Source organism: Apis laboriosa, unplaced genomic scaffold (genome assembly GCF_014066325.1).
Source record: "Apis laboriosa isolate Shangri-la unplaced genomic scaffold, ASM1406632v1 scaffold16_cov148, whole genome shotgun sequence".
NCBI lineage: Eukaryota > Metazoa > Arthropoda > Insecta > Hymenoptera > Apidae > Apis > Apis laboriosa.
In genome coordinates, this window is record NW_025222129.1 from 4733194 (window position 1) to 4801710 (window position 68517).

The 68517-nt window shown below is 22.8% G+C and overlaps 16 protein-coding genes across 26 annotated transcripts in view; 7 read left to right on the top strand and 9 right to left on the bottom strand.

Moving 5' to 3' along the window:
- LOC122711285 (adenylosuccinate synthetase) overlaps nt 1-332 on the top strand; it is a 7594-nt gene extending 7262 nt beyond the window's left edge. The window contains exons 5-6 of the mRNA XM_043929884.1: nt 1-127; nt 209-332. The exon at nt 1-127 is cut by the window's left edge and continues 130 nt beyond it. Of these exons, the coding sequence (XP_043785819.1) occupies nt 1-127; nt 209-258 (177 nt within the window). The 3' untranslated portion in view covers nt 259-332. The remainder of the gene's footprint in view (nt 128-208) is intronic.
- A 725-nt stretch (nt 333-1057) lies between these two features.
- On the bottom strand, nt 1058-5029 carry LOC122711284 (phenoloxidase 1-like). The gene is made up of 9 exons (XM_043929883.1): nt 4457-5029; nt 4109-4301; nt 3607-3830; nt 3308-3510; nt 2778-3195; nt 2501-2629; nt 1996-2320; nt 1563-1795; nt 1058-1474 (listed from the first exon to the last, which is right to left on the bottom strand). Exons 1-9 carry the CDS (start codon nt 4565-4567, stop codon nt 1229-1231), a joined length of 2082 nt encoding a protein of 693 aa, XP_043785818.1. The 5' UTR covers nt 4568-5029; the 3' UTR covers nt 1058-1228.
- A 166-nt stretch (nt 5030-5195) lies between these two features.
- LOC122711382 (facilitated trehalose transporter Tret1-2 homolog) lies at nt 5196-10117 on the bottom strand. 6 transcript variants are annotated; one of them, XM_043930121.1, is made up of 4 exons: nt 9709-10117; nt 8808-8845; nt 7239-7359; nt 5196-6792 (listed from the first exon to the last, which is right to left on the bottom strand). In XM_043930121.1, the coding sequence occupies exons 2-4, from the start codon at nt 8829-8831 to the stop codon at nt 5378-5380; spliced, it is 1560 nt and encodes a 519-aa protein (XP_043786056.1). In that variant the 5' UTR covers nt 8832-8845; nt 9709-10117; the 3' UTR covers nt 5196-5377. The 6 variants fall into 6 exon arrangements, with proteins under 6 accessions (XP_043786056.1, XP_043786052.1, XP_043786053.1 ...); XM_043930117.1 differs by having other exon boundaries at nt 8808-9158; nt 9709-10025; XM_043930118.1 differs by having other exon boundaries at nt 8808-9204; nt 9709-10025.
- LOC122711251 (facilitated trehalose transporter Tret1-like) lies at nt 10064-14762 on the top strand. The gene is made up of 4 exons (XM_043929823.1): nt 10064-10137; nt 10643-10712; nt 12617-12719; nt 13271-14762. Exons 1-4 carry the CDS (start codon nt 10064-10066, stop codon nt 14686-14688), a joined length of 1665 nt encoding a protein of 554 aa, XP_043785758.1. The 3' UTR covers nt 14689-14762.
- Nucleotides 14763-17090: 2328 nt separating this feature from the next.
- LOC122711059 (solute carrier family 12 member 9) lies at nt 17091-21638 on the bottom strand. The gene is made up of 10 exons (XM_043929456.1): nt 21441-21638; nt 20996-21275; nt 20732-20866; nt 20038-20375; nt 19754-19967; nt 19401-19670; nt 19121-19328; nt 18257-19045; nt 17764-18192; nt 17091-17663 (listed from the first exon to the last, which is right to left on the bottom strand). The coding sequence occupies exons 2-10, from the start codon at nt 21261-21263 to the stop codon at nt 17465-17467; spliced, it is 2850 nt and encodes a 949-aa protein (XP_043785391.1). The 5' UTR covers nt 21264-21275; nt 21441-21638; the 3' UTR covers nt 17091-17464.
- A 333-nt stretch (nt 21639-21971) lies between these two features.
- LOC122711152 (enoyl-[acyl-carrier-protein] reductase, mitochondrial-like) lies at nt 21972-23843 on the top strand. Its single transcript, XM_043929639.1, has 5 exons — nt 21972-22387; nt 22467-22703; nt 22788-23009; nt 23084-23314; nt 23410-23843. The coding sequence occupies exons 1-5, from the start codon at nt 22196-22198 to the stop codon at nt 23638-23640; spliced, it is 1113 nt and encodes a 370-aa protein (XP_043785574.1). The 5' UTR covers nt 21972-22195; the 3' UTR covers nt 23641-23843.
- A 134-nt stretch (nt 23844-23977) lies between these two features.
- Nucleotides 23978-25677, bottom strand: LOC122711182 (protein OSCP1). 2 transcript variants are annotated; one of them, XM_043929698.1, is made up of 4 exons: nt 25302-25677; nt 24851-25170; nt 24491-24768; nt 23978-24426 (listed from the first exon to the last, which is right to left on the bottom strand). In XM_043929698.1, exons 1-4 carry the CDS (start codon nt 25411-25413, stop codon nt 24057-24059), a joined length of 1080 nt encoding a protein of 359 aa, XP_043785633.1. In that variant the 5' UTR covers nt 25414-25677; the 3' UTR covers nt 23978-24056. The 2 variants fall into 2 exon arrangements, with proteins under 2 accessions (XP_043785633.1, XP_043785634.1); XM_043929699.1 differs by having other exon boundaries at nt 25271-25428.
- Nucleotides 25678-27855: 2178 nt separating this feature from the next.
- LOC122711135 (dynein axonemal assembly factor 11-like) lies at nt 27856-32725 on the bottom strand. Of its 3 annotated transcripts, none has more exons than XM_043929608.1 (10): nt 32448-32725; nt 31873-31938; nt 30984-31151; nt 30297-30462; nt 29979-30050; nt 29687-29806; nt 29269-29376; nt 28270-28566; nt 28074-28166; nt 27856-27997 (listed from the first exon to the last, which is right to left on the bottom strand). In XM_043929608.1, the coding sequence occupies exons 1-10, from the start codon at nt 32525-32527 to the stop codon at nt 27887-27889; spliced, it is 1281 nt and encodes a 426-aa protein (XP_043785543.1). In that variant the 5' UTR covers nt 32528-32725; the 3' UTR covers nt 27856-27886. The 3 variants fall into 3 exon arrangements, with proteins under 3 accessions (XP_043785543.1, XP_043785542.1, XP_043785544.1); XM_043929607.1 differs by having other exon boundaries at nt 28261-28566; nt 32448-32719; XM_043929609.1 differs by lacking the exon at nt 29269-29376 and having other exon boundaries at nt 28261-28566; nt 32448-32716.
- Nucleotides 29686-37380, top strand: LOC122711133 (nuclear valosin-containing protein-like). Its single transcript, XM_043929606.1, has 12 exons — nt 29686-29808; nt 33079-33396; nt 33843-34064; nt 34138-34389; nt 34587-34994; nt 35064-35283; nt 35367-35649; nt 35729-36164; nt 36256-36423; nt 36501-36827; nt 36902-37126; nt 37194-37380. The coding sequence occupies exons 2-12, from the start codon at nt 33241-33243 to the stop codon at nt 37317-37319; spliced, it is 2823 nt and encodes a 940-aa protein (XP_043785541.1). The 5' UTR covers nt 29686-29808; nt 33079-33240; the 3' UTR covers nt 37320-37380.
- Nucleotides 37381-38245: 865 nt separating this feature from the next.
- On the bottom strand, nt 38246-40482 carry LOC122711036 (aurora kinase B-like). The gene is made up of 4 exons (XM_043929428.1): nt 40286-40482; nt 39449-40006; nt 38677-39202; nt 38246-38556 (listed from the first exon to the last, which is right to left on the bottom strand). Exons 2-4 carry the CDS (start codon nt 39991-39993, stop codon nt 38458-38460), a joined length of 1170 nt encoding a protein of 389 aa, XP_043785363.1. The 5' UTR covers nt 39994-40006; nt 40286-40482; the 3' UTR covers nt 38246-38457.
- Nucleotides 40483-40976: 494 nt separating this feature from the next.
- LOC122711307 (ferritin subunit) lies at nt 40977-44705 on the bottom strand. The gene is made up of 5 exons (XM_043929927.1): nt 44481-44705; nt 41802-41932; nt 41550-41717; nt 41284-41424; nt 40977-41223 (listed from the first exon to the last, which is right to left on the bottom strand). Exons 1-5 carry the CDS (start codon nt 44557-44559, stop codon nt 41068-41070), a joined length of 675 nt encoding a protein of 224 aa, XP_043785862.1. The 5' UTR covers nt 44560-44705; the 3' UTR covers nt 40977-41067.
- Nucleotides 44706-44808: 103 nt separating this feature from the next.
- Nucleotides 44809-46484, top strand: LOC122711308 (ferritin heavy polypeptide-like 17). The gene is made up of 4 exons (XM_043929928.1): nt 44809-44946; nt 45587-45702; nt 45827-46095; nt 46169-46484. Exons 2-4 carry the CDS (start codon nt 45597-45599, stop codon nt 46445-46447), a joined length of 654 nt encoding a protein of 217 aa, XP_043785863.1. The 5' UTR covers nt 44809-44946; nt 45587-45596; the 3' UTR covers nt 46448-46484.
- Nucleotides 46485-48881: 2397 nt separating this feature from the next.
- On the bottom strand, nt 48882-55916 carry LOC122711003 (1-phosphatidylinositol 4,5-bisphosphate phosphodiesterase gamma-1). The gene is made up of 20 exons (XM_043929337.1): nt 55900-55916; nt 54732-54927; nt 53710-53859; nt 53475-53613; nt 53233-53395; nt 52847-53160; nt 52560-52766; nt 52067-52487; nt 51654-51965; nt 51379-51560; nt 51125-51302; nt 50981-51046; nt 50662-50853; nt 50357-50578; nt 50043-50249; nt 49589-49970; nt 49382-49521; nt 49204-49308; nt 49024-49104; nt 48882-48933 (listed from the first exon to the last, which is right to left on the bottom strand). Exons 2-19 carry the CDS (start codon nt 54904-54906, stop codon nt 49084-49086), a joined length of 3576 nt encoding a protein of 1191 aa, XP_043785272.1. The 5' UTR covers nt 54907-54927; nt 55900-55916; the 3' UTR covers nt 48882-48933; nt 49024-49083.
- Nucleotides 55917-56629: 713 nt separating this feature from the next.
- On the bottom strand, nt 56630-58935 carry LOC122711252 (rac guanine nucleotide exchange factor JJ-like). The gene is made up of 8 exons (XM_043929824.1): nt 58818-58935; nt 58576-58706; nt 58181-58402; nt 57928-58114; nt 57363-57775; nt 57133-57270; nt 56893-57057; nt 56630-56797 (listed from the first exon to the last, which is right to left on the bottom strand). Exons 1-8 carry the CDS (start codon nt 58912-58914, stop codon nt 56630-56632), a joined length of 1521 nt encoding a protein of 506 aa, XP_043785759.1. The 5' UTR covers nt 58915-58935.
- A 343-nt stretch (nt 58936-59278) lies between these two features.
- The window catches only part of LOC122710961 (membralin), an 80142-nt gene continuing 70903 nt past the window's right edge, over nt 59279-68517 (top strand). For all 3 annotated transcript variants that reach the window (XM_043929236.1, XM_043929239.1, XM_043929237.1), the window contains exons 1-8: nt 59279-59413; nt 60155-60587; nt 60652-60887; nt 60968-61193; nt 61355-61475; nt 61573-61807; nt 61879-61969; nt 65898-65955. In XM_043929236.1, coding sequence (XP_043785171.1) covers nt 60321-60587; nt 60652-60887; nt 60968-61193; nt 61355-61475; nt 61573-61807; nt 61879-61969; nt 65898-65955 — 1234 coding nt within the window. In that variant the 5' untranslated portion in view covers nt 59279-59413; nt 60155-60320. The remainder of the gene's footprint in view (nt 59414-60154; nt 60588-60651; nt 60888-60967; nt 61194-61354; nt 61476-61572; nt 61808-61878; nt 61970-65897; nt 65956-68517) is intronic.
- LOC122710966 (cytochrome P450 9e2-like) lies at nt 66748-68432 on the top strand. Its single transcript, XM_043929245.1, has one exon. The coding sequence runs from the start codon at nt 66748-66750 to the stop codon at nt 68284-68286; it is 1539 nt and encodes a 512-aa protein (XP_043785180.1). The 3' UTR covers nt 68287-68432.

Consider the following 68517-nt stretch of genomic DNA (forward strand, 5'->3'; position numbering starts at 1 on the left):
GTAGAAGTAATTTATGAAACTCTCGATGGTTGGCAATCGACAACAGAGGGTGTACGTTCTTTAGAAAAATTACCTCCTAATGCAAAAAAATATATACAACTAATAGAAGAACATCTTGGTGTACCAGGTAATTTTCTTAATTTCTCTATAGATTTTTTTTTAATATTGAATTGAAATATATTAATAATTATAATTATTATTATTTCAGTTAAGTGGATTGGAGTTGGAGCAGGTCGGGAAAGTGTAATTACGCTTTGACATTGTTATGTAGTAGGACGTTCATCATGAGAGAATGTACTATTAAAAGAATCGGAATAAAATGATGATACCGATTCATGTACAAAATTTATTCAAACTTGAAGAATACTTTTATAAAACATCACGCATGCAGACTTCTGAATAACTAACTATCCGCCGAATTTGGATCTATCTATTTATAATCGCGGCAATCTCACATGACTAATTCTGTTAGTCACTAGAATTGAATCTTGAGCAGCTAGTCAGCTTAATAATATTTACAATTTAAAAAATGACTTTTCAACTACCGAATCATTGATATTTAATATTCGCAGTATCGCGAAAAAATTTATTTTCATATCTTATAACTTGCCAAAACTTTGGCAAACATCGGCATCTCTGTTTTATTGTTCGTTCTTGTTTCTGAGAATAGAGATGCCAAAAATATATATGAAATCTAATTCCTTTTGGATACATAGCACCTCTTTTTCTTAAAGTCTTTTTGACATTATTTGTTGTAATTGTATTTCCTTGAGCTACATTTGCTTATCAAGGAGTATTGCGTGTTATAACAATTTGTGTAGTAGTTGTTACAAGGTTTGCACAAATGTCTTAATTGTAAGAATTGTAACAATTTATACGCTCCAATTTTGTAGATAAAATATGACATAGTACTTAGATCTAAAGCATAAAATAAATAATTTAAAAATATTAGTTGTCTCTTGTCTATTAAAAATTTTTTTGTATAATCCTCTGGATCTTAAAATGACAAATACTTATTAATTAAATTCAATTACATTTTCATTTTAATTGTTCATTTATTTTTTTTTATTTTATTACAATAGGTTTATATATATATATATATATATGTAATAAAAAATACAATTAAAGCATTAAAAAGTAAAAAATCAATCATTAATAATCTTAAGTATATTATAATTCCAGCAATCTATATCCAATAATTTGCCATGTCAAAAAATATTCAATCTCATTACATAAAAGTTAAAGTGTTGCTCATACTTCCAGATCTAGATCTAGGTACAATTGTATCAGTAAATCGAACTGTTACTTCAGTTACCGCCATATTTCCGGTGAGGAACTGAGCTAAAGTTTCAACACCTGCACGAGGTTGACGATCAAATGGATATCCCATTGCTCGTGCATCAGGATACTTTCTATCTCTCAATCCACAATAACTTGCAGCATCCTTGCAACCAATTGGCTCATCCTGTACAATCTATGTATTGTAATATAAAAAATTAGAACTAAAATTTTTAAAAAATTCACATTTATTAATCATTAATCTATTAATATAAGATACATACACGATCATCTTTATAATCTGATACCATGACGAAAAGTTCCATTGCAAAACCTTCTTTATTTCCTTTTGGTATAAGCATATGTTGCGGCCATCCACATCCACAAAAATCGAATCGTTCCAAAGTATCACCTCCTATTGGTCTATTTTCATCTAAATTACGGAAAGTTCTCTCAAATGGTATAGTTACTGAAGATTTCGTAGATTTCTGTTCAATCGTATTTTTTCCTGGTTGAACTAAAATCAAATAAATAGAAAAATAAATATGTACATCATATTTGATGTATATTACATGCAGAAGTTAATTTATAGCGCAGTAATGGAACATTTCAATTACAAGTACAGAATATTCATACTAATAACATATTTAATTGAATTAATAATTTAAAATTGTAAATATATATATATATTTTTATCGTATACACGTTTTAACATACGTGTTATAGGAAACTTATCCAATTCGATCATTAAATTCTTCTGTTCTCTGAAAGTAAACGGTAATCCACGCTCGTCTTCTTTAGGACCTATAAAGATACGGACCGTGCCTTTCGTTGATGTATTATTACGATTATTAATAACAATGGTATATGAAAAATCAGCATGGTTTAAATGAGTAAATCTAGCAAGCACTGCGCCACGTGGAGTGAAATCGAGTCCGCGTGACAAATCTACATCGCTTTTGGTCCAAAAGGTATTTAAAATATTGCGTTGTTGATTGGTTGTCAATTTGACATCTGCTATTTCGATGCCTGGGAAGTCTAACTGTAGATAATAAAAAAATATATTTTATTTATACATATAAATACACATTTTATAATAATATGTATTAATCATAATATAAATTGTATGATAATTGTATGATAAAACAAATGTTATGTAACAAAATAAATAAAACAAAATAAACAAAATAAAATAAATGTAACAAATTAAAATAAATTTAACCTGTTGTACAGTATACTGAGGTAATGTATTTTTATGTTCCTGAAAGACGTCGTCAACAAATGCATGCCATCTATAAAATATAGGATCTCTCATAGCTGTAGCTGAATCACCCATAACACCAAAACTCTCCTAAAAAATAAAAAAAAATATAATTGTTAAAATAATTGTTATTTAATTTAAATATTTATTTACTAATATTCAAAATTACATTTTAGTACAATAATTCTATTATTAATTTAAAAATTATAAAATATATATATATATATTACATGCTTACCAAATATCGATGATCTGGATCATGGATATAAGAAATGGCGACATGACCAAAATTATGGAGATCACCATAGACATTTTGATTGGGAGAAAGAATACTAGCTTCCATGATATTTCCTAGGACATTGATTCCATTTTTTTCAGTCAATTGAATTCTTTCACCCCTGGTATTAATCACAGATCCTGTATGGATTGCCTCGTAAATACGATCTCGCCATCTTTCTAGATCCTGAATGTCAAAGTTCAATTCATCAACTTGTCGATTGATATCCTTAAGGACAGTACCGCTGGGTCGAAATGGCCATGTTCGACTGGCAACAAGAGAATCTAATTTTGGGAAATAAGCTTCCGGAATCGGTTCGTGCCAATTAATAAATCGTTTTACTCGTCCAAGACGATTACATAGCCGTTCGCAATTATATCTAAAAATATTAAATTTGTTTTTAATTAAATGAAATATCATTTACATATTCAGACCATTGCATCCATTTAGGATTTAAACTTATATTTTAAATATTTTTAGTAAATATTTACCTAGCCATAATCTGTTGATGCATATAGTAAAAAAGTTCTCCACGTCGATCCTTGTTAACAATTCTCATGTCACCTTCAAATGGATACACCAAATGCCAATGCCAATGATGAAGATTGATTCCAATATCTTCTCTCCAATAAGCAACACGATGTTCCTCATCAAGATCTGATGCGGTATAATCTCTTGGAATTTCGATTGGAACCTATTAAAAAATAGTTTGTGAACAAATAAAATATTTTTATTTACATTTATATAGCTAAATTTTATAATTTACAATTTATAATATATTTATACATACTCTAGCACCTTCAGGTACAACATTAGCTTCCTCTCTAGCCCTGGAAAATATTCCACTATCCATGTATTTGTCTGGAAATACTTCAGTAAGTGGTGGTACTGGCAAATCTTTTGTGTCAGGACGATGAAGTATCGCCACTGATAGGGCATAAATAAACATATTTGGATTTAAACGATCGCGACAATAAACTGCAACAGACAGAAAGTCCTCATATGTTCGCATACCTGCAACATAAAATACAAAGTATTGAAAAATCTGTGAGACATTGATTTGGAAGATCGATTCTAAACATTGAAACGAATATAAGGATTAAAAATTTAATATATATGCTTCTATTTTCTATCTAAGATAATTTTAATTTGTAATTAAAATCTTAATTAATAATAACAGTTTAATAATGAATAGATCAAACTTCATAATAATTGTTTTCACAATAATTATTAAAAAAACAATCAATAAAGAAGAAATAAAAGAAATAGAAAATAAAAAGAAAAAAAAATACCCATAAAAATATCAATTAATCGAGCAGCTATTTTTCGATGTGCCGGAATAAATAGTGAAAAAGGTTGACGACGTCCAAGTTGCATTGGAATACTAAGATCCGGAAGAGTAATTGCCTTCACTGGAAGTTTCGATTCTGCATCATCGCCGAAACGATTAAATACTTGAGTAGCCACAGAACGATATCTATCAGGCTAAAAAATCATTGAAAATCTTTAAATTTTATATTTATTTATTTTTTTTTTATTTTTTAATTAACATTTAACTTTTTAACTTTTTAAAATTTAGTTTTTGTTTAATTCATTTAAATAATATTTAAATAATAATTTATATGAAATATAATACTTACTAAATAATCAGGTGGAATATCAAAAGCGACTTTATTGTCTCCCTTAGGGACGTAAACCGGTTCAGAAGGTCGATCAAATAGATATAAAATACCCGATTTATCAGACGCCATTTTCGTCGATAGTTCTAATGTCGAATGAAGAAAAAGCAAATAAACGAAACTAATTATTATTCTACAAATGACAAGTTCACGAACAAATGCCGTTTTATATAAATTTTTTATATGATGATTGTTTCACGAAATATTCAAATTTCATCAAATTTTAATTATAACTCACGGTGAAATGTAGAATAAGAAAGAATGTTCGGATTTGAACTGTTAATATCGTTCTATTAGAAATTGTAACTAAATTATGACTTTATATACAAACTTAACAGGAAATGGTTTTTCTAAAAGCCGCAAAATCTGCCACAAATATCTAAAATACATAATCTATTGATTAAGATTAATACAGTGTCATTCTAACCGCATCATTATTTTTCCTGTTTTTGAAGGAAATAGATTGCGATTAGTAACACCAACTAAATTAAAAATAACTATTTATCTATTCAAAATAAATGTTGCTTGTTACGATTTTTTAACTTAAAATAAAATTTAAAATAGCATGTTAAGGAATAGTTATAAAATATAACAAATATATTAATTTAAAATTTTTATTATTCTAAAATAATTTTTTATTCTAAAATAATAATATGATTCAATTTATTTCTTAAGTTACAAATATTGATATTAAAGTATTGCTTTTATTATAAACTTTTTATTATAAACTTTTTTATTACGCATATACGTAAACAAAATTATAATATCCTGTAAACATTAAGTCATTAAGTCCAACATTAAAATATTTCTAATAAAATCAAGAAATAAAAAATTGCACAAAAATAGAGATTGTGATTCACATTTATGGTGTAATTCTTCATATTATATAACATCGTTGTCATCATTTTTGACTCTCTCATTTGAAGAATTCAATTCCTTCCCAGCTAAAAGCGCTTGAATCTCGCGATACGTCTTACCTTTTGTTTCTGGCACAAATAACATTACATTGAAAAAAGCTAATAAGCAAGATGCCGAGAAGAAATAATAGACCGTATGAGATCCAAAACTGTCACCAATAACTTGATACAGTTTTGACACAATAAAACCAAGTATACCATCGAAAATCGTAACGATGGCACCTGCAACACTTTTTACTTCCGTAGGAAATAATTCACCGATAAGTGCATTAGGTAACACGCCTAAACCTATTTGAAATGCTATCTGAAAAAAGATTACGTCAATGACGGGAAGAAAATTGATCATAGAAACATCAATGCCTTTAATATCGAGCATAAAATAAATCGCTAGAATAGCTAATGTAAGGAATGATCCAAATGTAGAAATCATCAAAAGTGATCGTCTTCCTGCAGCTTCCACTGTTATAGTGGCCAAACTACCAGATATGAGACCAACAGCCAAAACAATAATAGTCGCTACATTTGAATCAATACTAATTGCTGCTTTCCTAAACAATACATCAAGATATTGTATAGTACTAAAATTTCCGCTAAGTTGTTGTGCTGCGATTAAAGAAACAACGATACATAAAGCTTTCATATTATTTGGCAATAATAAAAATCGTAGTTTGGCCAACCAGGTATATGTAATTATCTCTATATTTTGACTTGTGTTTGACTGAAAAGAATCATTCCTGGATAATCCACGTAGAATTAAGGATAACTCTTTTTTCACTTCATTAGGGTCGTGAATACCTTTGAAAAATGCTATCGATTGGCTAGCTTCGGTTTTGCGACCTCTTACCGCTAAAAAATGAGGACTTTCAGGAAACCATACAAAGGATGCAATAAATAATATAGGTATCACTAATAAAATCGTTGCCAATATTTTATACGATACCCAAGGTCCTATGCTACATGTCAACAGCGATCCAGTAAATACGTTCACTGCTATTAAAGTACCTAAGGCGCCTCTAATGTTGATATCTGCCACTTCCGAGACATACATGGGATTCGTTGTATAAGAAATCCCAACACCTATACCAAGAATGACACGAGCAACGTATAGAACGGCTACAGTATTTGCAAATAATACCAAAAGCCAACCTACGATGAAAAATCCGCTAGATATCAAAAGACAGCGTTTGGGACCAAAGCGATCAGCTAAACAAGCACCCAGAAAAGGACCGGTCATAGAACCAATTACAGTTAAAGATACAATCCATGAACCTTCATCGTTTGTTATCTTAAACGGCATTCCGCTATTTTCGGATGTTAATCGAGAGAGAGAAGTCGTTACCCATCCATAAACAGTACCCACTGCTACCATGGAAAGAGTTGCTGGAATAAAAAAAAATTAAAATATCAACATAAATATAACAAAATAATATAATATAACGAAAAAATAACTTAACTTTAATGATTTAACTTTAAACCAAAATAAAAATAAAAAATTAGAATCACTTGAAAAATTAATAATTTCATGATATTTTTTCATTTCAATGATTTCAATGATTTCATCATTGAATTTTTATTATGTAAAAGTTCACAAATATTATAATTAATTGTAAATATAATTCATGTAATTTGTATAATCCGGTTTTCTATACATATATATGTTATTTTATATCATGGAACATATTTTCCGCATTATATAGTTCATTATGTAAATTATTTCAATATTTATAAAATTCTTGTTAAATAAAAAAAAATATAAAAATTTAAAAAATTAGAAAATAGATATTGGACTTTCGTTAATACAACATTAAAAAAAATAGAAAACTAACCGGAAATACATGCTAGCCATTGTCGCCATTGTGTCTTTGTTTTATTACGTTTTTTTTCAGGTGATGTAATATATGTAGAAATCACATCGCCCATGTCGGACACTTCTTTGCCTGTATCGATCTGTGAAATAAATATAATATAAATATAAATATTTTTTTATTTTTTATTTATATAATATTATTATTATTTTATTATTTTATATATTTTTATTTTAATTATTATAATATAAATATAAATTATAAATATAAATAGAAATTTAATTTCCAAGAAGTAAAAAATATATATTATATTAATATAATAATTTGTTTATTATTGCAATTATTGCAAAGTGAATTGAATTCATGACGCAACAATTATTAATTACTTAGATGATTCAGGAATTACAAAAATTACTTTTTTGATTTTTTTGAATTTATCAAAGACAAAGAAAAATATAATATAAATATAAACATAAATATAAATATAATAGAGAAAAATATTCGATTTTTTTTTTAATCGTATATTATTCAAATTCAATTTATTCATACAATTCTATAATTCTATAATTATTAAATTAAAAAATAAAGATTATTTTTTTTATCTTTTATATATTAAAACTTCAAATATAAAATATATGAAATTCATATTGTTAAATCTACTTATATTACTTTTTTTAATATTTTTTAATATAATGATTTATTTGATTTATATATATTTTTATAAATATTTTTATAACTGAATTGTTAATATAACTAAATATGTTTTTAATAAAAATTAAAGAGTTACAAAATAAAAAAATATATATTCCATTTAAAATTAATATAACTTTTTTCTTTTAATAGAAAATTTTGAATATTTTGAAATATTTTGAAAATCTAATTATTGTTATATACAATAATTAGAAATTAATTATAGTATATAAATATTGATAATTAGAAATTAAGTAATTTTATATGTAAACTTATTTTTTATTAATTTCAATTTGTTTATAAACAATATTTATTGAACTAATTCGCTTCTCATAAAAATCCGCTGAATATCTACTTCGAAAACAAGTTTTAAATTTTTAAAAATTTTTAAGTTTAAAATTTAAATAAGTCATAAAAATTTAAATACGCTTCGATAAATAAAAACATATGATTAATATATTTTACACTGGATATATTTTCTCCTTTGAAGATGAAATTTAATCTCATAATATCAAGTGTATAACATACGGTTACATTATATCAAAGAATTATATGATCTATGAAATAATAAAAATATATAATATTTCAACGCTCATATAATTATTATATTATATATGTATATATATATATATAAACTTTATAAATTATAAAATTATTTTTGAAAATAAACATATCCATAAAAAATAATTGCAATAAAAGAAAATTTAAGATCGGTAGCATTTTATGTATATACTACATATGCGAATGCGTAAACGCATACACGCAGGCGCTTTTGATCAGTCATTCGCGCGTAGCATCATGGTTAATAACATAACCTGATCCAATTTCGAAATATAAGTATTTTTTACAAAGAAATTTGAATAAATGGCTAAATGCAAAGATGTACTAGTCAATACTCACCAATATATCCATAGTTTCTGTCATGACACTTTGGATCTCTTGCATGTAGAATCATGTAACCAAAATGAATCTCGATATTGAATTGTCTTTATAATAAAATTAACGTTTGTTGACTTGTTAGTTTCGTTATTTTTAATTTCACTAATTATACAATTGCACATATTCCCGTTGAGAATTATTAAATCACACAAAAAACGCAAAACTACCGACACATTCTTGATTACTTACATTCTTAACTAATTTTGTTTTCTTTCTCCTTTCTCTATTTCTTGATCTGCCAATGTCACGTTACTAGTCGTCCTCCCACTACCGATCTCATTTATAAATATACTAGGCGCCAACGTGGTTTCTCTTTAGGTCAGAGAACGCGTTTGTAAATACTTTATAGAGCAAATTTCTTAAATACAATGAAATTCACTATATAATCTATTCCGCATATTGTTCATAAGATACTTTGCTTGTGTCTTATTTATTACTTTAATTATTATTCTATTATTACAGTTCTGTGTTTCGATGATATAGCAAATGGCGACTTTTGCTGATAAGTACAATAAAAGCAGAAATATCTTCAATTTGATAAATTTAAATATATGTTTTTTAAATGAAGATTGTGATATTTATGTTATATTGTAATTTAATCAAGGTTAGAATATCAAAATATACTATTGGAATACTTAAATATATAATACTTAAATATATAATATTTATACAAAATTATATTTTTAAAATTTAAATGTAAGTTTATATATTTTTCGTAAAAACTTTAAATTTTGATTACATTGCTAGAGATTGTAATTCTAAAAATTATTTTTGCATGTTTAACAAGAAGATGCAATAGCTTGTACAATATAATATTACTTATAGTGCATATCATGCAAATAATAATGATGTATATACTTACATTCATAATAGAACCACTTGAAAATAAAGTCTTCGTATTATTTTTTTTACTTGTTATTATTAATATTTTTAAAAACACTAATAATTTAATTTTACATATTTTGATATTGTTATTTCAAGTGACACCTTTTACATAATCACATTCCACGAGATCATATCTTATAGTCATATTATGTACATTATATTCAGTTATTCAAAATTAAATGTTATCACAGCATTAAATTCTAATTTTCTTTAATTACACTATTACACTATTTATTTTATCAATCATTTTTTTGACACAATATGTTCGAATTTTTATTTTTATATGAATTATGAATGTTCTATTTAAAAGACATAAAATTTGTTGAAACAATATGTTATTGAACAATATATATATGCGAACCTTATCGCTGCACTTAAGTCTGATAAAACTAGATGTTTGCTTACTGTAATATTTGCATTACAATTTAGTTTTTAAATTTTAATTATTAAGCCATTTTAAATATGCAAAATAATTCGCGATTTTATGTTTTAAGATTTTTTTTTAAATATTTCATTATATTATTTACACATAGGAATATTATAAATTTTACTAAAAATAATTTTTTTTTCTTTGTTTTCTATTATATATATTTTAATCTTCTATTTATATTTCAAATATTTCATAATAACAATTTTTTGGGGGAAATTTAACAAAAAATTAATTTTAAATTATTATTAATGAATAATTTCAATTTCATTCTCTCTTTCACGATCAAAATTCAAATCATAAAAATAAGCATACTGATAAAATTAATTTCAATATAACGAACACTTTGAATGATATTTTTCTTCTTTCGAAAAAATATACGTTCGTAAGTATTGTCTAAGTCTTAGAGGTGTTCGCGAAACTTACAATTCTTGCAATCAACTGTAACTATTTATTCTACTGTTCGTAATCAGCTTTATTCAAGCACGATTAACGAACAGGCGGTCGTGCCTACACAATTGGTCTTAATCAGATTATCATTAATTGAAAGCCGTGTAAGTACTTGCATGTTAAAGTTTAAAAGAATGATTTTAATCATACATGAAAAAAACATATAATCAAGAATAAAATAAAAAATTCATTAGTTAGAATTAATGTTTTAGATAATACTTTTTATTTTATAAGCATAAAAAAATGATAACAATAACAAAAATTAAACTTTTTAGATATTTTTAATTCATTTTAATTCACTCATTAATAATAATATTGGCCGCTATTATCACATCTTTTTCTAACAATTGATAAATTTTTTTAATTTTTATTAATTCTTTTACAAGTATTTTGAATTTTTTATGAAAAATGATTCAAATATCGTAATTGATGCAATATTTTCTTTATAAAACATTCAATATAAAAAATAATATCTTTATAAAATATTCAATATAAAACATATTGAATAATAGAACAAATAAGTCAAGAATTGCTGTAATATGTTCTCGACATTGATCGTGCCAATTGCATAAATTAATTCGCGCTCGTTGAGATGATTATTTATGAAACTGAGACGCGTCTAACACAATCCGTTCGTTTTGATTATGAATACAATTTACATATTAAAGAGATAACACATAATGGAGATATATAAGCATATTACTTGTATAAGATGTAACTCCATACAAATAAAAATATGACTTATATAACTAATAGTTATATAATATAAAAACTAATTAAAAATGAAAAAATTTTTAGATAACAAAATAGATATAAATTCATTTAAAAATTAAATTATACGTAAAAAGACAAAATACATACAAAGATTTATATTGATAATTAATATGATAAAAGTAAATTTTGTCATTAATTTATATTTTCAATAATTAATTATAATAATGAATTCAAAGAGAATTATATATATTACAACGCAAACGAGATTGTATTGTAATATTATTTCAATACAAAATTGTTTATAATTTAAATCTTCTGATGAACAAAGATTTTGTTATTTTATAAATACTGCATAATCATATTTTATACTAAGTAAAATAATATTTTTGTAATTCATTATATTTATATAATTATGATCACTGGTAACATGCGAACGAAATGTTTTTCAAATAGAAACTTTTTTTTATATACATACAATTTGTATACCAAGATATTTGAAATTAATTCCTAACGTTAAAGTATATAAGAATTGTTTATCTATCGAGGTAATATCAAAGTTATATTATATGTATAAAAGTGAAACAACCTATAAGAGGATCATTATTATTTGAAAATTCGAAATAAATTATCGTGAAGATTAGAAATTAGAAATTGTTAACGATAAAACATTAATTAGAATCTATTCTTATCTATGATAAATTTAAACATAATAAATTATTCATCAATCATATTGTGATTAATTATTTCCATTATATAAATTGAAAAATAGACATCAAGTGTTTAAAATTCTTACAAAATTATTATATAAAAAATATTATATAAAAAAATAATTAATATTTGCAAATATGGCTTGTCGGATGCGATTCGTAAGTATTCTGATTAATAATACATTAATATAAGTATATAATTATAGATAATATTATAAAAAATGTTATAGAATAATAAATTTTTTTTTAGATAATAATAAATTAGTAATTTTCTGTTTGTTTGAAATGTTACACAAATTCATACATGATAATTTTTGTAATAGAAAATTCAAATTTGGTTTATCTGTCTACTAATAATATATTTAGTGATTGATTAATTTCCTTTAAAATTATGAGAACGAGATGTTCCGTATTATTTATTTTAATAATTTTTCTAGTATGCAACATATAGATTAATTTATGAAACTAATTTTTAAAAAAAAGAATGATTTAATAATTCTTCTTTTTTTTTTTTCAAAAATGCAATATATATAACTACTATTACTACCATATGATCATCTCATATAATCATATAATTTATTTTACAGCAAAGAACATTCATACGTTCTGAAAGAGAAAATGTAGAACTAAGAGATTTTATACGTAGTAGAAGAAGAAGAGAAACTAGACAATGGGTAGCAATAAGTTGTGGTCAGTTTTTTATTTTTTATCTTACATTAACGAATATCGAAATTTTCATCACTTGTAATTTTATGAAACCTATAAAATTATATTCTATTTTCTTCACTAAATGAGTATCGTTATTTATTTATAGAATAGTTCAATTATTATTTTTTAATAAATAATATTGTTTTAATTATTTATATTATATATTAAATATAATTAATTGTATTTTGTAATTTATGAAAAATAATCATTTATAAATATTTAATGCTATGTATTTTTTAATCATTTTATTTTATAAATGTTTCCATTTATTATTTCAACGCTGAAAATATGTAAATTTTAATATATGTTCAATTTTTTCTTGTATTTTTTTTTTTTAACGAGGAAAATCGTTAAAATTTTCAAAAAATTCTATGATGAAGATTTGAAAAGAGTATAGAATTTTACCCATTAAAAACTACAAATCTTATCTGCATGATAACATCCATCCCAGAACCGTTCTTATTTGTGGTGGTATCATTTTTTCTTTATCTATATTAAACTCTTTCTTCTTGCTAAAATATTTCTTATTTCAGGATTATACATCATGATATTGGCTGGTTGTATATACGGATGGTATACTGTAACTATCCCTCAACTAAAAACTGGCCTCAGCGATAGTCCAATCTATATTACAAATGACGAATTGGCATGGCTTGTTTCTATGTTAGTAACTGGAATTTCACTTGGTCGATTCATAGGTGATATTATAATTGATACTTTCGGCCCTAAAAAAGGCCTCATATTGGCCGATTTACTTTTTATCTTTGGCTGGTTTACCTTAATATACGGACGCGAATCACAAGCTGCGCATGTTGCTCGAGGAGCTCATGGCACAGGTATTGGTATTGCATATAAGGCATTTCCTATGTACGTATTGGATGTGACGGATCCTTATATAAGTAATATCTTGAACACACTGACAATACCAAGTATAGTTCTTGGATCATTAATAATCAGTGTCATAGGATATATTGTATCTTATTTAACGCTCACAACTAGTGTTTTAATCCTATCCTTAATGTTTATTCCATTAATCATTTTTCTTCCTGAAAGTCCTGTTTTCTTGGCAAAAAATGGTGATAGAACTGCAGCTATTAAATCAATATCATTTTTTAAAGATATTCTTGATCCCTATGAATCGAGAAGGGAATTGGAGTCGCTTCTACACAAACGTGCGGAGAATGAGAATAATTCATATAGGCCAAAAAATAGTCGATGTTTAAATATAAATAGAAATACTTTGTGGGGAAAATTACGATTACTATATCTGAAAAATAACATAAAAGCTACATTTATTATGTTTTCCATAACTGTAGCACAAAATTTTACAGGATATTACTTTATTATGCAATATCTTCCAATATTGCTTGAAGCAGCAGGAGTTAAAATGAATGTGAACGCAATGATGATTATAATTTTTAGCATTGCATTTTTAAGTGCCCTTTTATCTACCGCAACGGCTCACATTATAAAAAAACGTATACGTTTGATATATTGTACAATTGGATGTTCATATACATTTTTTATCATGGCACTTTATTTTACATTTGTTAATAACAATATGCCACAAATCACGATGGATATTCTTCCTGTTTGCTTCATGTCCTTGCTCCAAGTAGTATATTATTTAGGCTTGGGCTCATTATCCGACATCCTCATAAACGAACTATTTACTCCAGAAATAAAAAATTTTGCTACCCTTATTATTAAAACTTTTGGTGATCTACTTGATTTTTTCTTAACATTAATTTTTTGTACTATTGTTGATATAAATTTTAAAATCGATTGGATATTTTATTTTCTCTCGATATGTTGTCTTATGTCAGTTATAGTAATGTTCTTTATGCCTGAAACGAAAGATATGACACATCGTCAAATTCAAAAATACTTAGCTCAAGATTCGGATTCTTCCGATCAAGAAAATGAAAATATAGAAGAGCATGTCTTATAATTTCATAAAAGAAATTTTAGTGTAGATGCAGAATACATTGTTTACTTTTGTGAAATTTTTTACTTTTTTTTTACTTTTTCTTCTTATTATAAGTATTATAAATATTAATTTAAAAATAATAATTTATAATTATGCCAAAATCTAATAAGTCCATATATAATTTTATTTTTTTATATTTTTAATCACTTAAAGATTTCTAATAGTATTGATGAGCTATAATATTCAATTATGCTAAGATTATGTCTAAGCCTATATATAATTCTATTTTTTTATATTTTTTATATTTTATTATCATAAAAAATCTTTAATAGCGGTAATGATTTATGATAATATGATCTACATTGATGATATGATCATGTATTGTACAAATTTATCATGTACAAATTGATTCATGTTATATATACAAAATTATTTTATTTTTAAAAAATTTTGTTTTAAATATATGATAATATAATATAATAATATAATATGATAATGATAATATAATAATTTATTCAGGACTTTATCCAGGACATTATATATGATGTTTAATATAAATATAATAGAATAGAACAATTTTTCTTTGAAAATATTTCTATGGATATAAATTTGATTTTTTCTAAATCAAGTGATTGAAAACAATTATTGGTGTATAAAAATTTCATTTAATTTTATGTTACTTGAATATTTCTCTAATTTATTATTAAAATATTCTTATAAATATTTATGAAAAATACTCTTTGTATCTATAATAGATACAGTTATAATTTATAAATTGTATCTAATTACGTTATCTAAAGAGCACTTCAAATATGAATTAATGAAATATAAAATAATACTTTTACTTTCAAAATTTTTTCTAAATAGTCCATTCTAAATAGTCCATTTGAATCATTTAATTTAAAATAAAATATAAGTCGATATCTATAGTGGTTCCAGATAAAATAGATTCTATTATTTATACTCTATTTATAATAATGTAGAAAGAATAATAATGTAAATTATAACTTACAGTATTGAATAAGAATAGTTATAGCAATTTTTTATATCGAATGTATTATTAATATATAATTGCGTTATTATAGATAAAATGCTATTAATGAAATCACTTTTTTATGTATACAAACATTTACACATCATTTATAAAGTCCTTGTATAAAGTTTTTTTATGATTATAATTTGAATTTTAACTTAAAAATATATGAAGATATTATTATATTTATTCTCGAATATAATTTAAAATAATTCGAAATATAATATAATTATATCATTAAATATATATTATTAAATATAACTCATGATTTCGACAAAAATTCAAGATAATTAACTGAAATGAAATATTTTTATTAATTTGAATGGACAAAACACGTATTTGATGCACTATAAAACATTGCGAATCAAAACGTATTAAATTCATTTCAGTATTGTTATTTATTGAAAAAAAATAATTTCAAGCATTGTAATTTTAAATTCTAGAATTTGATATTGACAACCATTTTTATGTAAAATTAAATTATTATAACTGTAAATTATATAATTAAATATTAAATTATAATAATTTTTTTAAATTATTATTTTATAAATGCTTGTATTTTGTCCAAAATCCATTATATGTGATTCACAATTACAATCAAATTACATTAAGAAAAGTTTGTTTAAAATATGAAAAAAAAAGTATGGTATTTATACAATGGTATCATTATAGAAATTTTTAAAATATAAAAAATTTAAATAAAGTGATAAAATTTTAAGTATTTATAATGTATTTATATAATTATAATGTATTTATATATTTAGTAAATATTTTATTAAAAGAATTAAAAAAAAAATTATTAATGTAAAAATTAATAATCAAATATATATTTTTAAAATTATTATGAAATTCATTACAATATTTTTTTTATTTTATATCTTTTTTCTATTATCTATTATGCACATGATATTTATTATTCATTAACAATTTTGTTTTGTTGTCATAAAAAATTACAAAAAAAATTTTTAAACAAACAAAATTATTAAAATATTATACAAAAATGAAAAAATGCAGATATTAAAAAACTGAAATACAATCATAAGAAATATTGTATCCTAAAAATCAATCGATTGTCATCAAACTATATTTTAACAATAATATAATATAAAATTTAAGTTAAATAATAATACATTAATAAAAATTATTAATTTTAAAAGTTGAATAATTATATTTCTAAAATTATTCGAATATCAGGATATAATGTTTCTAATGACGATTTTTCAGTCTATGCAGGTTAAGATATCAAGCAAAAAAAAATATACTACATAGAAAAAAAATTTGCTAATTTACAATAGATTTATATTTTTTTTTATTATTAATATTAAATTAATTTAATGGTCAAATATGATATAAAAAATTAATATAGAAATAGTTCTATATTTAAATACGATAATACCAGTTTAACAATTTATTAATTGAGGTATATATATAGTAATATTTAAAAAATATTTATATTTGAAAACTTTTTTATAGAATAAATTCGTTATCACAGCAATAACCGATATTTGTTACAAGATTTTCTTATTGTAATAAGAAAGCATTACTATTTCTCAATTGTCATAATTAGTAGTTTATAATAGAGAATATATTAAATAAAATATTTTTGGTACTTGTTTGTTTTTTTAAATTTCAATTGTCATTTCTCCAAAAATGTAGGAGATATAAAAATTATAATTTAAAATCTTTAAAATTATTTGTTAAATAATACTTTCTCTTATAAAAATTATGTAACAAGAATTTCCATTCTCAAGTATTTACATTTCATTATAGTGTTGTTGATGTAACTGCACTGACACCATGCACTAATACTAGAGGTGGTAAGTCTGCTGATAATTCTGTTAATAATTGAAGGTATTGATGATATATAGTATTTTCATCCCATGTATTTGATACTGGGGGTGCAGGTAAATATATAAATATTGTAGCAGTTTGTGAAGAATGTTGTCTAATTAGTTGATTCACGCTAAAAAATAAAATTAATCAATTAGAAATATAAATTACTTGAAAAATTGTTAAATATCATTTAAACAGCAAATATATAAAATAATTTAAATAATATTTACCTCAAAATATAAGCACGTGAAATATTACTTAAGATATCACTACTTTCATTGCTTGATTCATATTGACTTTCTACAGCTGAATCAATGAGAGAATGACCTTTTAGCCCACGTACTTGCGTTCCCCAATTCGGAATCTTTTTAATAGATGCTGATATTCTCAGCATATTTAATAATTTTCTTATACGAAATTCGTTAGAAACCCGAGGAAATTCACTAATCGAATTTTGTGAATCTGATATATTTAAACTTGAGTTACTGTCTGAAACTTCACAATGAAATACCCTAAGATGTAAATTTTTCCATATAGGTACCATGTTGATAATACACGCAAGTTGCAACATAAATAATGAAGTTGTATCAAATGGATCTTGATCTGTTGGTTGAAAAAAATTCACAGGCCATACATCAATATATTTTAAAGATGAGTTTCTAAAAAATGAAATATAAGAAAATAATTTAATGATACAAATCAATAAAATATTTATATACTTACTTAGCTATTTGTAATTTATTTAAGGTATGAAAATTTCGACATAAACACAAATTTTTTTTCATTCTTAAAATATCTGAGCACATTCCTACATATTGTATTGGATCCAGATTTTTTTCTGCATTTGTATGCCTTAAAGGAAATGCAGTACTATTTGGTAAAGTTGAAACATTTTCAAACATATCAGTTGCATATTGTGAATTTTTGAAAAAATCTATCGGTATTTGTTCATCATAAAAACCAAGAACAATTGTATTTGGTTTCATTGCTCCCATTCCAGATATTCTAATTAAATGATGTAGTCCTTCACGTACAGTTTTTGTAACTGTTAATTCAACAAATGCTTTTACTTTCATATGATCAACTAAACTCAACCAATGTGGATATTCTTCTATGGTAGGATCAATATTCTGACCTAAAAATTCTCCAACTTTTACATGCCCTATTACATAAAGTCCTCCTTTTTTTAAATCATTTACAAAATCTATAAGTGGGCATGCTGAACGTGGAGATGCTACCATTAAGAGCATTTGTGGTCGCCAAAATTTTACATGATCTTTACGTGAATCTAACATTAGTAAGTACTTCCTGACTTGATGAAATATAAGTGCTTGAGAAATGCTTCCCCAAGGAGCGTTTTTACTTGGAGAAAATAAATGCAAAACAATAATTAAAATTAAACAAAGTATTATGCTACTAGAAGCATAAATACTATTTATAACAAACATCATTATTAATGTACCAAGAAGGCCAATTGTAGCCGTATGCCACGTAAAATAATTAAATGTCGGTCTGTAAAAATGTGTAATTGTTTCTATTCTTATTTTCAAAATTTACATATTCTAAAATACATAAAATGAAACATACCTAAAATTTGGAGCACTTGCAAGTTCAAGACCAAGACAAGCTAAATTAGTAGCTAAATAACTCAGCAAAAACAATACTGAATTAATCTGAGCAATAGTATTTAAAGAACCTATTAACAAAATTATTTGAACTAAACTCCATGAAGTTAAAACTGCAGCAATTGGATTTCCTTTCCATGTCCCTTGTATTATGAAATTTAAACCAGAACCTACAAATTAAATAGACAAAATAAATAAATATATAAGGAATTCATAAATTCATTAAAATTTATAATATTTACCAAAAACATTATCTTTTGCTAGAGCTTCCAAAACTCTACTTGATCCTATCAAATTACTTAAACCAGCACTAAATGTAGCTGTCAATATGCCAACTGCTACAAATGGTGGCCAAATATTAATTGGCATCATATACATAAAATCATTTTGCAATAAAAATCGACTTGTACTTGCAGCTGTAAGAAGAGAAAGAAGAATATAACATATAAATGTAAATAATACTGCTGACAAAGTTCCACGTGGAATGTTTCTGCCTGGATTTTTCAATTCACCTACAAATTTTTATTAAATATTAAAATTTAAAATATAAATAAAATAAAAATTATTTTATTTAATAATTTTATTTTAGAAATACCACTCATATTAGCTCCAGCCATTATACCAGTGACACCACTAAATAATACACCAAAAACACTTGCAAAATCAGTCATTGTTCCTTCACTTGAATAATCACGACTGTAATTTGAGTAAAGATTACTTATAAGAGTAGATGACAATAATCCTGTATATGTACCATTAACATGTTCTGTTGCATTCTGAACCAACATATTTGCATCTGGTATTGGTATCTATAATAAAAGATAATTCATATAAATATTTCTTACATCAATTAATAAGTTTTTCATCTTTTATAATTACCTCCATATACCCTTTTGCCAAAAAGCTTATGAAAACACTTATTAAACAAATACATACAACTGCCAAAATTGCAACACTAGTTTTTGCAAACATTGCAGCTCCTATTAAACATACTATTAAATTGGCAGTATTTAATATAGAACAATATAAAAATCTCCACCATCTACCATCTGGTATCAGTGCACTTTTACCAGCCAAATAACCAGAAGGACCAAAATTTTCTATTAAACCTTCTGCACATCCAGAAATACAAAGTGCACTGGACACAATATTAGCCATAAAAAATAATGTACCAATAGATCCACCAAATTCTGGTCCAAGTGTACGACTAATCATAACTGTATAATTAATAATAGGAAAAATATATATATAAAAACATATATAAAACATATATATTTATAATATTTTTTAAATAAAAGCTTACTTTAAAAAAGAAATATATAATAAAAATTGTACGAGTTATTAATATCTTAAAATATCTTAGTATCTTAAAATATTTTTTTAAAATAATGTATTAGTAATTTATATAATTTATAAGTCATAAACATAAAAATTAAACACATATCATAGTCTAATATAATTTGCATTAAAAATATAATATCAATTAATAATATCTTATTTTTACATATTACATTTTATGTATAATAAACTAACAATTATTAAAAATATAATAAAATTTAAATTTTAAGGATACAATAAGCACCTCCTCCCTCAACTGCACCATTTGTAGAAATTGCACATACAGATGCTACTGTAAATACTAAAATTCCATATGCAATTATGAATTGTATCAAAGTGACAAATAATCCAGCATTGCCCACAATATATCCTATAATTTAAGAAAGTTTATCTATGTAAAGAAAATTCATATAATTTACATAAAAAATAAATATTTTATTAATAAAATTATAGAAATAATTTAATAAAATATTTTGCATTATTTTAATAAAATTCATACCCATTCGTATAAAAATTAAGGCACTGAACATTGATAATGTAACAGGACTAAATACACCAGCAAATGTTCCCAAAGTACGACCACTATCTGCATTTAAACTACCAAATTCCACATATCCATCTCCTTCTGTATGCTGTACTTTTCCAAACTTAAAAAAATTACTTAATCTATGCAAAATACTTCTTCCATGAATTAAAGGAGCTTTTTCATTACTTATCTTGACATGTACAGGTTCATTATTTGTTGAACCTACTTCTGAAGCCATCATTTTTTTAATTTTCTAATAAATATATAAAAAGACATATAATAATAATCATGTACATATAATAATAATATTAGTAATTATTTTTTAATTTTTTAAAATTTTTAATAATAAATAAGGTTATAAAAAGTTAGAATGAAACAATGAAAATATTTTGAATATTAAACTTATTTAATGATTTACCTTAAAATTAAATTAATGTACTTAATTTTATTATTTACATAATAATATATAAAACTATTATTAAATCGAATACATATATAAAACTATCATTAGATATAGCATACAATCTAAGTCAGAAACTTATGTCATCTATTGAAATGTCAAATCGTAACTAACTATAAAATTTTAACTATAAAATAACTAACAATTATAATTCATAACAAAGATTATTAAACTGATATCAAAAGATACTGATTATTCTTTTTATCTATTGAAACATAGATTAAAAAATTATCTTTTTTATTCTGAATATTATAAAAATTTTATAAGGAGTTTTATAGGGAACTTTTATATTATTCACTCATGAAAGTTCTTGATTCATATTTGGTATTATTGATACACTGAATATTGTAATATGATTTTGTAATTGTAAAATATGTTTAACGTGTAAAATAAGTTTGAGTTTACTCAAAAAATCTTTGTACTTATATAACATAAAACAACGTGATATATATATATACACAAAATATTAAAGTAATGTGTAATTAATAGATATTAAACTTAGAGATTATTAAAAATTTCTTTTTCTAAAGAAATAAAAACATGTCTAATATTTAGAATATTACATTATATAGATTGAAATTTTATCTATTTAACATATTAGTAGGCAAATTTATGATTATAGCAATTCTTTACATGACTTCTCAATCATTACCGTGATTATTCGGAAGAATTATTTTTTAAAGAACATTTGAATGTAATCATAGAATATTAAAATGATTATATATGTAAAAAACTTGATTTTACCTTTGTCACGGTCAAATATGATAAATTTGACATCAGTTCGTCATATAAATGCAATGGTTAAAACAGATTCTGTAAAATCTTTATTTTATAAAGAATATGGAGAACCTGCAGATGTTTTACATGTTACAACACAACCTATTAATCAACCAGAAAATAATGAGGTAAATTAAGAAAATATATTTATTTGATATATATATATATATATATATATTCTAATAAAAATATTAATATTTTATAAAGGTTTCTGTAAAATGGTTATTAGCACCTGTTAATCCAGCAGACATAAACACAATACAAGGTAAATATCCAAGTAAACCACCTTTACCAGCTATTCCAGGAAATGAAGGAGTAGGTGAAGTAATAGCTATTGGATCCAATGTAAAACATTTAAATGTTGGTGATAGAGTTATACCAAATGGCACAAATTTAGGAACATGGAGAACATATGCAAATTATACTTCAGAAGAACTTATGAAAGTATATAATATATTTTTAAATATAAGATATTTATATTTTATTAAAATAATATAATAATTAATTCATGTTATATCAAAATTTTAGGTTCCAAAAGAAATTGGTACTATAGAAGCTAGTATGTTAAATGTAAATCCATGTACTGCATATAGAATGCTTAAAGATTTTGTAGAATTAAAACCTGGAGATACTATAATTCAAAATGGTGGAAATTCAGCTGTTGGACAAATGGTTATACAATTATGTAAAGTATGGAATTATAAATCTGTTAGTGTTGTACGAGATAGACCAAATATACAAGAATTAAAGGTATGGAGAAAATTAAAAATAAATTTTATTTATATAATGGATAATTTAATAAAAAGCTTTTATTAATCATTTAGAATCATTTATCAAGTTTGGGTGCTGATGAAATTCTTACTGAGAATGAAATAAGAAAAACTCAAATTTTTAAAAGTAAAAAATTGCCTTCACCAAAATTAGCTCTGAATTGTGTATGTGGACAAAATGCATTGGAAGTTTCAAGACATTTAGCACATGGAGGTATTATGATAACTTATGGTGGTATGTCTAGAGAACCTTTAACAGTTCCAATTTCTGCACTTATTTTTAAGGTATATTAATTAAAACATGTGAAATAATATATAATATATAATATATAATATTATTAATATTATATCATTAATATTTTTTAATAATTATTAAATAGGATATAACATTTAAAGGATTTTGGATGACAGCATGGACAAAAAAAAATATGGATTCTATAGAGCGTCAAAATATGTTTCGTGAATTAGGAGCATTATTTAAAAACAAAAAATTAAAAGCTCCACTTCATAAGTTAGTACCATTTCATCAGTATCAAGAAGCTGTTATAAATGCATTACATACAGATGGCCGAACTGGAGTAAAATATATCTTGGATATGACTAAACCATAAAGTAAATTTTTTTTCTAGATTGTAATTTAACAATTTTTTAATGATTGCATTTTTAATATACTTAGTATATTAAAAATTTTTATTTATTAAAGATGAATGTTAATATGTTTAATGCCAAAAATATTAACTTTATGATGTTTGCTATGATACATATTTTGTAATGAATTTTTAAATTAAATTAAATATATTTTTCATTAAAACTACGAAATAATTTCAAAATAATTCATTATAAATAGCAGATAATAAAATTAAATAAAGCTTAACTATATTTATAAAAAATGAACTATTGTTTTACGTAAAAAAAATATTTATTTGTGTGACAGAATTTTTATATATGCATAAATATAAAGAGAAAGTTCAAAAAAATTTATATGCATTGTATTAATTATACAATGTAATTGAAAAGTAGATTAAAATTATTCCGTTTTATCTAATAATTCCAACAAATTTGTATTATGTTTTATCTCTTCACAATCATTTTCGAAAAGATCTGCACGTATAATATCAAGTTTCGTTTTATAATCTTCATTGAGTTTTGTTTTTTCGAATTTTACAATTGCATTATTGTGATTATCTTTTAAAGAATCAAAATTTTCTTTTATGTTTGCACTATCATTATCTTCATTTGAAAGCAAATTCAAAGTAAAGGGTCGTTTATATGAAGTTTCTTCAGTTCCTAGTTGAACAGCTAACATACCAAGTTCTGCTTTTATACCACAGTCTTTTATATAATTTTGGTTTTCTTGTTCAGAAGTTAATTTCGATATATTATATGACATTGAATACCTATGTAATATTTTTTTTATATATTTCTGTCTTAAAATATTTTATACATACATATAATACTTACATATTTTTTCCAAGTATTGTACCGCGTTCTCCAAAAAGATTAAAAGAACCATTACAGTATGTTTCCAAATTTATATCACATAATTTAATATTATAAAAATTAGTTTTATTCTCTTCATATTTTTCATCATATTTGTGATGCATTGAATTAAAACTTCCATCATCATTTTGTAATCCAAGTCTAAGAAGAATAGATATCTTTACGCAATAATATTCTAATTCTTTTATACAATCATTCCTAGCATTCCAAACTTCTTCAAAAGTTAGAGTACTATAAAACTATAAAATCATTAGTAAATTATTTTAAAGATTAAACATGAATAATACATGAATACATTTAATTAATGAATAAAATATTTACATCAGTTACCATTTGATGTACCAATCCAACACATTGTTGAGCATTTAAATTGCTAACCATATCACGCATTGCATCTATGTGATTTAATGTTAATAATATAACTTCTACAGGACCAGTAGCTGCAATTAACTGATATTTAACCATCATAATCATTAAATCAAATAGTTTATCCATACTATTTTTATCAAGTTTCATTATTGATGATAATACAACAGATTCTAAAGTAGATCGTAAAAAAGATACTTTGGTCAAAGATTTTTGCTCAAATATAGAAGATAATGTTTTAGGATTAAGCAATGCTGCAGTTACATCATCTAACACTACAAATTAAACAAAAACATATTAAAAAATTAATCAATATGTAATGATATACAAAAAAAAACATAAATATCTGACATAAATTAGTAATACATTATATACTTCTTATAATATCTTATAATATTAAACTAGCCTTGTATAGTTTTATCAATACTTATTCTTTGTGCTTTCAATCTTTGTCGCAAAACATATAACATTTCGCCACCCATATTTAAATAAAGTATTGGTGTTGCATATGATGACATTTTTTTAATGTTTAACTTCTACTTTTAGAAACAAAGTACTTTTATAATTCTTATATACGTATGGGTTAATCTATCGATAGCGTTGTCTTAGCAACAAAAGTGTACATAAAATTATTCGACGTAATGTATTTAAATAAAATTCCGCGATATTTTATATTTCACAGATATAGACGATCATTTTTTCAAAAGCAAGCATACTACATTTCAAGTTTACTTGTTTTTTTTAACCAGTAAATTAAGAAATTATATATGTTATATTTTTAATTTTATAAACTTTATTTTGTAAAACACATTAATATTATAACTACAATAAGATAATAATTGCATACATTAACTAGAAAAATTTAAGTTATAATAATTAATAATTAATATAATAATAATAACAATAAACATTTAAATAATAATTTAAAATTTTTTTTTTGATTTAAACTTTTAATAATATAAGTCATTTAAAATGAAAGACATATGTTACGATTTTTATTTTTATTATATATAATTTGTTTCAAAACATATTTTAAGTTAAAAAAAAAAATATTTAACATCTGTATTTTACGCTGAACAGATATTAGGCAATTAATTATAATAGTCTTGTAACAATATTAAGTAACAATAATATTAATTATTTATAAAATAATATAAGTGGACGGTTATATGTAACAAAAAATATTATATTCCGCATTTTTATAAAATATCTTAAATCTAGGTTCAAAATTGGCTTAGTTACGTGGAACGGTTTAAATTGTAGAAAGAATTTAATAGCCACATTATTTAAATTCTCACACCGTTTACCCATTTGTAACATATATGAAGATTTCATTCCAAAAAAATATGCATAAATATTTATCAGTCTAATATTAATCTATATAGTATATATGTGCTATTGCACGATCTTCACATGTTTTGTTATTCATTATATTTTTTTTATATCATTTTGAATACAATTTTACTTACAATTTAATTAATATTAATTAAATTTTTAAATTGTATTGCATATATATTAATGCGCACAGAAATTCGACAATAGAAATAATAATAAAAATGAAAAAAATATCAGTACTTAAAATTTTTACACGAATTTAACGTTTTTTAAATATGAATGTACAGAAACATTTGTTAAAAAAACAAATGTAATCTTCAATGATACTCGAAAAATTACTAAAATTAATGCTCAAAAATTTGTAAATATTTTGTACAATCTACATGAAATTATATTACACTTTATCTCGTAAATTACTGCATATTATAAAAAATCCAATGACAGATATTAAATATAAGTAAAATATTTTACTTAACTTAAAGTTATTGAAGATTTTTTAAAAATATTTAATCTGACATAAATTCATCTTTGATTATATGCTTTATATACAAATTTTAAGTACATTATATCACGTTGTAATTTATAAAAACTCTTTGAAAATATGTAACATTCATGTAATATTTTAAACAAAATTCTAAAAAAAAAAAATATATAAAACACAACTCCATTTATATTCATTCAAATTATAAATAACATTATACCGAAAATAATATTAAGAAATTAAGATATTAATATTGCACTCAGTACTTTAATTGATGCAATGAATAATATATTTATTTTAAACAATGTAAAATTCATTTTTAATTTTTGCATCATTTATATAAAGTACATAAACATTATCTTGAGTATAATCATTTTATATATTACATTGAAATAATTGCGCTAAAATTTTATTTTTTACTCTTTGAAGAAATATCACAATTGTTTCTAATTTTATATTTTTATATATATCCTCTTCTGAAACTGCACAAATTATGCCATTTCTTTTTAGTTATATAATGATTATCTAATTTTAGGAATTTCTCGAAATAATTTTCTAAATGAAATTTTTCTATTTCGAGAGAGTATTAATGTTACTTATAATTTAATTTATAAATTATATGTCCAAGTACCTTTTGCTGACTGAATATAGCGAAGAGGGACGATCGTGTTTCTAATATCAGGACTTTTTGACCTTCTTACACAATCCTGACTTAAAACCCTGCATCCTGGACTTAAAGTTAAACCATTAAAGCTACTGCGAGGGATGCTGTCACTACTTGCAACCCTTCTAACATCATTGGCTTTCTTTTCTTCGCTGTTATTAACTACAGACATTAGATTATCTGGTATAGAGTCCCTAAGATTATATACATTCTGATTATTTCCAAAATATTTTGAATTCGGATGAATAGATATATTTTTTGGATTTCGCATTGAAGTTTCCATACAACCATTCCGGCGAATTTGACATTTATCAGTATTATCATCGATCGAATGTCGATTACATGACATATGATGATCAATATTACAATTTGTATCGTTATCAATAATATATTGGCAAGGAATTACCATACTATCGAGAGAATCTGAAAATTCTGGACTTGAAATTGAAGAAACACTGCCCATATGAGAAAAAGTGACCGTCCCCTGATTTTGGGGACGGCGTCAGAAACATCATTCTTCTAATTCATCCATTCGATTCCTAACAGCCATTTCTACTACTTCTAAACTTGGATAATCAAGCTCTTTAACTAAACATAATACAGCCGATAATATGTTTGAGTTCTAAAATCAAAATATTTTATGTTATTTTTAAATCTATTTTTAAATTTTAATAAAACAATATATATGTGAAATATACTCTTGTAACAGGCCTTCTGTGGTAATGAAATTGTGATCTACATTTTTCCTTGTCAGAATGTCTTACCCATCCAGGTACTTGGTTTGAATCTTCCTACAATATAGAAAAATTTCATTTGATTCATTTTTATATAATTTATATTGCTAAATTTTAAATCAAAATTAATAATAATAATTTTAATTTTAACCCTTTTTACATTGTGATGAACTGCCATTCGTCTAGGTTGAGATGATGGTTGATGTTGCTCTTCATAATCTGATTTTATCCTGTGATCATGATGTTCTTTATATTCAGATTTCAATCTATTGTCATAATCATAATTATTTCTTTCTGCTCGTCTTTCATCTAAAATTTCATTTGTAGCATATTGTGTTCTTGGAGACATTGGTGCATATGTTCGTTGAGAAATATCATTATTACTATATTCTGCATAAGATCTTCTATCATCATAATCTCCATTATGTCTAGATATTGCTGATCGGTCATCATATTCCTAAAAATAATTTTAGTAAAAAAATTTTTTTTATTTATTTTCAACAATAGTATATTATATAGATATATTTGTATTTAATAAAAAAGTTTTTTTTACTTATTTTCAACAATAGTATATTATATATTATATATTATATAGATATATTTGTATTTAATTCTTCTAAAATTTAAAAAATATTACAAAATTAATTATTATTTTATATTTGATAACAATATTGATAATTAGATAATCTGTTTCCAGTGAACCACTCAGAATTATCTAAAAGATTTTGTTAAAATTAGAATTCAAAGTTTACAACATTTGTCATAAAAAAATCAATTAAAGATAAAAATATGCTAATAATATTATAATATAATAATTTAATCTAAATTATATTTTTTATAAAAATTACATTTTTTGTTTTTTATTTTAAAAAAAATAAATTTTAATTTTATAAAAACAAATAAATATTATATATGTTTAGATTTTACATATTTAGATACAAAGTATTTAATATTTAAATTTTAATTATATATATTATATTTATAATTATATCTTTACTAGCTAAAAAAAAATCATTTAAAATCAATGTCACTAATTGATAAATAGCAATTAACTTTGAATAAGCAATATATAAATTTAACTAATGAATATTAAAACTATCAAGGTAACACTAGAAATAACACTACTTTGCACAAGCATTGTGCAATCTATAAAATGTACCTTGATTATTTCAATAGTGTTAGTGGCCACGTTTTCACTGACGTTGCGCGACTCTGTACGTATAGTTTCATCTTTGCTTTGATTCTTTGACTGTCCATTTGCTTGTTGCTGTCAGTATATGATTGCAGATAAAAGGAGCAATAAAATCATGCTTATTTAAATATTGTTAAATATTGATTTAGATACTTTGCTCAATACAACTAAGAATAAATTACGAATAGAGTTAACATTATACAATTAAGAAAAAATAAAAAATTAATTACATTTCTAATTTTAATATGAAAATAAAAGTAATCTAATGAAAATTTGAAACATAGAATAATCATTTTCGTTTACAGTTTCATTAAATATATATTATATTATATTAATGTACATTTTTCTTACATGCAAAAATATACAATGCAAAGCATTGACTTACCTCATATGCATATTGATTATTTTGTGAATAATGATGTGATGGTGACGCATTATAATTTGCATTTCTATGATCTGGATCATGATACTCTTCTTGAACATGTTGTGTCTCTTCAAAACTTCTCTGTAAGTAAATATGTATATAAGAAATTGTCTCTTTGTATTAAATAAATATATGTGCATGTATATATAATATTATAATAATAATATAATATAATATATAATTTAGATTTTAATAAAATTATCAAAAGTAAAATTTCAATAAAAAAATTTTAACAACTTGAATTTTATATTACCTGATCACTTGAAGAACTATATCTTCGATGTCGTGTCACTTCACTTTCTTCAATATATTCAGTAGTAATATCCTAATTATTTAAATGTTATTTAAGTGTTAAGATTTTGTTAAAATGAATTTATTATGATGAAAATAAATAAAATCATAGATTTAAATATAATGATACATATAATAATACATATACATATATATCATTAAAAAAATTAAGTAAAGATTTTAATATTAAAAATATTACATGACGATAAAGAATGATTTAAATAAATATATTAAAAAACAATTTTATAAAATAAAAATAACAAATAATAAATAATCTTACTTCTGGACTAACTGCATTTGATTGTGGTGGGGAAGCATACATATCAAGAAGAGGATGAACTAAAACACGACCTCTTGTCAATGCAGTTTGCACTTCCTCAGGTGATACTACTTCATCATCAAGTTTTTGTAAATTTGGTAAAGCTCTTAAAACTGATAACCGATACCTAGAAATAAATTAATTATTCGGAAATTTATTCAAATATAGTATTGAAATATATTATATCTTTTAAAACAATAAAAAATGTAAAGATTTTTAAAAATTATTAATGTCTTTTTATTCACATACAAAAAATCATTTTGAATTGAGATTAATATTCGAATTATTTACGATCAGTAATCGAAAATTTTCATTTTATTTAATTATTTAATTTATTAGATTTAATTTTATTAATTGCATATCAACAGTAAGTTAAGTATATTATAAATGTAATATTTCCAATAATTATTAGTAATTAAATATGATAGTCCATTCATCATAATCCAGCGAAAAAAACGCGCAAATCAGATAAAGATTTTCTTTCGCTTGCCATGTGTGCCAAGGAACTAAAAGGATTTTTTAAAACAATTTATAAACATGCTGATTAACCTTTTCTGCAAGATCTATCAATATGCACAATTCTATCTCTATTCTATTTCTTTTTTAAAATCTCTTAATATGCATAATTCTTAATGATACTGTATATACCCTTCCTTCTCAGCACAAGGATTTTCTCCAAGCCATAAATTTCTTAAGTTTGGTAAACCTTGAAGATAACAAACTTCATTTAAATCTTCAATATTATTATTTCTAACAAATAATTCTTGAAGACTTAAACAATATTGAAAATCAGCAAGAGTGTTGATATGATTAACACTGAAAACAAATGAAAAGAATTAAAATATAATATCGTAATAATATAAATATATCAATATAAATATCAATATATCAATATAAATATATCTTTATATATAGAAATGTTTATAATAAAATTTGATTGAATTTCAAAAAAATATTCTATTTCAAAGATAATTATTTAATAAATATTTAAATAATAAAATTATAATTAAAAAATATAAAATCAGTAATAATATAAAGTTTTAGAATATATTATTCATAAAGATAATGCATTAAAAAATTGTTATATGATTATATTGCTACATTTCACTTGAATTAATTTAAATAAAATCTATCAAATGATATTAAATCTACAATTAAATATTATTTAAATTATTATTTAATTAAATCTGTTATATTATGATTATGTTAATATTATGATTAATTGATAATAATATCATAGTATAAATATAAAAAGAAATCTAAAATTTTAATAGTTTTCAAATATTAAAACATTATATATCATGTCAAATTATTTTCATTTTTCTTTAAAAGAATATTAAAATATACAATAAATTCAAAACGTGAAGAAATTTTGTATATAATTTTGAGATTTATGTAAATTTATTTTGAATTAAAGACTATATAAATTATTAATATTAAAAATTATAAACTGAAATCAATAGTTTTTTTTTCTTAACACAATAATTTTTAAGTAACATTTCTATATAAAATGTAAAGATAAATCATAATTAATTACCTTAATGATAATACTTCCACATTTTTCATTTTTCTTAAAATGCTTACATCAGTTAATTCTGTGCCCCTATTAAAAATATAATATTAATATAAATATTAATTAAATAGTTATAAATATTTCTTACAATTTTTAATAATGAATAGTAAAAGATTAATAAAAATAAATCCAAATAATTTATTAATTATTTAATATTGTAAATTAAATATAAGTAATTAACTATAATAATATTTTTATAACATATTTATTTCAGATTTCAACTTAATTATACAATTTTAAGTGCAAATACTAAATAATTCTTTATTAAATAAATATAAAATTAAATAAATAAATATTCTTTTAAAATAATAATATTTTAAAAATATAATGATATAAATATAATTATATTGATTCTTAGGAAGAATTAAATAGTATAATATAATAACGAATGTCATTGATTAAATTGAATACATTATTTTAATATAATTACATGTTAATATATGTAATAATGATAGATAATAATAGAATAAAGATAACGATTTAACGATAGAATAAAGAACAACTTATTTAAAAAAATATAATATTTTTTTAATACTTACCAACAATTAAGTTTCTTTACGGCAGAGAAATCAGACATTCGTGTCCGAGCCACGACCATTTCTTCTGTTAATTTTACCATAATGAAATTTGTAATTTATATAAAAGTACTTGAAATAAAATAATAATAAAAAATTTTGCGGATATTAGAAATAATTACAAAAAAAATGCAATTTAGACCATTATGCCAAATTTCTTAACTGTAAATCAAAGACGTAACCAAAACCCATCGCCATGATGGTGTGCCGTTGACTAGTTGAAAACTATAGTAAGAAGCTTTCGTAAAATACTTAAACGTTCTCCACAGTATACGCATGTGTACTATATAACTGAAATACAGATATGCGACTCATTTTCATTTCTTTAATTATATTTAAATCTGTTACAAACAGTTCATATAGAAGATAGACAAAAATAGCAAAATAATCATTAGCAATAGATATTTAAAATTTTGATTATAAATAATACTTTAAAGTTTATTAAACTTTATAATATAATTCTTTATAATGTAATAACAGTTTTAAATAATCTTTGAACACATTCATGTTACTTTTTATTTATTTCTAGCTTTTTATCATAATTTACTAGGGAAATTATTCCCGCTTTATTGATACACCCTCTTCTTTTCATTAGAGAAGAATTGGAGTTTTGTAAAATCGAAGACGCACTCGTGATAAAAGAATATTGATGATGCATACATAGTAACACGTGTCAAAACGTGCAAAAATAAAGATCTAGTGATCATATTATTTCTGCAACAGTGCTCATTAATATCAGACATTAAAGATTAGAAAAATGCAGAAAGTTGGAAAATTGAATTCCTCAATTGATATCATTCCATTACAAGGATCTAGTGGAGATTATAAATCAAAAACCATGAATAATAAACACAAAATTGATTCTTCCCATAAATTTTTGCGAGATAAATTATTAATTTCACGTGTGCAAACGGTAATTTAATTTATTATTTCATAATATTTAGAATATTTTTAATTTAACTAATGGAATATGTCTATTAAAATAAACACTTTTACATTATACAATTTGCGCGCTAAATTCATGCATTAAACTCAAAAACATATAATATAACGATTTTTTATATATGTAAAATATTTTTATATAAAGTAATTTTTACAAACTTTTAAAAATAAAATTCGAATTTAATATTTTTTTTAAAAGTAAAATCTGATTTTATTTTATATTTTGAATATTTTTATGTTTCAGAATTTAACTTTATAATAACTTCATGAAAAATTTAATCATATAATTATTAACTACTTTGAAAAATTATTTTTAAATTTAAAATAATAATAATATATTAACATAATAAGTTATTAATATTTATTATAATTTATTAAGTTTATATAAGTTTCTGAATGATTTTATTATTATTTTAGTATATGCATGAAAATGAAAATAAAGTCTATATTGATGTTAATGAAATGGCAGATGCTTTACAAAAAAAATATAAAGACTACCGTATTAAAAAACGGGGTCCTTTTAGAGCATTAGTACGTAAAGCATATGATGAACTTACAGAAATGTTTGCAAAAAAATATTGTTCTCGTGAATGGCCTGCTTATGATGATGAAGATGAAGAGGAAGAAGTTGATCTTGAGGTATAAATATAAATATAATAAAGCATAATATAATGTATTATATTAAATCTTGAGAAAAATATGTTGATTTTAGTCAGATCCTCAAAATACTATGTTAGATGGAATGTTGTTAAAAATGTATAAAAAATCACAAAATAAACAGAATGGGAATTCTAGTGATAAAGAACTTATAGATATTAGTAGTGATGATGATGTAAATAAAATGGAATCAAATTCAAGAAAAGCAAGTGAACCTGAAGTTGTGGAGAATCTACAACAAAAACCAGGTCCATCTTCAAGTACAGAAAAAACTATACATGCTAAAGAAGTTGAGCAACTGAGAAGAGTAAATTTAAAGCTTTTTTTATTCCTGTTTAATTTTTTAAATTTTGTTAATTAATATTATCTAATTGTAATTTAATATAAAATCTGTATTAAAATAGTATAAGTAAATATACTAATTACTAATATTTGAAATTTATTACATTAAAGTAATATTATTATGGTAGAAATATTGCATTTAATTTTTAATTTAATTTTTAGCCTAGTAAAGAAATACAACAAACAACAACAACAACAAGTACAACAACTACTACAACAACTACAAGTACAGCAATAGAATCTGCTAAGAAACGACAACGTGATGAAGATGCTGATTGTCAATTCACGTTTGTAAGGAAAACTAAAGGAATACCAATTTCTGATCCAAAAATCACATTTTCAGACATAAGAGGAAATGATAAAACCAAAAGAATACCAATTTCTGAACCAAAAATCACATTTTCAGACATAGGAGGAAATGATAAAGTTTTAAAAACTGTATGTAAATTACTTGCTCATATGAAACATCCAGAAATCTTTAAAGAACTTGGTATATCTCCACCAAGAGGATTTTTACTTCATGGTCCACCTGGATGTGGAAAAACATTATTAGCACATGCTATTGCTGGAGTAAGTTACTATTTTAGAAAATTGATTTATTTCTTATTTGATTATTTATTTTATATTTTTAATAACTAGGAATTAGGTATACCATTATTGAAAGTAGCAGCACCTGAATTAGTTACAGGAGTATCAGGTGAAAGTGAAGCAAGAATTCGAGAATTATTTGAACAAGCACTTGCAATTGCACCTTGTGTAATTTTTTTAGATGAAATTGATTCTGTAGCGCCACATAGAGCCACAGCTCAAAGAGAAATGGAAAGAAGAATTGTTGCACAATTATTATCATGTTTAGATGGTAAATTATTATTATAATTAGATTATAGTTAATTATGCTAATCTTAAAATAATTTTTTAAATAGAAAATGTATTATTGAATAGAATTAAGTTTAAAAGAAAATGGTACTAGAGTATTAGTACTTGGAGCAACGAATCGTCCTGATTCATTAGATCCAGCTTTAAGAAGAGCTGGTCGATTTGATCATGAAGTATGTCTAGGAATACCAGATAGAGATGCAAGAGCAAAAATTTTAGCTGTTCATACAGAAAAAGTAGCACTTTCTCCAAATGTTAGTTTATCTACAATAGCTTCACTTACACCCGGTTTTGTTGGTGCAGATTTAGTTGCATTAATTAGAGAAGCAGCTATGGCAGCTGTGGATAGGTAATAAATTTAATAAATATTTTAAAATTAATTTCTTTAATATATTTCTCTCAGTTATATATTCTTATATTTTTATTAGAATACTCGAAAACTTAAAATCAGTACCAGATAATAAATCTTCAGAAATTCCAGAAAATAATACTGTTATTGAAAAAAAAACTGAAAATTTTGAAAATTCTGGTAATTTAGTGGATGAAGTGACCATTGAACCATCTACCTCAGATCAAAATGTTCCTAAGTCAGAAAGTTCTCAAGTAACTTTAGAAATGGATGTAATACAGGAAAATTCTAAATCTCCAGATTTAACGGGATTACTTACTTGGTTACGTAATGATCCGCCGCTTCCTACAGAGCAGTTATCAAATTTATGTATTGAACATAGTGATTTTGAAACTGCTCTTCGTATTATTCAACCATCAGCCAAAAGAGAAGGCTTTGCAACAGTACCTGATGTTACATGGGATGATGTTGGTTCTTTACGAGATATCAGAGAAGAATTACAAATGGCTATACTTGTAAATACATTTATATTAATATAATTAAAAAGGTCCAAAAAGTTTAATATATTTGAGAAAAGTAAAATATTTTTTTGTTTAATTATCTTAGGCACCAATTCGACATTCTGAACACTTTACAGCATTAGGATTAACAACACCTACTGGAGTATTATTATGTGGTCCACCAGGTTGTGGAAAAACATTATTAGCCAAAGCTATTGCAAATGAGGCTGGTATTAATTTTATTTCTGTTAAAGGACCAGAACTACTAAATATGGTAAAAATATTTTAATAATTATAAATATTATTATACAATTATTTATTTTTATTAAAAATTTGTTTTCATTATTTTAGTATGTTGGTGAAAGTGAAAAAGCAGTTCGACAATGTTTTATTAGAGCAAGAAATTCTGCTCCATGTGTTATATTTTTTGATGAATTAGATGCATTATGTCCCAGGAGATCAGAAGGTGATAATTCTGCTACTTCGCGTGTTGTAAATCAAATGTTAACTGAAATGGATGGAGTAGAAGGACGACAAGGAGTATTTTTAATGGCTGCAAGTAATCGTCCTGATATTATTGATCCAGCAGTATTAAGACCAGGAAGATTAGATAAAATTTTATATGTTGATTTGCCTACCTCAGCAGATCGTGTTGATATTTTAAGAGCATTAACAAAGGTAATATCTTATAAACTGACTGAAAATATATTTTTTAAAAATTTCTCCCTCTTGAAATAAATCCATATTTATAGAATGCAACAAAACCAAAATTAGCTGCAGATGTAAACCTTGAAGAAATAGGATATAATAGTAAATGCGATGGTTATACTGGAGCTGATTTAGCTGCTTTAATCAGAGAAGCTGGTATAGAAGCATTAAGAGAATTAATGGATATGCACTATTCGGGACAACCAGAAATCTCTATGCGACATATTGTAGTTGCGTTTGATAAAATAAGACCGTCCGTACAAGAAAAGGTAAACACAATTAATATCGATCATTTTTTTTATAAATTAATTATATATTACATATTCTAATTTTTAGGATATCAAACATTATGAAAAATTAAAAAGATTGTATTCAATTAAAAAAAAATCTGATGATACACCTATGGAAACTCCAATAGATACACCTATAGTAGATGTAGTTATGGAACCTATGGAAACGTGAAATAAAAATAAGACTTAAACAAATGTGTAAAAAATCTTCCATTAAAAAGTTCTTTTAAGCAGATGACTCTCACTTAAAAGATAGATATTATACACCTTAACTTTATTTTTATAGTTAAGACATTTTAGTGTTCATCTCTGACGATCGAAAATAAATTATAATAATATTAGATCTTAATTTACTATTATTAAATAAAAAATAAATTTACTTTTAATTTTCAAATACTAAATATATGCAATATAAAACTATCTTAATAATATTTCTATAAATAAAAATGTGTTTATAAAATTTTTATAAACAAATAAATTTTATGTTCAACATATTTTTGGGTAAATTATACGATTTCCTTTATTTTAGAAACAAAAAGAATTATATATTTTATTTTATGTAACTTTATATAAATTTATATAAAGTATTACATTATTTAAAAAATTTAATAAATCTATTTTTTTCAATAATTTTTTTAATGTTTTATAATGAATTATTTAAATTTTTATCAACAAATAATATGTAATTATAATTAAATTTTTAATTATAAATCATATTTTTTTTAATGTAAATTATAAATCATATTTTTTCTAGAAATATTAATTTTATTTATAGAAATTAAATTTTATTCCAAAAAATATTTTTTATTAACATTAAAATATTTAATATATATATGATTTTTTTTATTCTAAATTGTTATTCTTATATTCTTATAGAATATAAAATACCTTCACTACCTGTCTATCAATTTCATATGAATAAGTTATATTATAAATAAAATTATAACTAAAAATTAAATTCTCTTAAAAATTAAAAACTCAATCAATGAATGTTGTTATTTGGTTATAAAATTGTAATTTAAAAATAATTTTATTAAATGACAAATTATTAATTATTTTATTATTATTAGAAGACAAAAAAGAATACGTAATGCACCATTTCAAATTACATTATGTTTTATTCTGTGTATGAAGTAACAATATTATAATGTTATGTAATATAAAAAAATATCTAAAATAGATTTTTTGCTAAAAACTTATCTAGAATGTGATAATTGCAATATTAGTGATATCAAATCAAACTTCTATTGCAAGGAAAACAATTGTTTTATAAGATAAAATATAAAACTTAATAATTTATAGCAATTACATTATGATACATGTGGTTCTGTTGTTCGATTTTGCACAATCCAAGGATGTCTTAAAACATCTTCTAAAGGTAATCTTTGACCTGGATCAACTATTAATAACTGAAATAAAGAATTAAAATTAAATTTATATTTAATAATTTTTTATTTAATTTAACTATAATTTATTAATTTATTAACTATAATTATTTTAAAATATAATAAATATAATATAGAACTCACTTTAGATATTAAGTCCTTAGCACCTTCACTTAGAAATTCTGGAAATGTATATTGAGCTTTCCTAATTTTCATATATGTTTCATTATAAGATTTAGCTAAAAATGGAGGAATTCCTATTAAACATTCATAACAAAGAACACCAAGTCCCCATAAATCTACAGTATGATCATGTGTGTTTCCATTAATCATTTCTGGTGGTAAATAATCTAAAGTACCACAAAGAGTATTTCTTCTAGAGGAAGGAGCATGAACAGACCATCCAAAATCTGCTACTTTTAATTCACCCTTTATACCAAGTAATAAATTTTCAGGTTTAATATCACGATGTATCACTTTTTTACTATGACAATATTTTAAAGCATCTGCTAATTGAGATATATATGTTGCTGTTCTAATTTCATCAAAACGTTTCTCAGGTTGAGCATTCAATTCCTTGAATAATTCTCCATTTGGGGCATATTCCAAAATTAAATATATTCTTTTATCATCATGAAAATAACCATACATTTTTAAAATATTTGGATGCCTATAAAAAAATAAATATTATATTTATTTTAATTCAACATATAATTCAAAATATTATTTATATTATTATTTTATTAATATATTTATATTATTCTAAAAATTCATAATATAATGAATAAATATAATGAAATGTAAGTTAAATAAATTTTAAAATGTTTTTATAATTTTTATAATTAAATCATTATTGTTTCATTATTGTAATAATATTGTTTCTTTTTGTTATAATATAAATGTTTAAAATTTTTACCTTAAATGTGTCTGAATTTCTATTTCTCTTCTAACTTGATGTTCAACATCAGCTTTTTGTATTTGTGCTTTAAATAATACTTTCATAGCAATAATAAATTTTGATTTCTTTTCTCTAGCTAAATAAACATTTCCAAATTTTCCTTTTCCTAAAGGTCGACCAATATCAAAATCAGTTAATACCCACTTCTTATCAGTTTGTTTCTTATTATTTGTAATATTTTGTTCCAGATTCTTTTCAATGTCTAAATTATTGACAATTTTATTTTCTTTCTCATCATCAATTACATTTGGTATACGTTCTGTTGTTTTAGAAGATACAGGTGGTAATTTAGGTGGTGGCATCAATTCTGTAGACATTTTAGAATTGTTTTCTTTATTTTGTTTAATATTTGTTACATAAGTACTGCATTGATTTTTTATAGTATCTAAATTTTCTGTATTTTTCAATGTATTTTCAGTTAATACAGGAGCCACTTTTGATATCTTTAATTGTTTAAAATTATTTTCTACTTGTGAAATTGTTCTTCTTTGATCCTTAAGCATCCTCAAATATTACCTATAATTAAAAATAATATAAATAATAATTTAAAAATTATTTATTGAATCAATCTATCACATAAAAAATTATATAAAAATTTATAAAATATTTCTACATTTTATAAACAATACTCAAATAAAAAAGTAATTTACTATTTAAAGAATTATAAAATAATTCATTAATATTTTATGAAAATAAATAATATATTTTTCAATAGAAGAATAATTTAAATTCAAATATTTAAATTTAAATATTTCAAATAATTATATATATAAAATAATAACAATTAATACATACGTTTAAAAATTAAAATATAAGCTACAAACACGTCGTACTTTCAGTTCAATTTTAAAATAACGAATTTGAGCATTCGTTCTTCTGATTGGTCTAAATCACATGTATGAAAAAGATTACAAGATAGTCAACTCCATTAAAAAATAAAAATTCATAGTTAACAGCGCTCTCTATTATAAGAGGTTAAAAAAATTAAATATTATACATTATACATATATTAAAACATTTTTAATTATATTAAAAATAATTATATTCATAATAATTAATAAATTTATTAAAACATTTTTAATACATTTTTTTTTACAAATAATATTATTAATAATATTAATATAAAATCTATGTAAAAGTTATAATAAATCTTTTTCATTAATCTCTTAAATATATATATTGCAATTGAATAAAATGAATATACAAAATTTTCACAAAAATTAAAATTTATTATTAATTATGAAAATGTCATAAATAGATAACATTACATTATAAAAAAATCTTTTTTATTTAATTTAAGAATAATAATAAAAAATTGAAACAATATTTGTATGAATCTTAAAATATTTATTTATTTTGTAAGAGTAATATAATTATTATAGTTTAACAAACATTTATAAACAGAGTTCTTTATATATCTATTTTACAGACCATATTTAGAAAAATATTTTATGCAGAAAAAAATTTATATGTCACATACTAACTTAAAATTAAATCAAACGAAGTTATATACTTTATTTTAAATATGGTCATAATTTTACTTATTAAAGTAAATTTTTTTTTGCTTCAAATACAAATTAAATTTCATTGTTTAAAAGTTTTTTATCAAATAGAAACTCTCCTAACATTCCATGTGTTTGTATCATTTTACCTAAAGATGAAATTTTACCAGCAAGATCACGCTGTCCTTTATATTGTTCAGTTAAAAATTCTCCAGTGAGATAATCTACCAACTGAAATTAAATAATTTATTAAAGTAAAATAAATTTAAAACATATAATATTATAACTTACATGATAATCAACTAAATTTAAGTCATTTGGATGTTCACATGTTTTAATTAATTCACGAATTTTTTTTGTAACACTTGTTTCTAATTTAAGAGCTTTTTTCAAAGCTTTATAACCACTATTCCAATTCTCAATCTCTGCTTCCTAAAAAAAATAATATTTAAATATTTTTTATATATATATATCTAATTCTATAATTGAATTAAAATTTACATAATATAATACATAAATTGCATAAATTGAAATAGTAATATATTTTAAATGTATACCAAAGGAAATCTTAAAAGAACATTATCCTCATTAATATTAGTTAATTGACCACGCATTAATAAATATTCAAGAACTTTTATTGCATGTTCTCTTTCTTCTGTAGCAGATTCAAAAAAGAATTTGCTGAATCCAGGTCGATTAATTACATCAAGAGCAAAATGAGCACCCTAAAAAAAAAAATAAAAAATAAATAAGTGCAATATTATTAATACATAAAATACATCATAAAATAAAGGAAAAAATTTAATTACCATTGCAAGATAAGTCATTGCAGCTTTAATTTCAACATTCACCTGAGATTCCAAACTTTTAATACAATTTTTATCCATATCCAACCAATGTTTTGTCGCATTTTCATCAGCAGCTATATTACCTACTATACCTAATATTAATAAAAATAAAATTCATTATTGATAAAAAAATATAATAATATATATTATTTATTAAAGTATTAAATGATATAATATACATAAAAAGATTCAAAAAAAATAAAGTAATAAATATTTTCAGAAAATATGTTATATTATTATTAAAATATTATTATAATATAAATGCAATATTATTAAATTAATTAAAATGTTGGAATTAAAAATAGATAAAATAACTATAACTAGTTTTTTTTTATTAAATGTAATAAAACTTTTTAAGATAAAAATTCTGTTGCATATATAAAAGATGTTTATTAATTTTCAATAATATTTTTAATTTTTCTTGATAATTTAATATAATTATTCAGTGAATTAATTTAAAATTATATAATATAAGAATAATAAAGAAATGAAACAAAAAATTAAATTAAAAAAAATTGTTTAAATGAGAACTGAATATTTCTATCTGAAATAGAAATAAAAATCTACTTTGTGACAATAGAAAAGGAAGTTGATGATATAAAGTAGTTTTGATTAAATTATCTGACTTCTCCGAACAATATGTACAGTACACTCATATTGAGTGTGGACTTTAGAATATGCAGTAATCAATACGTTTATATTGTCACGTAAAGCTTATCAAATGTTATCATTGTACAAATAAGATTGTCAATAATGGTTAGTAATTAACAGGCTAGAATTATGAAATTCTGTTAGTTATTCTGAAGTGTAAAAATTATAAATCAAATATATATGTAATGTTAATAAATTTCCTAAAAATAAAAAAATTACAAATACATAAGTATATAAAGTATACATAAGTATAATATAATAATATAGAAATATATATAAAATAATATTACATAAAAATAATATAAATTATTACATTATAATAAGAAATTAAAACTTATTTTTTATTAAATTATTTTATTAATAAATTTTATATAATATCAAAAAATTTTATTTTGATATATGATTATAATATTGATAATTATTAATAATAATAAATCATGAAGAATGATTTTATATTAGAATTTTATCGTTATCCATGCATATAAAGTGATAATTTGATAATCTTCAATTAGGTCAATAGAGTAATGTATAATATCTCACATTAAATATAGAAATTACATAGATAAGATGATTCTAAATTATTTGTTGAAATATTTATTGTAACACATGAAACAGAGAAATATATATACATGCAATATATAATAAATAATTCAATAAATAAAAAAATTAAAAAATAATATAGAAATAACATTATAAATATATATTTAAAACATATAATATTTAATAATTTATATAAAATTATATAAAATTGTATAAAAATTTTTTAATAAATGCAAGTAATGATAATAAAATAATATACAGGATGTGCTAAAAATATTAAAATCCGTAAACTGAAGATTCCTGAATAATTTCAAATAACATTTTTCTTTATAAAAACTTTCGTTATGGCTTTGTTCATGAGTTATTAACAAAAAACACTGGCCAATCATGGAGCACATAGCTTAATCGAAACGTGAGAATAGCATAAATTATGTGCCGGCGACAGAACATGAACAAGTTCAAATAACATATGTTGAAGATATTTTGAATATTGTAGTTTTCTTCATATTTATATAAATATTTATATTTATATTAAATCTCATATTCAACATATATTCTACAACATATATTGCTTGGATTATTCATGTTTGGTTGGCGGCATGTAGCCAACGCATTATCGTGGTTCTAGACCATACGTTCTATAATCCAGTGTTTTTTGTTAATATTTCATTAACAAAATTGTAATGAAAGTTTTTACAAAGGAAATGTTTTAAAATTACTCAGAGATCTCTAATTTACGGAAATTCCAATATTTTTTATCTTATATGATTAATATATTATGACTAATAAAGTAAACTGTTTAATGTGATAAATCTAAATAAAGAAAATAATATTCAAATATAGATTATATTTCATAATAATAGAAAATATGCATGAATTGCCTTACACTAAAAATTATATTTATATTTTATAAAAATATAATGTATAATGTAATATAATGTATAATATATATGATTTTCTTTTGTAACTACATGCAATTCTAATTTAAAATATCTAAGGTATCAAATATATATTTATATACTAAAATAATTTTAAAATTAATATCTATAATCTCGGATTATTAATATTTATTATTAAGATCATTTTATTTCTAACATTGTTATTCGAAATAGATTATAATTTTATCTTTAATATATCGCGAACTGATGATATATTCATTCTGAGAAAAACAAGTTGTTTATAAAGAATATACGCATTAAGTTATTGCATTATAACACAAATAAATTATATCTATAACATCTTTATATCATTAAATATTGATTTAAATATAATTATATTAATAAATACTTATTTCTATATTTGATATCTTTTCTAGAAATACAGAAGTTTATTTAAAGATGGAAAGAATAGGGAACAATAAAATCTACTGAAAAATAGCATGCTAACCTCAATAGATGTCTCATATAAATGTATTTAGAATAAATATTATAAAATAAATGATAAACTTACATGATCTTGTTGCACTGTCATTTCCTAGTGATCCATTGATGTAAACGAAAACGATAAGAAGAACATAAAGTAGCTTCATTATTAATAATTATTTATTAAAAGCTATTATTTTAAAATTCGCGAGAGTGCTTTTAATTTTCCCTGTTTCGGAAGCAACCTTTATACACACTGGTATAGAAGGCTGCTTTAATGAAGCTAGATAAGAGAATGTGCGTGAACTAAATATAATGTACGACCATCGATCATTTAATAATTGATCAACAAATGTACATTCGTACTTTAATCGACGGGGAGTAACTGGAATTTTCTATTCTCTTTCTTATCACGCATGCGCTTTACCTATCAGCTGACTATGACTTCGTGAAAACTACCAACGAACGTGTTGTTCAATGTTCATTGTTGGAAGAACGTCGAAACGAGAGTATTCACGTTACTTCCCTTAAATAAGTTCTCTTTAATCGTTTTAGTAAGTATATAATAATGAATAATTTAAATTCAGTTTTTTATATTATAATTATATCTATTGGATATATAAATAGAAGATGAGACTAATACAATTGCGAAGAATATATTTTTTTATTAAACATAATTTTTTTATTTGATGTAAAATATTGCGTATTTCAATACAATGAAAATATCATTGTGCAATATATCTGATATCTATAGATAATATCAATTTTTCTTTGATGCAAAAAATGTATAATTTTTTTATATTAATGGATATTAATTTATATTAATTTTTTTAATTCTTAAATGAGTTTCCATTTTTTTTTTATTATCCGTTTTTAGTATTAATTTAATACATTTTTATAAGTATATAAACAATTGTATGTTATTTAAAATTTAACAATATAGTTATTATTTCATTTGTCTGTATATAATACACAGAAATTATTAAAAATATTATTTTTTATTAACGAATTATATTAAAATAGAAATAGAAAATCTAATATTAATGTTAGATAATTTTAAATAATGTTAAATATTTAAGTTAATTTCTTAAATATATTATTTAATTGGCATAAATATAAATATATTTATATAATTAATGTAAGTATGTAATTATATAAATATTCATTAATTATGTTTTATCTATTGTTTGATAGCACAGAAAACATGTTGTTCTTTGGAATATTATTCATATTTTTGGCAACTACCTCTGCTGAATATTGCACTGATGAAGTGAACAAATTTTGCAGTACTACAAAAAAACATGAGATAGGTGTGTAATGCAATATATACAAAAATATTTAATATTTTAGAAAATAAATAAATTTTATTCTTAAAAAATTTTTATTTTTTTGTATTTATAAAAATATATAGAATATTTAAATTTTTATATTTAGGTATTGAATCAAATTGTAATGCAACATATGGAAATATTCATGAACTTTTAGTACCTCTTCAATCTTATGCATATGGTAATATTGAATATAGTTTTCGATTTTTATTAATGTCTTCTTATTTGGGAAATTATGAAAATCAACGTGAAGGATTTAAGAAATTATATCGTAAATATTCTGATGAAATGTGGGAGAATGGAATTGATTTAATTAAATATATTACTAAACGAGGTGGTTCAATGAACTTCGGACAAGAGCCAAAGTTTACTCCTGTATTTATATATTTTATTTATTTATAATATAAGAATAAAAAAGAAATATTACTAATTTCATATTTTTTTTTAGATGATAAAAACTTTAGAATTGAATGAATTTGCAAGTTTAGCCACAGCACTTGAAATTCAAAAATCATTTGCAAACCAAGCATTAAAGATACATGAAAAAGCAAGTAAAAAACAAGATTCTGCTATTGCTCATTATATTGAAGAGAAATTTTTAGAACCACAGGCAGATCGTGTTCGAGAATTAGCAGGTCATATAAGGGATATGAAACGTTTCATTGATGAAAGTAGTAGTCATTTATCTATATTTTTGTTTGATCAATATCTTCAACAAAGTGTATAATTCGTTTATTACAGTTAAAAAGACATATAAATTAAAATTTCATGTTTTCAATTTTTCTATATATAAGTTTAATCCATGATAAACATACTCCTTTTTTTAGTTATTCAAAATTTTACATTTAGAATTAATATTGTATATTAATATTATATTTTTGTCATATTTCATTTAATAAAATATATACTTAATAAATTGTTTGTTTTAATTTGACATTAAGCAATAAAGATATAAATCAAATATATTAAATATTAATACCTACATAATTAAAAAAAATTCTATAAAAAAAATCTTTGAAAATACTCGTATTAAAAAAATAAACGAAAAAAAATTTTATTAATTTATTAGGTAAATAAGGATTATTTAATAATAATAAGGAAATTAGGAATAAAAAAGAATATATTTTCAGCATTAATTTATTTAATATATATACTTGAAATATACTTGTATTTAATTCTAAGATTATTTGATATCGCGTAAAAAAAATTTTATGTTCAATTATTTTGATAAAAGATAATAAGATATATGACAAGATATATATAACAAATAAGTAAATAAATAATAATATATTTAATACTTTATATTTTTTATTTTTAAAAGTTGTTTATATGTAACATTAATTACATCTAATATACATAATATATCAATATGTATTTTTCATATGCATATATTAGAATAATTTATTATCTTAATTACTACATATGTCATTTTAACCAATAGCATTGCTGTTATGTTTTATACAAGATGTGCTAAAAATGTTAAAATATCCGTAAAAGGAGATTTCAAATTTCAAACAACATTTTGCAAAAATTTTCGTTACGGCTTTTGTTATTAACAAAAAACATTGACTAATCACAGAGTGTGTAATTTAGTCGAGTTGTATCGGTTACCGAGCACGAATAAGTCCAACATATGTCGAAGAAGATATATTGAATATTATAGTTTTTTTCTGATATAATTCGATGTAATTTTTTATCGATAAAATATCCATATTTATATATTATATCTCATATTTAACATATTTTTTACGATATATATTGCTTGTATTTGTGCTTGATCGACGAAGTTAACATTACTATTGCGGTTCAACTAAATTACGTATTTTATGATTGCTAATGATTTTTTATTAATAATTCATTAATAAACCTATAACAAAAAATTTTGCAAAAAAAAAGAATGTTGCTTGAAATTCTCATTTTTGTTTACGAATGTTTTAATATTTTTGAGACACTCTATATATATTTGAATCATCAATTATAAAATAAAGATATAATTAAAAATTTTTCTAAATATAACACATTAATTAAATCTCATTAAAATCAAAATAAAATTATTTACTATGATTCATAATACAAAGTCATAAAGAATATAAGAATATGTGCTTAACCATACAAATATCATACAAAATTATATTAAAAATTATTATATATATTAAAAATTTTCATATTTATTATTAATTTCTTGTTTGAAATGTCTTGTTTCGAGAGAACAAGTAGATTACAATAATACTATTTTTAAATATAAAAATTTATGTTGTAATTAATAGGAACAACACGATAAAAAATTTTTTAGAATATATATATATATATATATATAGTTTATAAAAAAAAGTAAAAAAATGGAAAACAATAATTTTTTATAATATTTGTTAGAAAAAAATTATATAATTTTATGATACATTACCTGACAATACGTAGATTTATATCTTGTTTCATATAAACCATAATTTATAATTTGATATGAAAAGTAATACAAGTATTTGTATTCATTTAATAATCAGCCTCTTATTGTTAATTTTTTCTATATTATTATGTATCTTTGAAATAATAAATAAATAGTATTCATATTGAAATATCTCTCTAATGAAAAAAATTAAAAGCGTATTGTGTATATTATTTCAGTCTAAAATGCAGTTTAAGATTATTTATATCTACTTTTTTTTACTTTTAATAAAAACTTAATGAAAAAAAAAGATATATCCATAATAACAATTTAAAGATGTATTTGATATATTTGTGTTATATATGCTATTTTTTTATTAAAAAAAAAAAAAAAAAAAAAAAAAAATCACATTAATTTTTTCATAATTCATATATATCTTATACATGAATTATAAATTAAATAATAGTATATATTAACAAAAGAAATTTCTTTAAAATCTTTTCATATTACAAATATTTCATTAATATGTCACATTTTTAAAAATTTTTTAAAAATATTACATTTTTTAGTTTTTCATATTTAATTTTGTTTAATATCTAGTTTTTCAATACTGTAGCAATTATTTTCTTTTTATATTATTTGTTCATATAATATTTCTGAATTATCTATGTAATTATGTTACAAAGAAAAAAATATATTTCTTTGTAATATTGATTTCATTTAAAATTTAAATCCTTGTAAGCAGTCTTCTATAGCAATATTTTAATTGATTTTAAATTTTGATTAAAATATATCATTTTTTTTTAATAATATTCATATTAAGTGATAATCTAAAACAATAAAATTTATATAAAATGCTATTATATACATAATATTATAAATAAATAATTATTTTATTTTGAATTATTTTGAATTATTACCTATCTCATTTTTAATGTGCATCTTCAAATAGACTTCAAAACTTGTAATTTTGTATTATTTTACAAATTATGAGAATGTACCTATAATGATCATAGATTTTATAATTTATAATAGAAAAAAATACATTTAAAAAAATAATAGAATTGAATAGAATAATAAAAATAGAATTTTATACTTACTGAAGATATAATTCGAAGATGGATTAATAATGATGCGAGTTCAAGGTCTTCACTATAATTATTTTGTAATGGAACACTTCTATATCCAGATCGTAGACATCGCACCTTAACGTATTACGAATTAAAAATATTTGAATAGTAATTTAAAAATAATAATGATTTTATATAATATACATACAGGATAAGTGGCTTGTCCAATAAAATTACTATCACCAAACATATCTTCATCTTGCACAACAAATCGTATGAATGCGAAATATGGATTAAAAACTTCAAATTCACAGGATTCATTCCACATAGGATTGAATCCATTATCAGCTATAATGTTAATTTAATTATTATCCATATATCAAAATATTTTAATATATAAAATTTCCATGCTTACGTATTGTTCTTGTTGTTAATTTTGTACCAGAATCAAAATCCGCTCCTATAATTTCAATTTCAACAAAAGGACTAGCTATACCTCTTCCTGATCGAATTAAATGCCTTGCACCAATAACTTTTAAAAAAAACTTAAGTGATTCTACTCCATATAAACAATTCTTATCATATGGATTAAAATCATCTCTAAACATAAATTCAGGTTTTAAGATGTAACCACAATTGCCATTTTCTTTAAATTTGGCTTGATTAAGTTGCATTGATTTATCACCAGTTTGATAATTCAATGCTACCATCTGACAACCAGCATTCCACATTGGTACAGGATTATAATTTGATGAATCAATTCGTTGTCCTTTAGGATATACTCTACTAAATTGAATCTATAAAATTATAATTGTAAATATCTTTATTTTTTTAATTTGAAAATTAAATTTTATATTTATGTAATTTACCTGATGATATTTTATAAAAAATTTGTTTTCTTGTTGACACATAAGTTTTTCAGCTTTAGTTTCAGGAAAGCTACTCATTTCATTAAATGTAAAACCTTTTGTTTTTATTCTGTCTAAATTGAATGCAACAGATCTGCAGTAAACTATTAGATTAGACATTTCTTTAGCAATTCTCCATGCACGTTCCATTTCTTTATGTTGATTCTCCTAAAAAAAAAATGATTTATATGATATAAAAATGTTATAATAATTAGTGATTATTTAAATTCAAATTATTACTACTTCTTTAAAAATATAAAAATTTATAAATTTACTCTGACACTGGCATTTTGAGCAGTTTCTTTAATACTGGACATCCATTCTAATGCTGTATCTTCTGAAGAAGTTGCTACTTCAAATACTGAGCACATACTAGGATTTTGTATTCTTAATATCCATTTTAAATCAGGTCTTCCTCCTACTCTTAATTCAACAACAGCACCCATAATATCTAATGAACCTTTCTGTAGACTACCAAACATCATAGAATCTGCTGACTGAAAATAAAAATAAAATAATATATAACTATATTTAATGCTTTATTTAATAATATCTAAAATCATAAAATAAAATAATTTACATCTCCTTGATTATCTTGCGGTTTTATTTCTTCTACATAACTAGCAGGAAACCAATGTTGCTTTTTACCACCATAATCTCCTCGCCACCAACCACCACTTTGTCGATGTACGTTTGTTATTATAGCATGTTTTACTAACGTTAATTCATCATCCCTTCTTGCTTTATAATCATATATAGCTTTTACAGTTACCTTTAAAATAAATTAAGTTTTTTAGATTTTATATAGCTCATTATCTTATTATTATCTTATTTATATAACTCATTACTTTATTTTATATAATATTTTTATATAATTTATGAATTATTTCAAATCTTACTTTCGAAGTAAAACTAGTAGGATCCATATAACCAGGAATACCATAAACAGATCCATCATCTATATCCTATGAAATAAAAAAATTTGACAAATTTATATGTCAAAAAAATTATTTAGTATCAAAAATATAAAATGTACTATATACCAGTTCTATTTTTCTAATAACATCTTCATTTACAGGATGACTTAATTTGATTTTTTTATATAATGGATGTCTTTCATAATAATTAACTAATTCAACCAAACTTTCAAATTGCACAGTACCAATAGTATACAGACGCCCTTCTAATTTAATTCTGCAATGCTTAATTTTATTTTCTGCTCTGAAATGATGTAAAAAAAAGGAAAAAAAACAATAAAACTTCAAAGTATATTAATTAATATTTTAAAATATTTTACCTAAAGGATATAGCATAAGAATTATTTTCTTTTTCACTCGGTCTTACTAAAAATGCACCATCTGTAGGAATTCGTTTTAACATTTCTTCAGCTAAAGTTCGAGTACATTCTGCATGCCACCATTCTTTCTCTTCATGTTTATTTGGTTGCGGAACTGGTTCTTGAAGTGTGATTAAAAATTCCTATTCGTTTTATTTAGAATATTTGTAAATCAATAAAACAATATTATAAAAACAACAAAGATAATTATTACTTAAAATATTGTTTCTTCTTACTTGACTTCTTAATGGATGACTGCGGTAATATGTAATTAAACTATATAAACTATCAAAACAATTTGTATCAATAAGATAATATTGTGTTTGTCCCATTTCTTGTTTGAGTTTAATACGACAATGATTTACTTTGCCTTTGCGCCAAAAAGAAAGACAATAATCACCCACAAATGTAACGCATTGTCGAACTAAAAATGTTCCATCGCTAAGATGTGAATAACGTCGTAATAATTCTTCTGCTTCTTCTCTTCCTCTTGCTAATTTACCATGAAACCATTTTTCTCCAAAATGTAATTCATCATTTGGTACTCCCTATATTATAATCAACGATTAATTTAATTATATAATAAAATTTAACAACTTTATTTAAATTTATTTAAAATAACATTATTTAAAATTTAAAATGTACATACATCAGTTGGTCGCCGAATTACAGTTTCTTCATCATCATCATGTTCGTTTTCTTGGGTTCTAGAAAATGTATCTGTATAAAATAATTTTTGTTGCGTTAATACAAAAAAATGTGGATTCCATTCTCTATCAACAGGATCTTCAAGATATAGAATGCCATTTTTAACTGTATTTCTAAGATCCATTTCTTGTCTACTTTCATCATTTCGAATAAGAAATGATGTTTCGTCAACGCCATCAGGTAATTTTTTGTGTTTCAATATAATTTTTCTTCTCAGTGCATATGGTGATGGTAAACAAGTTTCATTTTTATCTATAGATTGAACTAATAACATATCGCCAAATATATCTTGCATTGTAATTGCCATTTTACGTTGTTGAGGTAAAGTACAATTATCTTCAATAGATAAAATAACAGGATAACTGTACAAAAAATATATTTATGCTTTTAATTTTTAGAGATAAATACTTTAATAGACATTACTAAGTACTTACTCAGAAGTAGCAAAAGCATGTTCTTTAATGGTTTTTATAACATCCAAAAATTTAATTTTTGTAGTTAATGTATGTCCATGAAAAATAAAGGGCATTCCATCTGGCCCATCCCAACAATCAAGTTCTATACATCTACATCCAGTTCTTAATGCACGAACATAAGCTTGGCAACTACTTTCACTGCTAATTTGATCTCCCATTAAATATCTATAAAGATATTTTAATTAAATATTTTACAGATTTTAGATTTATTTTTTTGGAGAGAAAGAAAAAAAAATAGTAATTACGTATTATGTGATGATGCTATCCAATAATTCGCAAGAGATTTGGTCATATCTTGATAGATTCGTGAGTATTTTGAATCCCAAACAGAATTTTGTTTTGAAAATAAAAAATCAATAAATTCCGAAAACGTAAAATGCGGTTCTTGTACATCTCTTTGAGGATCTTGTAAATAATCTCTAATAAAACATGACACTTCAACTTCATTATTTCCTAAAGGATCTTGTTGTTCAGTTATTAAAAAATTTTGGAATTCTTGAACAGTCACAATCTGTCCCGTTTTAGAATAATTAAGTAATTTACTCCAATCTGTAAGATTCTATAAAAATGAAAAAATAAAATATAATATACAAAATATTCGAATAAGAACATTAATAAATCAAGAACTCACATTTTGATCAAAGATAAATTTATGATAAAGTATAACAAAATCATCAAAACCAAGTTCATTTCTATTCCTTGTATCTATTTCTTGAAAAAGTTCTCTGAGTTTATTTGTTGCTATCTTACAATTAACTCTGGGTAAAAATGCTTTTATATCTTTTAAAGTAACTCTGTAAAATGTAAATCATTAAATATTTTAATATTATAAATTATAAATAAATTCAAAATTATAAATAAAATAATTTTTACGTTTCTCTTGAATTTTCCATTGCATAAAATTCTTTTCTTAGCCATCTTTCCACTTGTAAAGGATAAGGAGCTTTTATAGTATCTTGAACCAAGCGACGTAATCCTTTTACCCAAAGTTCACATTCTTTTTCACTAAGAGCTAAAACGAAAATATAAAAAGACAAACATATATTATTTAAAATTATATTTTAAATAATAAAATTAAATATTTAATAAATAATAAGGATATATTTACCAGAAATTGAAAGAGTTTTAAGACGAAATTCAGAACCATAATATACAACAAAACATCTAAGATTTTCTATTCTTTTTGCATCTTCTGGCCATTTTTCAAAATCTTTAGAATGTTTTCCTATCTTAATTTCTTTGATTTCTCTTATTTCAACTAAAATCAAAAGACAAATACATTTTTTAATATATATAAAATATATATTTATATATATATTTAATAAAAAATAAAACAATATTATATAACTACATATAAAATATATAATATGTTAATATAACGTGCAAGAATATATTTTTAAATATTATGCATTTGTAGAGATAAAAGCAATTTTTAAAAAATATATATATATTTTTAATTATTATATTACATATGCATGTTTTGTTATAATATATATAATCAATGCATTCACAATTATTAAAATTTTTGATTTTAATCAAATACCCATGCTATCCAATGGGGCTGATCCAATATATCAACAGTATCCATGGGCTCATTTGTTTGTAGACCAAAAATGAAGGAAATGTCCACCAAGATATGCATATATATTTATATAATTGAATATTATCAAATTAAAAATAATGAGGCCAGAAAAAAATATTAATTTAATTTAACATGAGATATAAAACATGTACATAAAAGCTTATAAGATGCAAGTCATTAACTGATTTAGATTGTACCTTTATTATAAACTCACCCATACATTATTCACAAGGACCTTTCCTTCAGGTTTTTGACCTATAAATAGTATCCTCAGATAATATTTTGCCCATTTTTGCTGTAGATATATCTTCATAACCATGCAAAATGTGTGCCTAGAATATTAGGTGAAAATTTATTTCAATTATTGTAGAATAAGTATTTTGTGAATGTATAAATACACATGTTTGTTATTCTTTTATATTCTTTTAATTAATATTTAATAAATGTGTCATAATTAGTAAATTAGTGAATTTATTTTTGGATTACAGAATAATATTGTTATTCTATAAATTATTTTTAATATTTCTGAGAATTGAAGATTTTTTTACCTGAACCATCAAAAGGTCTGAATGTTGCACTCCTTGACCATACAATTTGTCTAGTTTCTCTTCTTATCATAAGAGTTTTTTTTTCTGGTCTTTTCCTTGAAAAAAATTTTGTTACTACAGTTCCTCTTTCAAGTTGACTGATGATTTGTTCCATTTCAGGTATTATACCATTCATGTTTATAATATTATGGATTTGCTATAATAAATAATATATATATTTTAATTAATTATATTTTATGTGTTCTATAAAATTAAAAAAGTTTAATCAATAATAATTTCATATAAAAGAATAAAAAAAATTTATAAATATTATTTTAATTAAATTTTATCTACTTATACATATATATATATATGAGTTTTTGTTATATTTACTGATATTATATTAATTAAATATATATCATTATTATAATATATGCATATATTCATGTATATAATCATTTTATAAATTTCTAAAAATTCAAAGATATTTATGATATGAATATATGTGTTACTTTGAAATAACTTTTATATTTTAATATATTATTATATATAACATATGTTTAAAAAAACATAAAACTTTATTTCACAGTATATTTTATATAATTTATAATTGTTATATCTTTCATTTATAAGCATATAATTAATACTTATAAATAAGAAAATAAAATTTTTTATGTAATTATATTAATATATAAACACATTCACAATGTTTTTATATTAAATGGTATTATATGTATAATAGCATATATAAATATGTACACATATTTTTGTTAAAATGAGAAATAAATTTCTTTAAATTTTATTTTCATTAAATATATATTCCTTAATTATTTTCAAGTTATAAAATTATATTTGACTTTGAAAAAATAATTTATTTAATACATTGTTATATGGAATTCATTTATTAAATAACATAAACATAACCTATATTTATAAAACTCATTTGAATTTTAAATATAGTTTAATAAATAAAATTAAAAAAATTTTAAATCGTAAAATCAAAAAATTTAATATCATAATTATAAATATAAAATAAAATATAATATATAAAAAATATAACTGTTTTTTTATTTTTAATAGTTTAATATAGAATGAATAACACTTGTTTTGTATTATTCATTATTTGTCGTTTTTATAAATTCTTATTATCTTTTTTATCTTATATTACACACATAAAGCTTTATCTTACCTCAATCAGAAATGATATTTTATTAATTATATGATAAAAAAATTCAACTCTCTTATCATTTGTAGGTATCGGTATTATGTCTTCGTTTAGTTTTATCTGGGGATTTTTATTCTAATTCAATGTAATAATTCAATGTAATATCTGTCAATAATAAAATATTATTATATATTTTTATACAATAATCAATAATAATAAATATTATTTTATCTATATTTGTGTTTTGTTTGATAATTTTATGACTAAGATAATTTACTTTATTTTTGTATATCTAGTTTATTTATTTTCTTATATTTGCTAATGTTAGAGAAATTTAAATACAAATACATATTTATATATAGTAAATTTAAATATATACATGTAACAATATATGTACTTATTTAAAATATCGCACGTAATAGTATACAAAATTATAGATTTAAAACAAGAATACGAAGACAAAACAAAGATAAAACGAAGATAAAATAATAAAATTCTATTTAGTAAATTAAATTATTTTGAATGATACACGATTTTAGATTTTACATGTAGATATACATATATATAGTTTGAAAATGAAATTTTAAAATTATTTGATTGTATTTTTTAAATACATATATAGGATATTTTGTATAAATTAAATTATATTTATATTTATAATATCTCAGTTTGAATAACTTAGGAAATTAAGGAAAAATATCTGGATTTTAAATGATTACCTCATAATTTCATCAATTTTATTATCAATATCATATCATCTTAGAGAATTAAACTTAAAGAATTCTTTTATAGATGAACCAATAGATATAAAGAATTCACTAATAGATTTAAGAGTTGATGATTCTTGTTTATAATTTGCATGAATAGAAGATAAACATGATATACTATGTTCTTTAAAATGTATATTTTTATCTGTAGTTTTCTGCAAATAAATTGAATTAATTATTTCTTAATTTATATTTTTTATAATTATAATATAAAAATATTAATAATTATAATTAAGAACATGAAACTTACATGATTAATATTTTCTTTATAAGATGAAATATATTTAGAATCACTATCATTTTTAATTTTTTTAAATTTTTTTAAGAATACCAAACAACTATTATTTGATTGCATATCTGGATCTGCTTCATTGTCCTTTTTCAAATACATAATTTGTGAAGCATCCAAGTTAATCTATATATATAAATTTTAAAATTTATTAGAATAAAAATAATAAATTTTTTAATTAATAAAAAATTATATATGCACCTCAGTTTCTTTGTTTGATCTTTTTCTTTTACCAGCAACTATAGGTATATTTTCAGATGGAAATAAATTAAGGTTGTTATGCCTTAATGGTTTTCTTGAACTGCTATCTTTTCTTAATGTTTGCCTACATTCTGCATACTAAAATAAAAAAAAAGATAAAAAAAAATACAGATTAGTTTTTAAATTTAATAAATATTTAAATAAAAGAAATTTTTATTTCTTAATAATACCTTTTTTATGGAATTTTGTATTGCTTCTATCCATAAATTACTATCATCTTTCTCAGAATACAATAAGAGTGTCTCATTTAAACAAATGACACGAAATAATCCACCACTCAAAACTGATTCAATTTTACATTTATTTAATGGTAAAACACAACATACGGTCAAAGAATTTTCTGGATCACCTTTACAATATAATAAAATGTCATTCAAAAGAATAAAATATCTTTTATATACAGAACTTCCACGTCTCGAAACTCTCATTAATGATCCTTGTTTAATCAATTTTCTACCAGGTTTTACCAAATTAATTGGGTTCATAATACATTTTTGAAGTTTTAGTAATTTTTGTGATTCTTCATATTGTTCAATGAAGGTATTTATATGTCTTGCAGCTTTTTCAACTTCTACTAAACATACTATGAAAACAATCAATTTATTATATCTATTGATATCTATTCTAATTGATATTAAAATAATATTATTATATATAATATTGAAATAATATTATATATATTATATATATATTAAAAAATATTTTATAAGTATTTTACAATTATTTTAAAATTACCTTGTAAAAGATTATATTCTTTATGTTTATTAGATGTATGTTGCAAGACTTCTTTCAAGAGTAATTTATATCTAGGCACCCTTTGTATTGGTGTAATTAATAGTGAAGGTAATTTTCTGCCAACTTCTGGTCTTGTTTCTTGTTTACTAATAAAATTCTTAAACTCAATATCATTTTCTTGTTTATTCTAAAAAAAATTTATCTGCATAGAAATAATTTTTAACTAATAAATTAATAATATAATAATATATACCTGTAATAATAATAAAATTTGTTCATAATCATAAGCATAAATAGAATATAACTTAAAAAATGGAGCAAGTTTGTGAAATGCATCTGCAATATTTTGTGGATCTTCTTTTAATTCTTGTATTAATTCTCCACTAACATTATATAATGTTTTTATGTTTTCAGATAATGTTGAAAGTAAATTATGATTTAATAATTTTTTTTCAAACATAGGTTGTATAAAATACTGAAAAAAATATATATATTTGTATGTTTCATTTTCATCATTATATATTATTATATTATTATATCATCATCATTATTATATTATAATACTTTTAAATAGTACATAATTTTTAATATTTGAATAACATATTTTGAATTTTGAAAAATATATTATTAAATATCCATAGAAAATACCTCCATTAAGATTTCTAATTGCCGTAAATATGTAACTTCTGTCGTTAAAATTTCTTGAATAGCTTGGAATCTTAAATTTTTTTCTTTTTCTTCAAACTGTTTTTGATTACTTTCATTTAAACTGTTGAGAACTGAAAATTTTATATTATATAATTTGATAAAAAATAAAATATTAATTGTATATTATCTGTATAAATATCTTAAATTTTAATTTAATTTATTGAATTATTAATTACATGCACCTTTCATACGACTACGCATACTTAAAATATTTCTATCATTTATAATTTTCTTCAATTCAAAACTAAGAGGAGTTTGTGGTGATCTTGGAGAATTCATATTTATGTTATAATATGTTTCTTATTTAAATTATTGAATAATGTATTATATTTTTAATATTGTTATTATATTAATTTCATACTTTTTTATAAAATTAATTCTCAAATTATAATTATAATCCTGAAAATTAAATACTTTCACAAAATAATTCTTATCATTTAAATATTTTATTTAAATTCAAAATATCAACAAATTTTATGTTATTGTTTAAACTGTTTTACTGGTTGATTAACAAAGTTCCAATAAAAGTTAGATGATACTAAAAACTAGTGATTTTTTAAAATTTATGTTGGTCATACTGTAATATTTGAGGACTACTATATACAAGTTGTCGAATATCAAAACATATGATGATGAAGTGACAATTTCACGAGAATCAAGTTGTTAATACTTGCAAGCTGTATTCTTATAAATCTATTATTATCTGTAGTGACACGCAGAGGACCGATAAAACATTAGAAATATAACGTTATAGTACGATATTCAACATTAAAAAAAGGTACGATATAGTTGATTTATATCTCAAAAACTTACAAATTCGTATACCAGCTGTGAAATGTCACGTCCGGTGAATAATAATTAATTTAAAAAAATATTTATTTATAAAAAATACATTTAGTAATATTATTTAAATTCACTTACAATATATATTTGCTGTTTTTTTTTGAGTTATTTAATTACATAACAAAATATATAATTGATACGTTTATTTATTTTTTTAATTAAAAAAAGCTTAATTATAATTTAAAATAAAAAAGAAAACAAATACACTTTGTGTATAAATTATATTAATTATTTGTAAGTATTATTATTTATTTGTGCAATATATGATGTAATTGTTAAATAGGTTATGATACATGCAATGCTATAGGTTATGTTCTGCATTAATTGTAGTTGAAATTATTAATAATGAATTTAATATGCAAAATTTATAATATACAAATTCAAATTGTATTTTAATATAATTTTCTTATAATAAATATAAAAATAGTAATTATATTTATGAAATATATAATAATAATAAAAAAGCTTCTAATGTATATTATAAATTTCTGTTTTAACTACAATTTTAACTATAGAAATAAAACAAGTTTTTAATATTATATTCTATTTATTCTAATTATGTTTAGATATTTTAATTTAAAATTTATTATATTTATAAAATATATGGAAAAGATAAAAATGTAATGATAAAAATATAAGAATATATAATAATATATGATAATCTAATTTTTTTCAGAATATTTACTTCAAATCTTATAGAATATTTCATTCATTTTGATTTGGAAATGTATATATACAACATGTATAAATATTTTTTAAAAAATTTCATACATGGAAGTTGTATGAGTAGAAACTATTAGCTGTTACATCATCTTAAAAACAAATATTATATAATATTTAAAATGCCACAAGTGGATGGTGCTACAATACCAATAACGAATAATCAGAACAGTGCAACTGTACATAATAATCATAATACAAGTAGTTCAACTCGATCAGCCTTAAATAATAACAATATGAATACTGCTAGAAATAATAATAACCAAAATCCACTAGTTAATGTAAGGGATAGGTTGTTTCATGCAATATTTATTAAGGCTGCATTAACTTATGCAAGAACATTTCCACGACCTGTCAGAAGATTTATAGAATTTATAGTTTTATTGAAGGTAATTATATTTTAAAAATAATTGGAGTATTATATATAAATTAATTTAATATTATATATTTTAGGCTATAGCAGCATTTTTTGTTTTGGCTTATATTCATATAGTATTTTCACGAGCACCAACTAATTGTTTAGAACACATAAGAGATGATTGGCCGCGTGATGGTATATTAAGAGTTGAGATACTTAAAAATGGAGGAGAAGATTATAGTATAGAAAAGAGTTATGCAAAAGAAGAAAAGTTACGACAAGAAAAAGTTGATGATTTAACTAGTGCTTTAGGAATATTAACTAGAGATGGGTAAGGGAAAATATAATTTATAATAAATTTTAACATTTCTTTTCAGCATTAAATATTTCTACATATTTATTTTATATTAGATTTATCAATATCGAACCATCAGCTGTTGATGAAGAACGTGATACTACTAATGCATTGAATGAAGAAAATCATGACAGTTTAACATTGTCTGAAAAAGAAATAGTTATTCGAAGTGCCACTATTTCTGGTGAAACACAAGATCCAAATTTAAGTATTACTAATACAACAACAAGTCCTTCTTTACCTACTAAACTTTGGAATGAAATGAATGTAGACAATAAAGAAGTAAATATAAATAATTAAAAAATATTTATATTATTTTATATTATTATTATTACATATTATTTATATTATTTTTATAGTATATTTTTATTTATATATAAATGTAATATTGATTATATTATATGGAATATATTATATTAAATTACATTGAAAATATATTTCAGATATCAGATAAAAAACTATCCTTAACAAATACACAGAATAATACTATAGGACAAGATAATAAATCTAATAAAGAAGATGTTATTCGACCTTTAAAGGATTCAAATTCTGAAGTTAGGGCAGGTATAAGCTATACTGTATCTTCTAAAGAACTTAAAAATAACAATAAAAGCGTTTAATAACTATTATAACTATCTTTTAAATAAATAATTTTTTTCAGGTGATGGTTATATTGTAGAATATTCATTAGAATATGGTTTCTTGAGATTATCGCCTGTAGCACGGCAAAGATTAAATATTCCTGTAAAAATCGTTACTTTAGATCCTGTTAACGATAAATGCTTTGGCGATGATTTTTCAAGATTAATACTCGATGAACTTTTAGGATATGATGATTTATTAATGGCAAGCATTAAAACATTGGCAGAGCATGAAGATAATCAAGGCTTTTTACGGTAAATAAATCTATTTATCTATTGTTCACATTATTTGCTCTTATATATAATAAATTTATTTTATTTTATAGAAATGTGGTAACAGGAGAACATTATCGATTTGTAAACATGTGGATGGCTAGAACTACATATCTTGCTGCATTTTTTATCATGTTAGTTTTTGTAAGTATATATACTTTAATAAGCAATTAATAGTTTAATATAATTTATGTATGGATTTCAGTTATCAATAATATTTTAGAACTATAAATGACAAAATTAAAATTAAAATTTCTTTTTTTTTTTATTAGGATCGAATATTAAATATTTTATGAAACAAAGTAATTATTAATTTTTTATTTATTTAAATATTAAGATGTATAACTTAATAATTTAGAAATTCAATAATTTTTTTAAATTAAATTTTTCTTTCTATTATTTATGTAATGAAAAATTATATTACTTATATTATTGAATTATTGTATATCATTGTATTGTATATCATAATATCATTATAATATCATTATAACATTATAATGATAATTATAGTTCTAGAATGATATAAATTAGATTTAGTTTCATATATTATATGTTTTCAATTCATATATATTCTTTCTGTTAAGTGATTGCTATCATATATATTCATATAGTATGTAAAAGGATATGGCAATCAATTCAAAGTAACCATGCACTGAGATAACTCACGTATAACTCTCCAATCTCTTGTACCTTCACATTTTGTGATCCCTTTGGAATTGAATAGTTGGATATAAATCAACTTTATTAGATGTCTCATATTCGTTATAGAAATCCCAAGTTGATCATTTTGTATCAAATTACTCTCAAATGCATGTTTTATTACAACTAATAAAAGATAATAATTGTTAGAAATTTTGGGTTTCAAATCAATAATGATTATTACTATTATAAATAATTGTTTAATTGATAAATGTTAAAAATATTAATTTTGAAATCTATAATTATAAGTTTAAAATGATAAAATTTATAATCAATTTTTTTTTAAATGCTATTTAAAACAATTTTCGTTAAAAGGTAACATAACTTATACTTTGTAATTGAATAAGTGATTTGCGTCAATGTTTCATTGGTAGTTGCATTTCAATATAAACAGTACGCATGTCTGATGGATTGTGAAATTTCGGGGTATTCCCCGGGTGTTAGGAAGTGATTGGATCATATACGGACCAACGAATAGCTCCACTCGTGTTTAATGGGTTTACGCCGAGCGAACAAATGAGTAATATTGCATACTACTAACCGCGATTCAAATGCAATGCATTGCGGGGAAGTCTACATTTAGTTCATATCTAGGTATAGTGAAAAGCCAATTATTTTATGCATGAATAATTTTAGGAGAAAAATTCAAATATGAAACGGAAAAATATTTATTTATTATTCATTAAAGTAATTTTTGTATTTATATAAATGAATATTATATTATATAACATATATTATATACATATATATATATATATATATATATATATATAAAAATTAAATACAATGTCCAATTATATATTATATATTATATATATATAATTATATATTATATAATTGGACATTGTATTTAATTTTTTTTTCTTATTTTTTTCAATTGCTTTTTTTTTATTTCATAATTAATCTTAATATTGTTATATTAATGACTGAATAAATATTACTTTATAATATTTAATATATAATATTTTTTTTGTAATATTTGTAATGATTTTAAATTATATAGATTTTTAAAAAAGGCATTAGGAATTATAATTAATCTAATGTTGTTAAAATTATAATTATGATATTTTGATATAATTATGATCATGATTTGATTTTTTTTCTTTTTTTTTTCTGTATAGTAATTCTTAGTATAATTATGATTTAATTAAAACAACAATTTATTTGAAAATTAATTTTTTCTATGTTGAACGAAATATTGAAACTATTGTTTTTTTTATAAAATTATAAAATTATGTTATAAAATTTTAATATTTCATATGAAATATTAAAAATGTCTGAAATGAGAAATGAATCTCGTGCCATAACACGTGAATGTTACTTCAGTGCTTGGGATACTATTTGGGATTACCTTTGGTCAAGCCACAGTAGAGTCACGTGTACAGAACTGTCGCACATCTATATATTATCCCATATTTCCTCTGTCATATGCACATGACATTCTATGGATATCTTATACTATAATACGATTTACTTGAAAATATTTTCTTTTTTTGTTTTCCTTTATTTTATCGTGCATTTTTTTTCTTGTTTTAATAGAAAACTATTATTAGTTCTTTATTAAATTCATCTAAATTTTTTTATTATATATATTTATTGTTTTCAATGTCACAATAAGGTTATCTTTTTAAAAACAATTTGATAAAAATATAATATATTGAAAAAAAGATCAGAATATTTGGAAATAATTAAATTTATTTTTATTTTCATAAAAATAACAATAAAAAATAAATACAATTCGAATAATTCAGAAGTAAATTGAATAAATTTTAATAATATAACTAATACAAAAATGCAAAAGCTAAATATACTATTGTACTGATTATACAATTGAGAATCTAATAAAGAGTACATATGAAAATGCTAAAATGCATGATCAATAATTTAGCTAAGAAATCAAATATTTTATTTGATATCAGAATTTTTAATATTATATAATAACACAAGTGTTTATTAAATATTTTTATTATAATAATTATAACGATATAAATTTGACTTTTGACTTTGGTAGTCATATACTTTGGTAGTACTGACATATAATTGCAATTTTAAAATTAGTTAATATTAGTTAAAATTAGTTAATAAATTCAGTTAATTATTACAAATTGTTATTTATGAATTCAAGCTTTATTTTGTTTAAACCAACAGTGTTGTGAATAAAATATATAGTGAATTTATAATGAATTGTTTCTTAAATAATATTTTTAAAGTGCGTCATATTCATCTCAATATGACGCATACAAGATGTCCTAAAAATGCATATATGTATGTATATTTATTTAAAATTTTTTTGATATCATTATATTATTTATATTATATTGATTAATATTAGATTATTTTAACAATTTGATCTATTTTAAAATTAAAGAAAATTTAATAAAATTATGAATCATTTTTATTAAGAAATTTATTAAAATAAACAAAATTTTTAAGCATCAAAAAGTATGGTTATCTTTTTCAACGTTGAACTGTCTTTTCGTGTTTCCTATTTAAATAATTTGTATCGAAATTAGTATACAATTCTAAAAGTGATTGAAATATTATATTTCGAGAAATATTAAAATATTAAAAAGAAATGTATAATATAATATTAATAATTTTATAAAATAATAATTAATTTGTTTTCATTTTCAAAATAGAAGATTAAAATATATTAAATTTATAAAACGATTTTACGTGAAATCAATTTTTTTTCAGAAATTCGAGATTTTCTTTTTTTTTTATCGCCTTTCTTATAAATAACATTGTTGACGCATCTGCAAAGTACGATTAAACGTTTCTGTTATCAAGGTTGCTCATAGTAAATAGTGAATTATCTCGGGGGTGTCAGGTGCTAGTTCAATCTGAACCATTCGCAATTCAATTGCATTATTCGTTCTCAACCTGGTAACCGAGTGCGACTGTCGATTTGCAATTTGCTTCGTATCCTATCTTTATTGCAATTTTCTTTTACGAAATAATAAATATTATCGCTTTGATACACATTAATCGATATTTCACATAAAAAAAAAAGAAATTTATTGAAATTGTATGTTCATTACATAATCATAATTACTATTATTATAATTAATTGATAATATATTATTATTATTATTATTATTATTTCGAATAAAAAATATATTTACGTAAACATTTAGATTGTAGAAATTAAAAAAAATTTAATTATGTAATATGACATTTTTTTTCTTCTTCTTTCTAAATTATTTAGATAAAATATTCTAAATATTCAGATATTACATATATAAATATATGTATGACATTGAAAAATATAATGTACAATGATATAATTTTTTATTTAATTGATTTTTTCTATATATTATATATATATTATTTTCTATATATTTTCTATATAATATGTATTTAATTATTTCAGACTATCTCCATTTCAATGTTACTACGGTACTCGCACCACCAGATTTTTGTCTTCATTGGTAAGTGATTGTATTTATAATCGTACTACATAAAAATCATTGATTGTGCTTGTTTTTATAATGTCGTTTTTTTATTATAAATAGTTATTTATATATATATTTACAATATATATTTACAAATTTTGATAGATTTATAAAAATTTATATATAAATTTTATTCATATTCAGGTTTTCATAAGAAAGTTTTGAATTTGAATATTTTTAAATTTTAGACTATTTCAGACTATTTATTTGTAACAAAATTATTATAATTCATCTATCAATAATATAAATATAATTTTTTTTTTTATAAAATTACATAATATATAATTTTTATAAAATGTATGCATACAATCATAAAAAAATATTGAATTGCATTATTTTCGATTTATATCACTGAATCGTTTATACGATATTTAAGAATCAAATAATTAATTACAAATTAAAGAAACTTTGTTTAAAGTTACATATTATTTTTCTTTCAACGATTAATCTTCGATTCGATCTATGATACGAAAGGCAAATGCCCTCTATATCTGATAATTCCACACGACAGAATTAATTGATTTCCGTATCTGTAGCCTTTATAAAATTCAAGCTGATATTGTTTCTAAAAATCATTTATCTGTAAAAGGAAATCTTATAATGCACGTTATCTGAAAATCTGAGGTTAACACCCTCTTATCCGGAATAGTTCTCCTGCAAAATTTTTGCTCTCCCTCCTTGTCCATTTCCATTATATAGGAGAATTTGTTACCATTCACGACATTCTTTGAACAGTCAGTTTCTAACTTCTTACGTGTCTTCGTAACAATGCAAGTGTCACATTTGACTGCTTTCGAGTTACTCTTTACTACTTTGATCTTCATCATCTTGGCCAAGCTTACTTCAATACTGTACACACAGTTCACTTATTGGAAGAGGAACAAAGTTCCGTACGTACGGTCAAGTCCTTTATTTGGAACCGCTTGGAGAGTGTTCTTTCGCCTCGTCAGTTTCCCCAATTACTGTAAATATATTTACAATTATCACCCGGATGCGAGATACGTCGGAGTGATGGATTTCGCCACGCCGACCGTGATCGTGCGCGATCCAAAACTGATCAAAGAGATAGCCGTGAAGAATTTCGACAATTTCCCGGATCATCGAAGCTTCGTCACCGAGGAGATGGATCCTGTATTCGGGAAGAACGTGTTCTCATTGAAGGGTGACCGATGGAGGGAGATGAGGAACACACTGAGCCCCTCGTTCACGGCCAACAAGATGAGATTCATGTTCGATCTCGTGTCCAAGTGTTCCCGCGATTTTGTCTCGTGTTTGCACGATCGTTTGGAATTTTCCTCCGAGATCGAGGCGAAGAGCGTGTTCACCAGATACTCGAACGACGTGATCGCCACGGTTGCCTTCGGTATAACCGTCAACTCGATCGAGGATCCGGACAACGAGTTCTACAAGAGGGGTATCGATGTATCCACGTTCTCCGGCACGTTTCGTTTCATAAAATTCATGCTGTTCCGTTTGAACCCGCGTCTGACGAGGATGGCAGGCCTCACGTTCCTGTCCCGCGCTACGTCCAAATTTTTCTGGAGAGTGATCTCTGAAACGGTGACCGCTAGGAAGAGACGCGGCATCGTCAGACCGGACATGATACACCTCCTGATGCGGGCGACCGATTCCAAGAAGAAATCCACCCACGAGATGACCATCGATGACATCGTGGCGCAGGCGTTCATCTTCTTCCTGGCCGGTTTCGACACAACTTCCACCCTGATGTGTTACGTGGTCTACGAGCTTGCCCTGCACCAGGATATTCAACGGAGGCTGCGCGAGGAAGTGGACCGCCTGTTGGACGATGGGATGGAAATCTCTTACGAGGACACGTTGGGAATGGAATACATGGAGATGGTGATATCCGAGACCCTTAGGATGCATCCACCGACGTTGTTAATCGACAGACAGTGCGCCAAGGAGTTCCATTTGCCTCCAGCGGGTCCAGGCTACGAAGGTGTTACGATACATCCCGGTGAAAATATTTGGTTCCCCGTTTTCGCGATCCATCGTGATCCCGCGCATTTCCCCGATCCGGACAACTTCGATCCCGAACGATTCAATCGTGAGAATAAGAATGGCGTCGATCCTTACGCGTACATACCTTTCGGGGTTGGCCCCAGAAAGTGCATTGGCAATCGTTTCGCGTTGATGGAAACCAAACTTTTGATCGTTCATCTATTGCGAAAGTTCGTTATAAAGCCTGGCGAGAGAACCAAGCATCCCATTGTGTATAAGAAGGCTGATTTCACGTTGATGCCGAAAGATGGGTTTTGGATCACTTTCGAGAAGAGAAACAATTAATTAAACTTACCTTCTTTTATTACATGTTATTTATAACATCGAGGTACGCTTGATGGCGAAGGATAATTCGATAAAGACAGGTTGTATTTCTGGTAAAGTTTAATCTAAATTCTAATTTTAGTTTCAATTTTTTGAAACTAAAAATCGGGGGAGGATTGTATATAAATTATTCGTACAATATCTTGATAAAAAAGTAAGGTGAATTAATTATATTTAATATATTTAATCATA

What these genes read in the sequence shown, in the direction of transcription:
- LOC122711382 (XM_043930117.1), bottom strand. Translation starts at nt 8,852, where the DNA reads ATGCAAGAGATCCAAAGTGTCATGACAGAAACTATGGATATATTG. An exon ending in CAGAAACTATGGATATATTG is followed by an intron (nt 7,360 to 8,807) that starts GTGAGTATTGAC and finishes TTTATTTCACAG; the next exon opens with ATCGATACAGGCAAAGAAGT. An exon ending in ATGGCTAGCATGTATTTCCG is followed by an intron (nt 6,793 to 7,238) that starts GTTAGTTTTCTA and finishes TTTTTATTCCAG; the next exon opens with CAACTCTTTCCATGGTAGCA.
- LOC122711284 (XM_043929883.1), bottom strand. Translation starts at nt 4,567, where the DNA reads ATGGCGTCTGATAAATCGGGTATTTTATATCTATTTGATCGACCTTCT. An exon ending in TTGTACCTGAAGGTGCTAGA is followed by an intron (nt 3,511 to 3,606) that starts GTATGTATAAAT and finishes ATTTTTTAATAG; the next exon opens with GTTCCAATCGAAATTCCAAG. An exon ending in GGATAAGTTTCCTATAACAC is followed by an intron (nt 1,796 to 1,995) that starts GTATGTTAAAAC and finishes ATTTGATTTTAG; the next exon opens with TTCAACCAGGAAAAAATACG.
- LOC122711036 (XM_043929428.1), bottom strand. Translation starts at nt 39,993, where the DNA reads ATGCTTAAGGATCAAAGAAGAACAATTTCACAAGTAGAAAATAATTTT. An exon ending in GAAATTCAGACACATTTAAG is followed by an intron (nt 39,203 to 39,448) that starts GTAAAAATTTTA and finishes ATTTTTTTATAG; the next exon opens with GCATCCAAATATTTTAAAAA. An exon ending in CTAAGGACTTAATATCTAAA is followed by an intron (nt 38,557 to 38,676) that starts GTGAGTTCTATA and finishes TCTTTATTTCAG; the next exon opens with TTATTAATAGTTGATCCAGG.
- LOC122711182 (XM_043929698.1), bottom strand. Translation starts at nt 25,413, where the DNA reads ATGTCATCATATGCAACACCAATACTTTATTTAAATATGGGTGGCGAA. An exon ending in TATTGATAAAACTATACAAG is followed by an intron (nt 25,171 to 25,301) that starts GCTAGTTTAATA and finishes TTTAATTTGTAG; the next exon opens with TGTTAGATGATGTAACTGCA. An exon ending in ACAATACTTGGAAAAAATAT is followed by an intron (nt 24,427 to 24,490) that starts GTAAGTATTATA and finishes AATATTACATAG; the next exon opens with GTATTCAATGTCATATAATA.
- LOC122711152 (XM_043929639.1), top strand. Translation starts at nt 22,196, where the DNA reads ATGATTATATATGTAAAAAACTTGATTTTACCTTTGTCACGGTCAAAT. An exon ending in ATCAACCAGAAAATAATGAG is followed by an intron (nt 22,388 to 22,466) that starts GTAAATTAAGAA and finishes TATTTTATAAAG; the next exon opens with GTTTCTGTAAAATGGTTATT. An exon ending in CAAATATACAAGAATTAAAG is followed by an intron (nt 23,010 to 23,083) that starts GTATGGAGAAAA and finishes TTAATCATTTAG; the next exon opens with AATCATTTATCAAGTTTGGG.
- LOC122711308 (XM_043929928.1), top strand. Translation starts at nt 45,597, where the DNA reads ATGTTGTTCTTTGGAATATTATTCATATTTTTGGCAACTACCTCTGCT. An exon ending in TACAAAAAAACATGAGATAG is followed by an intron (nt 45,703 to 45,826) that starts GTGTGTAATGCA and finishes TTTTATATTTAG; the next exon opens with GTATTGAATCAAATTGTAAT. An exon ending in AAGAGCCAAAGTTTACTCCT is followed by an intron (nt 46,096 to 46,168) that starts GTATTTATATAT and finishes ATTTTTTTTTAG; the next exon opens with ATGATAAAAACTTTAGAATT.
- LOC122710966 (XM_043929245.1), top strand. Translation starts at nt 66,748, where the DNA reads ATGCAAGTGTCACATTTGACTGCTTTCGAGTTACTCTTTACTACTTTG.
- LOC122711003 (XM_043929337.1), bottom strand. Translation starts at nt 54,906, where the DNA reads ATGAATGGTATAATACCTGAAATGGAACAAATCATCAGTCAACTTGAA. An exon ending in AATTTATCTTTGATCAAAAT is followed by an intron (nt 53,161 to 53,232) that starts GTGAGTTCTTGA and finishes TCATTTTTATAG; the next exon opens with AATCTTACAGATTGGAGTAA. An exon ending in TTTTTATAAAATATCATCAG is followed by an intron (nt 49,971 to 50,042) that starts GTAAATTACATA and finishes ATAATTTTATAG; the next exon opens with ATTCAATTTAGTAGAGTATA.
- LOC122711133 (XM_043929606.1), top strand. Translation starts at nt 33,241, where the DNA reads ATGCAGAAAGTTGGAAAATTGAATTCCTCAATTGATATCATTCCATTA. An exon ending in AAGTTGAGCAACTGAGAAGA is followed by an intron (nt 34,390 to 34,586) that starts GTAAATTTAAAG and finishes TTTAATTTTTAG; the next exon opens with CCTAGTAAAGAAATACAACA. An exon ending in GACCGTCCGTACAAGAAAAG is followed by an intron (nt 37,127 to 37,193) that starts GTAAACACAATT and finishes TCTAATTTTTAG; the next exon opens with GATATCAAACATTATGAAAA.
- LOC122711135 (XM_043929607.1), bottom strand. Translation starts at nt 32,527, where the DNA reads ATGGTAAAATTAACAGAAGAAATGGTCGTGGCTCGGACACGAATGTCT. An exon ending in CCTTGTGCTGAGAAGGAAGG is followed by an intron (nt 30,463 to 30,983) that starts GTATATACAGTA and finishes ATTTATTTCTAG; the next exon opens with GTATCGGTTATCAGTTTTAA. An exon ending in TTCATCACAATGTAAAAAGG is followed by an intron (nt 28,167 to 28,260) that starts GTTAAAATTAAA and finishes TCTATATTGTAG; the next exon opens with GAAGATTCAAACCAAGTACC.
- LOC122711251 (XM_043929823.1), top strand. Translation starts at nt 10,064, where the DNA reads ATGTTATTGAACAATATATATATGCGAACCTTATCGCTGCACTTAAGT. An exon ending in TATCATTAATTGAAAGCCGT is followed by an intron (nt 10,713 to 12,616) that starts GTAAGTACTTGC and finishes TTTATTTTACAG; the next exon opens with CAAAGAACATTCATACGTTC. An exon ending in ATGGGTAGCAATAAGTTGTG is followed by an intron (nt 12,720 to 13,270) that starts GTCAGTTTTTTA and finishes TTCTTATTTCAG; the next exon opens with GATTATACATCATGATATTG.
- LOC122711307 (XM_043929927.1), bottom strand. Translation starts at nt 44,559, where the DNA reads ATGAAGCTACTTTATGTTCTTCTTATCGTTTTCGTTTACATCAATGGA. An exon ending in TGACAGTGCAACAAGATCAT is followed by an intron (nt 41,933 to 44,480) that starts GTAAGTTTATCA and finishes TATTAATATTAG; the next exon opens with GTATAGTAGGTAATATAGCT. An exon ending in TAAATTTAGTTGATTATCAT is followed by an intron (nt 41,224 to 41,283) that starts GTAAGTTATAAT and finishes ATTTAATTTCAG; the next exon opens with TTGGTAGATTATCTCACTGG.
- LOC122711059 (XM_043929456.1), bottom strand. Translation starts at nt 21,263, where the DNA reads ATGATGGCTTCAGAAGTAGGTTCAACAAATAATGAACCTGTACATGTC. An exon ending in CTTAATTTTTATACGAATGG is followed by an intron (nt 20,867 to 20,995) that starts GTATGAATTTTA and finishes CTTAAATTATAG; the next exon opens with GATATATTGTGGGCAATGCT. An exon ending in AGCAAAAGATAATGTTTTTG is followed by an intron (nt 19,329 to 19,400) that starts GTAAATATTATA and finishes TTTAATTTGTAG; the next exon opens with GTTCTGGTTTAAATTTCATA.
- LOC122711252 (XM_043929824.1), bottom strand. Translation starts at nt 58,914, where the DNA reads ATGAATTCTCCAAGATCACCACAAACTCCTCTTAGTTTTGAATTGAAG. An exon ending in AATTAGAAATCTTAATGGAG is followed by an intron (nt 58,403 to 58,575) that starts GTATTTTCTATG and finishes TATTTTTTTCAG; the next exon opens with TATTTTATACAACCTATGTT. An exon ending in GATCAAACAAAGAAACTGAG is followed by an intron (nt 57,058 to 57,132) that starts GTGCATATATAA and finishes TTATATATATAG; the next exon opens with ATTAACTTGGATGCTTCACA.